This window comes from Pituophis catenifer, unplaced genomic scaffold, assembly GCF_029215685.1.
Source record: "Pituophis catenifer annectens isolate HBS135680 unplaced genomic scaffold, rPitCat1.0.hap2 SCAF_3, whole genome shotgun sequence".
NCBI lineage: Eukaryota > Metazoa > Chordata > Lepidosauria > Squamata > Colubridae > Pituophis > Pituophis catenifer.
Window position 1 is genome coordinate 60,904,865 of NW_027256883.1, and position 72,089 is coordinate 60,976,953.

The following is a 72,089-nucleotide window of genomic DNA, read 5'->3' on the forward strand; positions in this document are numbered from 1 at the left end:
GTTGAGAACTACCTGTATTGCAACACCTCTAAAGAGCTTCAGCAGTCCTGCCTAATTCACTCATCTGAACAGATGCGACATCCTTGAAATAGATCACAAAGTACTAATACAGTCACATGAACAAGATTTTGAAGCAGACTCAGATGCCAGGAGAACATAGTAATCTATTATTGGCCTTTAAAGGATGTCACCTACAGGTAATTGCTCTGAAAGAAAGAAATTTCAAAAACAGGTTGCAATGTGAAATGGATGAACCAGATATATCCAGTGTTTCCTTCTCTTTCTCATGCTTAGCCCTTTTGTGTATTATAAAGCCCATCGTTGCAAAAATAACCTGTGTTCTCGCTCAACTATTAATTTATAAACAGGCATTGTTAACAAGGAAACTATCTCTGTATTTTGCATTAATTCTCCTCTCCTTGTTTACAATCAGGTCTCTCCAATAACAGGGATATATTTCCAGGTAGCTGTTGGAAGTCTAACTGTTGAAATAGACTACAGCTTGTGAAACTTTATGCCACAAAAACTTTCCTTGTTTTTTAAGATACCATAACTGTCTTGCTTTTCTATTTTTCTCTATGACATGAAAAATAGAGCTCTCTTGTACAACTTAAGTAAACTTGCACAGCAGGGAAACCTCACATAGATCACACATGTTCAAAGTAGGTGTTTTTTTTTAAAATTAACAGCTATTATGCAACAGAAAATATTCGAGCCATTTTTAATGTGGCCTCCTCTATAATCTGCTATTTTAATATTGCCTTGACAAATGTGATCTGTAGCCCAGAAAAATATAGGTAATAAATTCAGTTAAATGAACAGAGAAGGAAAGGGACAGGGTAGCCAAAAATTAGACCAGTAAGTTCATATACTTTCAATTAAGAAATATGTTCTTTAAAATTGCAGATTGTTAATACTTAGAAGATATTTTTAAATATTAGCCATCTAATTTAATCCGAATGATACATTAGAATTTTAAGTAAGTTTCACTTAGAGTTGAATAGTTAATTTTAAGAAAAAGCTGTTATTTAGCATACACATCCAGAGCCATGCATTCTCTTTTTCTTACTTATATTCCAACATCTGGGACAGATGTATCTCTATTATACATCTATCTATATATTCACTTTCTTTGGCAATGATACAAACCTTACTCTAGGCTGCAAAAATGGTCAGCGACAGGAATGATTTAAAATAATTAAATTATATCCTGAGCTACGATGAAACATGATAGTGTCAACCAGTATTGAGTCTGTCTCATTAGAGGTGAAAGGGTTAAAGGTTAAAGGAAAGAAGAGGATGTCTCACCCAGGCTTCAGAAAATAAAAATGAAACAAAAATGCTGAAGACAATTTTGTCTACTGGCACTATGGTGGCTATAAATTCACAAGCTTGAGATTTTTGAGTGCTGGGACAAAAATACTATGCTTGCTGGATTGTCCTAAGTTATCAAAACGGCAACTCTTTAGAGAGTTGTCTTTTCCTGATCTTATAAGTTAATAGAATAGAATAGAATAGAATAGAATAGAATAGAATAGAATAGAATAGAATAGAATAGAATAGAACAGAACAGAACAGAACAGAACAGAACAGAACAGAACAGAATAGAATAGAATAGAATAGAATTTTATTGGCCAAGTGTGATTGGACACATAAGGAATTTGTCTTGGTGCATATGCTCTCAGTGTACATAAAAGAAAAGATACGTTCATCAAGAATCATAAGGTACAACACTTAAAGATAATCACAGGGTACAAATAAGCAATCGGGAAACAATATCAATATAAATATAAATTGTAAGGATCTAAGATGCATTTAGATTTTCTGCTAGTACCCAATAAGGCAATGATTATATACAGGTAGTTGTTCTGACCCAACTCCCCAAACATGACAAACCCTCTGTAGTTGAAGCAATTATTCCTTTATTAGGAGCGCCTGTAGCCCTGGCAAAAAGCTTCTCTTTCACCTCAGGCTAACAAGTCTGCCCAGCATGGGAGATGAATAGTTGTCTGTCACATATATTCATCTCTGCCCCCTGCCTTTTATCCCCAGAGCTAGTGTGGGGCTTCGCTAGCAGGGGTGGCTCTTCCTTCCCAAGAATTGACCCACAGATATCCACTGCTCTCCTCTCCTCTCCTCTCCTCTGCCTTCTGCGCATCCGTGTATCAGGCACTGGACCCAGCTGTTCCTCCTTTTCCTCACCAGCCACCTCCAGACCTGGGGGCTGTTGACTCTCCATCTGAGGGCTGATGGATGGGCCAGGCTCCGCCTCTGTCTTTCTTTCTCTCTCTGCCAGATGCATTCCCTCTTCCCCCTTGGAGCTCTCAGGTTGCCTTGATGCTGACCCTGACTCTCATGCCTCTCCTCATCTGATTCAGCTGCTGGAAGGGCCGGCAGTTGACAGGCTACAACAGTGCTCAATGCAATCTTCCTTGTGCATTGACTGATTATTCAGGTTGTCTTCCTTTTAATCTGGCACTGCCAAGAGCAGGATGTGGAGCAGTGGTGGGATCCTACAGGTTTAACAACTGGTTTGCTAAGTGCATGCTAAACATACACGGAGCACACACTGAATGCACACTTTGCCAAAAATTGAACTTCCACATTGCTGAGAGAAAGGAAAACAGTAAGGAGTGTCAATACACTCTACTGTCCCGATCAGCTGGGCTTCAGAAGCAGAAATATAGGTAAGTATAGCACAGGGGTGGGCGGGTGGACCCACTTCAAAGAAAGAGAGAACCGGTTCGCTCATGGCTGAAAGTCGGAGCAAATAGTTCTCCCAAACCGGTCCAAACCGGTAGAATCCCACCACTAATGTAGAGTCCTATCATCCAATCCCACCATGCTTCCTTAGCAAATATATTCAATGTTTGTCAGAAAGACTTCTCTGTATATGCATTCTACTGTGCATTCACTCTTTGCCCAGAAATGGGCCTTTCTATCCCTGAATAGACCTGGAAGAACAAAGCACTCTTTCAGTCAGATGCCTTCTCTGTCCTTGTGAGAGGAGAACGCTGAAGAATTAAAAACTCTTGACACATTCATGAAACTGGACGTGTAATCCTTAATTCATGTTTTATTTATTATTTTACAAAGATATCTACAGCAGTGTTCACTATCAATATCCCAACATTGACTGCAAGCCTTACAATAGCACCACAGAATAACCAATGAAGCAAAATGGATCCTCAAATTAGTTCACATCATGCCGTGTCTGAAGGAGTAGAGGAGTGTCCTACTATTGCCTCTCTCTTCTTTCTTCTGAAAATCTAATATCGGAATCCCAAAATGAAAGAACGTGGAACTGTGCTGCATGCTAGAGTAGCAGTGAAAATTATAGTTTGTTCTTATGGAGGAAGCCTCTGAAGGGTCACTGTGTCTTAGCAGGAATCTATTTATAAGGAGAAGATATCTTTGGATCTAAATCAAGGTCTTATAGCTGTGAACTAGTTCTGTAGAAGCTGTTAAACATTTTATAAATAATGCACCGGTCATGCTTGTACAATATTAACCAATTTTGTACAATTTTGTAATGGTTAACCAATATTAACCATTTATCAGCTAGATCGAATAAGAGAATATCAATGGGGTAGTTTGAAGATATGGCCAGAATAAAGATAATATGGTTTATATATTTTGAACCAGCATAAATGACTAGAACTGCAGCCCTTACTTTTGGCTATGGAGATACCATCTGTATAAAACAGAGATATAATAATAATAATGTATAATAATGTATAAACAGAGTATAAATACAATGTATTTCTGCTCTAGCTTTGTCAAAAGTGACCATCACTTATGCCAGTCATTCATATTGTCATAACCCTAGTGTCTTTCACATTAAAAAAAAAAGCATGGAAATTGAGCTACCAAAAATGAAAGCATTAATAAAATATACAACTGGGACATGCCTTCCATGGAAGATGGAATTAAAAAAGAGATCCCAATTGATGAAAATAATCTTTTTTTTCCCAAGAACACATTTCATTCAGACATCGGCAATCACTGTTTCTAAACCTGAATGATTCTTTGGCTGCACAGTCACTCTTAATTTTCAAAACAGTCCTTCTGCTATGGCCGGTTGAGCCACTGAGGTGGATTTTCTCCTCTAGCACATTGTCTGGTTTCTATCCCCAGCTTTTCCATCGATAACCTTTATGACCTTTAAAAATTATTTATTCTCTTTGGGCAAAAGAGGTCTTGACAGCAGGACTGGCCATACTACAAAAATATATGGAGAGAACAAGACCATGAAGCTTAGTACGTTGAATGATCTTTATCCTTATGCACTGGTCAACTCAGAACATTCAAACTTGATAGTGTGAGGAAAAATCTGACATAATTCAGTCCAATTATCTGAAGCTATACAGCATTAGGAAGAATACTATGTTAATGAGGCTTAAATGATACACTTGGTTATCCAAAACTAAAATTTTCCTAATATTCCATCATATTTTTTTAGATTGCAATCCTGGATAAACATTCCTGGGCTATAGGTAAGATCAGATCTCTTCTTCAGAGGAGGGAGAAAGAAGAGGAAGTCTGCCATTAAGGGATTATCCAAACTTGAATTCACTATCCAAGGAAACTCTTTCAAGACCCTTGTCTTCTAACAACAAAGTTCTAACAACAGGAATGACAGTTGTATTGCAAGCTGTGCTGTGGGTAATAGGAATGAGGCTGTGAATCTACAGACCCCAAAACCTTCCAGATCTTAAATAGAAGTAGAAGGAGAAACAGTGGATCTTTCCATTTTAGTGTGAACCTGACAGCACTTTAGCTAAAGCAGTTCATCCATCCACAGAGGTACCTTATGGATCCTTCCTAATAGGATGACTCTGTAAGAGGAATTAAGAGCATTCAACTGTCTCATTCAATATTGAAGCAATCGTGATCTTGAGTTGGATTCAAGTCAACAGTTAAGTATTGTTTCTGTATATAGTGGTAATGTCAGAGTCTGGGACCAAACAGAACCATGATTGCTGGATAATGACATCATCAAGATGATTTGACTGATACCTTCATTCTGCTACAACATCATAGTGCAGGGGATAGCTGGAGCTACAATTGTATGTAACAAAGTGCTTTCTTAGACTTCTGTAAGCTTGCCCTGAGTTTATAATGAAACACACAGACCTCTCATAAACATCTTTAAAAACATCATCTGAATAATTTATTGTTGCTGGCTGTGTGAGCATGCTCAGTTTCATTCTGAGAAGTCTTGTGCCATCTGCTGGTCCTCAGCTGTAATTGGTAGCTGCAGATGCTTGAATTACTGCCCAGCTTGACTGTGACTTGAGGCGTTTCCTCATACTTATATTGCCAGTCTAAGTATGGGTTCCCTACTGTGTCAAGCAATTCTATTGCCGTAGACCCATAATAAAGATTTTTTAAATGTGAAAATTAGTCTTTGGTGAATAGGAATTATTTTCCTAGCTGCTGGAGATACTCAGGTAAAAGGCAGTGACATTTCACATGAGTGGGTCATTGTGTTATTGTTAACACTCAGCTATTATTGCTGCATACCCAGCAGTCGGCACAGATGTTACCCACTTTTTATCACTTAAGAACAAAGAGGTAATTATATTTAACCTTTTTCTCCCCAAGAAATCTAAACAATAAAATGTCACAATAGTGTGTTCAACAGTTAGTGATATAAATATTTATTTAAGTAGCAGCAATAATTCACTGAATGCAAACGGGGGTCCTAACTAATTCAGAAGCTGACTTGAGCCATTGTCAAAGAGCATACTTTGAGTAGCTTACTCCCTTTCTCAGGTTAGAGCCAGAGTGAGATAAGTGTCAGATCAGATCCTTCCCAATGGGTTATTTGAAGAAATGCAGATAGCAATCTCTGTAGACACACAAATATCAGAAAATTTATGGAAATCTAACATCAGAGATATGTCTTGTAGATCAAGGGTAGGTAATCAGACATGTTGCAATTCAGAGTATAAATATGTCTTGAAGATATATTACAGTTCCTATATCACCTTTTTAATGTATTAAAGATACAGTCATGCTACTTCAAATGACCCTCGCCTCCCCAGAATTAATGAAAGTCTTCCTTGGACATCTTTTGAAAAATACACCCATGCTAGTTCTGTGCCAGGCTGAAGTATTTTGCTGTTGTAAGCCAGGGAATGCCATATATCAAGCATTCTGCCCAAATGCTCTCGTCCACTTTTCACACCTGTTCCTGCCATTTGTTCTTCATTTGACAAATATTTCAGGAAAAATAGAGGGATGCAAGAGTTTTGAGATTCCCAGAGCATCTCTACAGGAGGGACTGTATGATTAGCACAAGAATCTATCACTTTTTCCATTCTTTGATATGGTGAAGTTAACAGGTAAAACAAAATTCTAGCAATAAATGCTGGCATTTTCTTTTCAAGGTTAGTTTTTCTCCCTTTCTTGATGATTAAGCGCACGTTTTGAAACTGGAAAGCAGCATCAGAATTGGAATTCTGTGTTTCATTTTTGGTTTGCATATTTAACCAGCTCGCTCTGAAATTCCTCTGCAAATAATGTAGTCAGTCCTGTTAGCAACAGAACTGGCAGATGTCTGGAAAGAACGAGATGACAGCACCTTATATATTCTCTCAGTGCTGTTGATCTCAAACAATATACCAGAAATCATTTGATGAAAACCAGGCTTGGGGCAGAAGGCTTCAAATGACTTGAAATAATTTACATGAAATGAGATATCAAGAGTTCTAGGGATGAAAAAAAAAATCAAAATGGAGCTGAAATTCAGGGCTTGTTCAATTGAAATTCTATTGTTCAATAGACCGAGATGGTTCCTTCAGGCAGCTATTTTAAAAAGTCACAAAATTGTTAGTTAGTATAAAGAAGAATTATAGTGGGAGTTATTTTTGAATAAACATGTATCTATACATATATGCTGTGCTAATCATTTATTATTATTCATCTTAAATGTCCTTGTTATTTCCTGCACGTGAAGAAAAAGGCTAATTTATTTTTCCCTTGCTGTCTAATGCTTTGCAGATTTGATGGTGATTTTGACACAGACACAGAAATAGATATGGGGAAGGGTTCTGTTATGCTCAGATAAGAATCTCCTACTCAGGTGCTCTAGGATGGGCATGGTGTATCCATCATCACTTTCTTTAATAAACTGCCTTTTTTCCTGGGCTGACACTGTAACTGGGCAATCCAGGAACATGCATGTTTGAGAAGACACCAATAGCAATGATGCTTTGGAGCAGATGTGAGGATGCCATTGGCTGTTGCTCAGTTCAAAGGGATTTGGTAGCACAGTTATGGTCAACATCTTGACATTTTTTTAAACTCTTCCTGTAGCTGCCCCCTGTTTCTGCTGTTGTCTTGCTGCTGTTGTTATTTCCAGGGAAAAGTTGCTCATTCTACCTCACAGGCCTAAACTCAAGGCCAGCTGTAAACTAAGTCTGAGTAGCGACAGGCTTAGGGGTACCATACTTTAAGTGGAGCCAAAATTGAAAAGACTTCCTAACCACACAATAATAGACACAATAAAAAAGCAGAAACTTGTACTTTGTGAGCCAACAGGCCTAGTCAACGATTAAATATAATTTCAGAAAATTGTTTTCATAGGACCACTATGGGTGCTGAGATAATTAAAATGACTGACTGTATAAATAAGGTGAAAATGTCTGAGGGGAAAAAAAAAAAACGTCTTAATGTAAAGTTCAAAAACTTGAAGGAAGAAAGAATAAATTCCTAACAAAATTAGAAGCTGAGCCAAACCGTAGGGGGTGCCAGATAATAACTGTGCCTAGACTGCCAAAATGTCTAGAACATGCCCTGCCTAAACTATTTCACTGGGCCTTGACTCGGATGTGAGGGATGTATCACAAAATATTTGGAGCTACTTCTGCAGGGAAAACAAAACCTGCTTGTTTCACTTCCAGAAAATAATTAAGAGGGAGAACATTAGAATTAAATTGCTACCTTTGATTTGATATTTCTGTTAGGTACAATAAACAAAGCAGATGAAAATCCTTTACGTACTGAAAAAGGTGCAATAGTGAGCTAGCAAATCTATGACCACTATAGTTTCATATCATTTGCAAGAATGGTATCACCTGAAAAAGTATTTCTTGCATGCCTTCATTGCAAATATATTGCTGTATAGGATTTGCCTTACAGTTACAAAATATATTCACAGTTATCACACTCATCACTTCTTTTCTAAGCACAACTTGCCACCTAGATACTTGGGTAATATATACTTGGAGCTAGCAATGGGCAAATCAATTTCCATTGGACCCAGTGGTGGGATTCAAATAATTTAACAACCGGTTCACCCAGGGTCAGGTTGGCTGTCGTGGGAGGCATGGCCCATCCCCATCCTCCAGTTCTACCCAGGGGTGAAATGCTCCCGGTTTGGACCAGCTCAGGTGAGTAGGTGAGTAGGTGAGTAGGTAATGATGGCAGTGGGCAGTTCAGAGAACCGGTAGCAAAAATCCCTGCCTCTGCCCCCATGCCCAGATGAGCCACGTGATCATCAGAGCCTTTTTTTTCTTTTAAATGGCTCTGACCAGCCAAGCTCTGATGATCCCAGCTGAGTTGCCTGCTAATCAGGCAACTCAGCTTGGATCGTCAGACCCATTTAAAAGAAAAAAAGATTCTTTTTCTCTCTCTCTCTCCCCTCCCCCCAAGCCTCCAGCTCGCTTACCTTAGCTGCTGGTCGCAATGCTGTAATACCTGCAATCCATTGCATCAGCAAGCAACTGAATCTCCCTGCCTGCAATCAAGCTCATTGGTGAGCAGCTCTATCTGCAACTTTAAGACTTGTGGACTTCAACTCCCAGCAAAGCTGGCTGAGGAATTCTGGGAGTTGAAGTCCACAAGTCTTAAAGTTGCCAAGGTTCTGTTCTATTGGGTAAGTTTTTTTCTCCTTTGGGAGCTTTAAAAAAAATAGTTAATTGGGGTTTTTTTTAGTTGTTCTCTTTTTAGACCTAGCCATTTAAAGTTTAGGAAGTTTTAAATTTAGCTGCTTTTATATAAAAATAAATAAAAATAAAAATAAAATAATATTTGTGCAGCTTTCTGAGATTTAGTGTGTTTCTGTAGTGCTTCACTCTAACTACACAAGCACACAAAATCTCACAAAGCTGTATGTGGAATTTTGTGTGTGTGAAGTGTGAAAGTTGGTTTTTTGGGCTTTTTGTGGCTGTGTGAGGTTCCTGCTTGTTCCAGGGGCCATTTTGGGTCTAGCACAGCTGCTTTTACATTGTGGGGGAGCCAGTTGTGTTGTTTTGTGTTGTGTGTGTGTAAAGTGTGAAAGTTGTTTTTTCGGGCTGTTTGGGGCTGTGTGAGGTTCCTGCTTGTTCCAGGGGCCATTTTGGGTCTAGCACAGCTGCTTTTACATTGTGGGGGAGCCAGTTGTGTTGTGTTGTGTTTTGTAGGTTAAAAAAGGGCAAAGAAGTGACATTGACTTGGCCACGCCCACCCAGTCACCTTACCACCAAGCCATGCCCACTAATTAAGCCACGCCCACATAACCGGTAGCAAAAAAAAAATAGATTTCCCCCCTGGTTCCACCGCACATGTGGGACAAGCCTCCCACAACGGCCAACCTGACCCTCAGCGAATTGGTTGTTAAATTATACCCCCTGCTATCAAAGTGGATCCTGGGCACTGCACTGCAATGGAGAAATGGGCAACAGAGCAGCCAGCACAAGGGAAAGAAGAAGAGCAGGAAGAAGAAAGAGGGAAAGGGGCCTTCTCTTTCCCTCACGCGGGCCACTCCGCTGCCCATTTCTCCATTACAGAGCAGTGCAGCACCCAGCAGGGGCGGGGGGATTAATTTAACAACCGGTTCGCTTGAACTGGTGCGAACTGGCTGAATCCCACCACTGATTTGACCCACCACTGTTTCATCTTGTAACGTGTTAACATCCTCATGAAAATAAATTAACCTATCAGATTTTACACATACTTTCCCTCAAAGCAAACTTTACTCAGCATATTCTTTTTTGTTTTTCAAAATTGGCATTTAATAAGCAATATTTCAAAGTATTTTTTATGAGCAGAGGGTTCATTGCATGGCACATTCCCAACCCCTGGTCCCACGGTTTCCTCTTTGGTTTTGTGCAAGTTAAGTGGAGAGAGCCTGTGTTGCTTCACATTTTAATGGAATCATTCACAATTGAACCCAAAAACTAGCCTTGCCAATCAGAATCCTCAGAACTGATTAAAGTACTTTTGAAGAGCAATAAGCTTGTTGCCTTTTGCTGGAAAAACAGCAGACTGTGCTTTCAACAGACATCGACCAAGAAAAAATAATGTTAAAAAGATGCTAGCAGCCATCAATAAATGATTCCAGACTTCTGCACACATTCTAACTTCTCATTCACTCCACCTTTTACTGTGCTATCAATAGTGCAGGACACTGTTCTTTAATGATAGAAAGATATTACCCAGAAATTCTGCCTAATAGATAGCTTGTTTGGTGACTGATATCAAATTAAGAAAACAATGTTATTTACACGAGACTCCACAGGTGATGATATATCTATAATATCTTTCCTGCCTTGGGAAATGTAATTTCTTATAGTAATGTAGGTCTTTGAAATTAGGAAAAAATTCTGAGCAGTAATCATCAAAGGATAGGACATCACTCACTGCATCCCATTTTGTGAATTCCAGAGTGCAGATATCTTCAGCTCTAGGAATGGATAATGTGGAATGGGGCAACTCACCACAGACAACTTTGTCATGGACAACTCACCACACCAAGTCACCATGGGACAACTTGCTGCAGGACAATTCAACAAATACAAAATTTAAATTAATTTCGACAGAACTGTGGCTCAGAATAATAAAACAAAAAAAGTTAATCCAGTAATATAAGAGTTACAATAATTTTGATGAAAATGTGGTCACCAATAATAAAAGTAACTGAATGAAATGATTAATACAGCATTGAAGTGTCCCATAGCAAGTTGGCCATAGTTATCCCACAGTGAGTTGGCTGCGGCAAATTGTCCTAGACCCTGGATAACCAGCAGTCCATATCCAGGCCCCCAAACTCTATATTATTACCCTTATATCACCTTGTGGTCATTTTGCTGAAATTCAGGAACAAAATTTTGCAAAAGGAAAGTTAAAAATGTATGAATTATCCATGACAAAGTAGAGCATGTCCATGTCTAACTTTAACTCCCTCCACCTTCAATCTTCCCTACAAATGGGTTGACAATCTTCAGTTCTTCCTTCCAGTTGTAAGCATACCTGTTGTAAGCATCTGATGCATTCCATCAATAAATAAGAAGCAGCCTCGGACTACAGAAAAGATGTAGCCCCTGCCTGACATGATCCATCACAACCCTTTGCTCCTGGCTTCTGCTCCTTTGATATTCACAGATGTAAGTAATTTCCTTGACCTAGTTAAGCAGATCAGAATAATCAATTACGCCTTACCTTTTTTCTGTCTTCTGCCTGTGACCTCTTCTTTGTATATGTTGCTTGCTATTAGCTAATGCCACACAATCAATTTCTTTTCAGTGTAACCCTTGTAGGGCTTTACAAGATGTCCCAGTTGGAGGCCAATCCATATTTTCAATGAAACCCTCCCCACTTTAACATGCGAATGATTTCACTACAGCTCTATTATTTCTCAGAAGAAGATATTTCATTTTGCATAAAATATTCTGCATTTGACAGGGTGCCAAGATAGAACACCTCATGACGATCTTTGTGACAATCTGGCTACAGCATTAAGGTTATTAGGAACCTCAGTCCTGGGCTGGAAGAGATGCTTTCCAGCTGCTTTCCTCCCTACACCTCCTCCAACCAGCTAATTTACAGCTCTGTGATTCTTTTTGAGCTTGTCATGCCACTGACCAGAATATTATGGACATTTCTTACATGATGTAGTTTCACTCACATTAAGCAGCATGGTTCATAAGGTCGCAATATAAGAGCAACTTGAAATGTTGTAACTCCAAAATTTGGTAGAGGGGAATGATAATTTAGTAATCAAGATTTTAATATTGGGGGAAAGAGCTTCTCATATCTAAATGCTCATATACTCTTGCCCGTTATTACCTTACTAATAATTTGGATATCCATAGCATTAACAAATATCTGCACCTGGCTTTTAATAGTATTTGAACAAATGGACCATTTCTCTTTTCTTTTCTTTTCTTTTTTCTTTTCTTTCTTTTTTCTTTTGTCACTCAGGAGTGACTTCAAAGCTCTTCATCCCACCTCAGCCTAAAACAAATGATGGTAAGGGAAAAATAATTAAGTGAATAGTTGCATAAACCTGCTATTTGTGTTTAACAAAGATTATGGAAGGAAATATTGGTGAGGCAAGCTTCTCTAATAGACTATAACTTATTTTCGAAAGTGAAAAATACTAGGACCCCAGAAGAGAGATCCCTTCCAAAAAGTCTTTTTTTGCTTGGGGTAAGTTCTTCAAGAAAGCCTCATGTGAAAATATCTGCCATAATATATATATATATATTAAGAGGTGGGAGAAAGGAAAATATGCTAAGTACATTACTATCCCAAATTTTGCCTCAAAGTACCAGCTTCCCCCCTCTACTTCCATGTTTCCATTCACTCCTTTTTAAAAACTTTGTGTTATTATGTTTTTAAAGCTTTATATTATAGGTAACTTGCATTCTTTTTTGCTAGGGCTAAGAACATGTGCTTAACTTGGACCATAAACAGTGTGAACATGCAGGCCAAGTCTCTATCTGGTCTACTAAGAAGAAAGCCACTGTTTCTTCAATATTGCTTTTTATCCCAGTTTAACTCCATGTACTTCTAAATCTTATTATTTGCTTTTATTTCCAGTTATAAATACTGAAAAATTAAACAATGCTAATATTCCACTTTATCCTTTCTTCATGACTGGAACACTTAGCCATTGGCCTTGTATCAGAAAGCACAAATTAAGGAGTTGTATCATACTGGGCATGGTATGGATGTCAAGAACAAACTTGAACAATTAAACCTGCCTTCCCATATTTAGTTGATACGGAGGATAAATGATATTTATTGAACCCTGAAGGAATAGATAAATATTCAGTGTCCTTGCATGGAACCTCAGCAGATTGCAGAAGGAGATGTTAAAGTCTCATAAGTTTTCAACATTTTTTTAAAAAAAAAATATTGTAGACCAATATTATTGCGCAAAATTGCACAATAACATCCACCATCTGACTTCCCAAGGAAATGTCAATGAAAGTCAGAGTATCTAGCTTTCATCCTTTTACAGAAGGACCAACCTGAAGCATTTTCAATAAGGCTAGATGCAGAATCCAGACATCCAAAAATTATGCCAAACAGTAAATAAGTAAATAATGAAATATATAGAACAGGGGTGTCAAATTCGATTTCATTGAGGGCTGCATCAGGGTTGTGTTTGATCTTGGGGGGCTGAGTGGGCGTGACTGGGGTGGGCATGGCCAGCTCGATGTCACTCGTGTTGGGGGTGCCTGTAGTGGCCGGAGTGCTCTGCAAGCAAAAAGGGGCTGTGACCTGCAACCCTCTGCCAGCGAAAATGGAGTTGGGAGTGCCACATGTGGCCCTTGTGAGCTCCATTTTTGGCTGTGATGGCCTCCTGAAACCCTCTGTCAGTGAAAACAGAGCTTGGGAGAGCTGCCCGTGGTCCTCATGAGCTCCATTTTTGGCTATGACGGCCTCCTTCAACCCTCTGCCAGTGAAAACGGAGCTCAGGAGGGCCGCACACAGCCCTCCTGAGCTCCATTTTCACTGGCAGAGGCACCACGGGCCAATCCTTTGCTGTTTCAAGGGCAGCCCCACGGGCCTGATCTAAGCACCCCATGGGCCGGAGAGTTTGACACCCCTAATATAGAAAGTTATTATTAGTCAATGACACTCAGTTCAATGTGGTGGTTAAGGCAGGATAGAAACTGGGATATTGTGAGTTATAATCTCACTTTAGGCACAAAGCCTACTGGTTTTCCATTATCATTCACTAAAACGAAATATGCAACCTTCTACCTATGGATTCCTATTTTTAAATGAACCCATAGAAACCTAGAGGACACAGTTATTTTCTACCTATAGTTTAATTAAATGCATAATTTCACTTCCCTGTATATATTCATCAACTTAACTCAACAGATCAGATCATCTTTAATCAAATCTATTAATCTTCCCCTTTTTTCTTTAGAAATATATTTTTCTTGTTGTACGTTTCATTTTTAGTTCATGCTCCTAATGTGTATTTTTCTTACATTCCAAGTCCCAATCTTCCATAATCATTACCAAGTGGCCCTTAGAGACTGATATCTGCCATCCACCGTAGCTTACATCAATTAATGTTTTTCACATAAATCTTTAGTAAGCTAGAGAGATCGTAGACTAAATTGCCAATCTCAGTCGTACCTGGACCACATGCAACCTTGCTGGCAACACTAAGGACAGTTCCAATCAGTTTTGGCACATTTTAATCAGTCTGAGAAAAATGCAACTGTAGAGACATCTAGTAGAAATAGTAGTAGCAAAATGATGAAACACGCATCACAAGGTAACAACAGAAATGCCAGCACCTCACATTTGCAACCCACTGTAAGAGTTAGAACTGGAAGAAGCTTCTTGGATGTGAAGTGAAACATTTTTCAAAGAAAAAAGAGTCCAGTTGTTGTTGTTTTTAAAGTACCTCTGAAACATTGTCAGAATCATGAAAATTATGTGGTCTGCATACGAAGTGCACTTATTCCCCATTCTTGCTCTGTCTCGAGAACCCATGAGAGGATCCAAAACCCCATTTTATCCCAAGTGTGTTCTATGCAAAAATCAGATCTCTAATCTAGAGATTGCCTTGCAAGCCAACATAACTGTTGCTTGCATCCCACCAAAAAAGAGGCATATTCAGAGTATTGACACATACATACAAATTACCTCTTTCTTCATATATGACCTCAACCGAGATAAAGACAATAGTTTTCTATATTTTAAAAAAAGATATCTGGATTATAACAGCTGTTGCTATTATGCAGTGGCCAGAATAATTTTCAATACTACATTATATCAATTGCTGTTGCCTGCTGCTGTATTAACAATAAATCTAGTGAGCCAGAAGTGTAACTGGTGGTTTTCTGTTGACAATGGCATTCTGGCTCTATTCTACAGCACCATGTACCCTTTTCAGAAAACTAAATTATCTGCTAAATATCAAAAATACCCTGGCAACAGCAAAAGCTTCCCCTGCATTTCCTAGGAGTAGACAGTTGCAGAATTCATTGGCATGTTTAGATGGTACAAATAACACAGAAGAAAACTTCTGGAAAGAAACTACATAGTGGGCAACATACCAAAATCTAAGCAATCAGCTAGTGTCTAGAGGTACAATATACACTTTTTTCCCCCTTGGTATCTTCATATTTGGATTGAGAGAAGCTGCTCTAAGAATAACTCTGACCTCCTTTTTCCAGAATGTGACATGTTGTCATTTGAAACAATGAAAGAAGTTATTATCTCTATGGAAGCAAGCCGGTCCTTTGGTACTTCAGACAACACTAAATATGATGCTTCAAAATTTACCAGTTATTATCATCTAGAAGTAGGGATTCCAGCATCTGCAGCCAAAGGATAAGGGATTTCCATGTGTCCTGTTGGCTCTGTGAAAAGGTCAGCTCCCCAACTATCATCTGACAGCAATCTTTCCAGTTTACAATCCTATATAAATCCATTGATCTGAAAGGATGATCCACTGAACTTAGATGGGCTGATTTCTGAACAGATTTGTCTAGGACTGTGTATAAATGTTTGGAGGGCAGGTGATATTCAAACAGTTGTAAAATGTTAGCTATGTGAAGGAAACCCCAAAGAAACTTATAGTTGCACTGTAAGAGAAAAAGTTATAGTGCAACTCTTCCAAGAGTCCACAATTTTATATGCAAAGCATCTGGGATAGGATTTAATGCTCATGCCATTATAATTTTAATTTTTGAACTTTATGGTACTGAAATCACCCACCCACTCAAAATCAAGTGAAAAATTGTTTTAACACCAAAAGTTAGCAGGCTTATTCCTTCTGTCTTTTTTGTAATTTGATTGTGTGTCATCAAGTCATTGTCGACTCTTAATGACCACATAGGTACATTTTTCCATGAAGATCTGCCCCTAACTTGGTCCTTCAAGTCTTTCAATAGTGCATCCATTTCCACTGTAACTGACCTCTCCACCTTGCTGCTGGCTAGCCTAGTCTTCTCTTTCCTTCCCTCCTTCCCAGCATTAGAGCCTTCTCCGGAGTGTTCGATTTTACCATAATGTGTCAAAAGCAGAGTAATTTGAACCTGGTTATTTGTACTTTGAGTGAGAGCTCTGTGTTGATTCATTTCATGATTCATTTTATTGGCTTATTGACTGTCCATGGATTTTTCCAATCCCAACATTACAAAGCATCAAGAGTCTTCATTTTGCATACTAAAATATTGCAATGGGATTATAGATCTATTTTGATTATGGGAGACTGGATTGGAGTAATTGATTCTAAACTAGATAAAAAAAAGTCTGGCGAAGTTAAGGATTAGACTACCACAAACTTTTTTTGATATGAAAGAAGATTTGGAATTAAAAGATGTCTGGAGAATATATAATTCAAAAGATTTGGACTATACCTTTTTTTCTGATAGACATAGATCCTTTTCAAGGATTGATTTTATTTTATTATCAAATGATTTACTTGTTAAAACAAAAAGAACTAAAATCTTTCCAAGAACTTTATCTGATCACAGCCCAGTATGGATAGAAATTGAGACTGGAAAAATTGAGAGAAGATCATGGAGATTAAATGAAAATTTGTTTAGATATGAAAAAAATATAATAGAACTTAAGAAGCAGATGAAAGAATTTTTTGAAATTAATTTGAACAAGGGTACCCCTATTGAAATTGTCTGGGATGCGAGTAAAGCGTATATGAGAGGGGTACTCATTCATATGAACTCTAAACATAAACTGAGCAGACAAAAGAAAAGATTTGAAATTGAAGCAGAAATAAAGAAAAAAGAACAGTTACTTATCAAAAATCCAACAGATGAAAGAATACGTGGTGCTATAAAACTTTTGAAAGATCAATTCCAAATGCTTATGACGGATCAAGTTGCAACAAATTTACAATATGCAAAGCATAATACATTCTGTAATGCCAATAAACCGGGCAGATGGCTGGCTTACACATTAAGGAAGAAACAGAGTTTGCGGACTATCGACTGTATTGATATTGGAGGGAAAGAAATTTATCAACAAAAATTAATTAAAGAAGTTTTTGTAGACTATTATACTAAACTATATGCTAAAGATGACATACAGAATGGACTTATAGAAAAATATTTAGAAAATAAAAGAGTTACAAAAGTTACTAACCAACAAAAGGAAAGAATGAATTACCCTATAACAGTTGAGGAGATAATTGCAGCAATTAAACAACTGAAAACTGCCAAAGCTCCAGGAACAGATGGCTTGACTGCAGTGTATTATAAAACTTTGCAAGCAGAAATGGTGGAACAACTTAGAGACTTATTTTGTAACATACAACAAGGGGGTAAAATACCCCCATCATGGAAAACAGCTTATATTTCTTTGATACCAAAAGAGCAAGCAGGTCCTAAAAAACCGGAGAATTATAGACCAATATCTCTTCTGAATAATGATTATAAAATTTATGCAAAAGTACTAGCCAACAGGTTGATGCCAGTAATTCAAGAGGTGATTCATGACGATCAAGCGGGATTTATAGAGGGTAGATATATGAAGGACAATGTAAGGCAAGTTATAGATTTACTGGAATATCTTGAGAAGAATAAACAGATCCCTGCAGTGCTGGCTTTCTTGGATGCGGAGAAAGCCTTTGATAGAGTGGATTGGAATTTTCTATTAAAGACTTTAAAAAAGATGGACTTTGGGGAACAATTCATACAGGTGGTTTCAGCAATTTACCAAGAGCAAAAGGCACAGATTATTATTAATGGAAGTTTGACAGCAGATTTCAAAATTGAAAAAGGAACAAGACAAGGTTGTCCGTTATCCCCTTTGCTATTTATTTTAACACTAGAAGTCTTGTTGAATACAATACGGGATTCGAACAGCTTGAAAGGTATAGTGATAAGGCAAGAGGATTACAGAATAAGGGCATTTGCAGATGATCTGGTTGTTACCCTAACACAGCCGGTGGAATCAATAATCCAGATGAAAGACATTATAAAAGATTATGGTACAGTATCAGGATTTAGACTGAACCAGAAAAAAACTAAGATGATAGTTAAAAATATGACACAAGATCGAAAACATGAACTTGAAAGGAGGGCAGGTTTTGAGATTGTACCAAAGGTTAAATATCTAGGAGTTCAGGTTGCAGAATCAAATATGAAACTATTTCAAAATAATTATGAGGTGTTATGGCGAGATGTACAAAAAGATATGGAGACTTGGAAAAAACTGCAGCTTTCGTTACTTGGAAGAATAGCAGCAGTTAAGATGAACATTTTGCCAAGATTTCTTTTTTTGTTTCAAATGATTCCGGTGCTTAAAAGTGATAAACAACTGAAAGAATGGCAAAGTGAAGTGAATAAGTTTGTTTGGAACGAGAAAAAACCGAGAGTGAAACTGAAAATTATGCAAGATGTTCCAGAAAGGGGAGGCCTTAAACTTCCAAACCTACAGTTATATTATGAGGCAGCAGCTTTGACTCAAGCAAGTGATTGGTTTGGAAGGAAAAAGACTGGAATATTGAATATAGAAAGCTTTGATCTTGAATTTGGTTGGCACGCTTACTTATTTTATGAAAACAAAGTGGATAAAGTATTTAAAAGCCATATACTTAGAGATTCTTTGATGAGAGTTTGGAGGAAGCACCGACTCAAATGGGATTACAAAATACCATTATGGCTGGATCTTGGTCATATCATGTGGAATATAAATATAATGTCACTCGGGGGGTTTTTATATAAAGAAGTTATTTTTACAGATGCGGGCAGATGGCAACTAAAGACATTAGAGACACTGTTGGATGAAGGGATTAATCTAACTTGGCTATAATATAATCAACTGCAACTGAGATGGAAAGAGGACCAAAAAATTGGTATTATGTTGCATGAGGAAGAATTGGTTAGACATATAAAAGAGAAAGGTCCAATGCATATTAAAAGGTTATATAATGTTTTGTTAGAAAGGGATTCAGAAACTGAATTGGTTAAATATTGTATGATTAAATGGGCACAGAATTTTGCAGAACCAGTAATGTTGGAAACATGGGAGAAAATATGGGTTCAGAATGTTAAATTTACACAATCGCAGAATTTGAGGGAAAATTTTTACAAAATGTTTTACAGATGGCATTTAGATCCCAAGAAATTATCCTGTATGTATCCCAATGTTCAGCCAAAATGTTGGAGATGTGATTGTTCAGATGCTACATATTACCATGTTTGGTGGAATTGCAAGAAAGTTAAGGCTTTTTGGATAAAAATATGGTGGGTTATGCAGAATGTGTTGAAGAAAAAAATTCAATTTTCTCCACAATTGTTTTTATTGGGTACAGTAAAGGGTTTTACATTGGATGAAACTAAGTTGATATTGTACATGATAACAGCAGCAAGATTATTGATAGGTAAATATTGGAAAAATGAAGCTCTACCCACTATTGAAGAATGGACTTTGAAGATGGCTAGTTTTGCGGAGATGGCGAAGATTTCAGCATATTTAAAAGACCACTCACAAGAGACTTATGTATGGGGATGGAAAAAATGGATAGATTATGTGCAGAATAAATATCAAGTTAGGAAGTATCAAATAGCTTTTCACTGAAAGTATTATATAAAAATAGAAATGTATGAATGTATGAATTGTGAAGAGAAAAAATTATAAGGGGGTTTGAGGGGTTCAAGTTTTATAAAAAAGGGATTTTGATGGGATTATATTCAGTGGAAGTGGGGGGGAGGGCTAGGGGGGTTTGGGGGGGTTAGGGTGGGGAGTGAGGGGTGGGTTGGGGGGGAAAAAGTGGGGTAAAATGTAATTGTAAAACTTTTGCAATAAAAAAAAAGAGTCTTCCTATTTCCCTTCTTCAAAGTCCAACTTCTTCCTCCCAACTGTGTGTCACATGAAAAACTATGACTTGCACAGTTCTGAGTTTCATAGATATAGATATATACCAGCATTGGAATATCTTTTCCAAGACTTTCATTGCTACTCTCCAAATGCTGGTCTATGGCATGTTTTTGACTGCTTGATCCTTTACTATTGCATCCTAATTATTATGTTCAAGCTGTCAAAGAACTAAATTTTACTATACCATTTCAATAAAAACTTGCTTTTGACTGTTCTTTTGACTTCTTTTTTTATAAGTTTGTGTTCTTATTTATGATATTCTGCAGAAATTGTGAGGCTGCTTCTAAAGGAGGCTGTGAGATAATTACATTTGTAATGAGTGTATTAGTGACTTTTACCTTGATCCAATCTCATCTTAAGTATTAACTCTAAATAAAATAAGGTAACATGGTGAATTACACACAGTTATAAAAGTCATGCTATCATAAAATAACTGTAGTTTGACATTTTTGCTGGTAAGTTATTATTGAAAGTTAGGAAAGGGTGATATTTTCTTACTCACCTTGAACTGAGTCAGAAATTACCAATTTTCCCTTTCCAAATCAGGCAGAACTCAGATATTTTTTTGCATCAGTCTAGGATTTTGAAAATGACTTTTCTTTCCTTTTTCCAAAACATTTTCCTCTTTACCCTCTCAAGCTCTTTCCTTAACAACAACAACAACAACAACAAAAAAAAAAAAAAAAACAGTCCCCACCAACCAAGTACTCCATTACCAAGTAAAAACCCAATCTCCTGTGAGAGGAACTGTGTAAGAATATTGTTCAGATGAGTACAAATCAGTGGTGGGTTTCTACTGGTTCGCCCCGGTTCGGGCAAATGGGTAGTGGTGGTGGCAGGAGGCTCCGCCCAGCTGCACATCATCACAAACGCTCCACAGAAGCGCTGCACGCAGGCTCACAGTTCCAACCAGTAGCAAAGGTAAGTGGAACCCACTACCAGTACAAACTACTGCAGCAACCCAGAACACCAGAAACAGAAAACAGACAGCCTGTTCCAACAAAATGGATACTAATGTAACTGTATCAAAAAGTGTTTGTCCACTCAATCCACTACATCACAACCAAATGAGCTATGAAAAGGATTACACAACCATCAGAAACAACCAACAAAAAATTATAATCTCACACCACACAAACTAACTAAACAAAACCCACCAAGTAAATCAAAAGACCCAACAATCCAAGAATTAAAAACAGGAATCATCTACCCAGATAAATATGTAAGGACTGTAACAGTCACAATGTAGAACAGTCATACAACTTGCAGAGAATATCCATGAAACCAACTAATAGTTAAATAATGAAAACTCTTAATCCCACAACACATGGACATCAATCGTAGTTTCAACTGGTAAATTAAACCTAGTCCGAGATAAATCCAAAAATGCTAGGGAATTCCTGGAAGCTTGGCACTCAGACAAATCAGCCATCAATAGGCACATAGAAATAAACCATATTTACAAAGCATTCAAAAGAGAGAATAAAAAAATTAATATGGAAACAAAAAGTCCAGAACACACTTTTTCTAGCAGCCAACACCAGATAAGCAAGGATTTAACCAGGCAAATGATTTAGCAGAAAGCAATACCCTAATCAAGGAACTACCAAGGAAAAAAACCACCCCACCAAAAATGACACAGCAAGCTACTGTATATAAACAAGCTATAAGGCCCATACAACTTGCATTGATTATCCCAAAGGTGCTTTTTCAAAAGGCATCTGGATTTTGCCTTTTGAAAAAAGCACCTTTGGAACAACCATGACCTGGATGACTGAGAATCTCCATAGACATTTGCACTGACTATGTGATCAAGTTACATAATGAAATGGCTGCTGGCAAACAACCAATCTCAGAGATGACCAAGGACTCCACTTTCCTTTAAAAAAAACAAAACCTAACAAGTGGCAATGTAACCAGAACTTGGTTTGGGGAGAATTGTTGATTGTTATGTTTATTCTCCTTTTCTTATAAATATACAGTTTTGGTAGGACTTACAATAGGATAACCTTGAATCCCACGGGTGATTTTCATCTTTGGCACAATGTGCCACTCAAGGAGAATCTAGACAAAAGTCTTCCTCTTCTTTTTTCCCCCATAATCCAGTCCTGCTTCCTTCTTAAAAACAATTAAAGAAAGAAGAATCTTGTTCTATGAATAATGAGGAGAAGATATACTGTAATTAATTGTCTTCTTTGCAGGTAAGAATATGAATTTATTTTTATTGAGCTCCTGGCTTAGGAGAAGTCATTTGGCATTTGGATTGAGTAAATAGCTACCATATTCTCTAGATCTATGAGTTCTGGTTAGGAGTAATTCAACTAGATAAGATTAATTTATACATGCAGACATGCTATGTTTGTCACACTTTTTCTTAAAAGGCATTTGCCCATAGATAATGGACATCATAATGGCGAACTGGTAGCGGCAGCGACAGGAGGCTCAGCCTACCTGCCCAGACGTCATCAAAAAGCTCTGCACAGGCGCAGAAGAGCTGTGCGCTCGCAAAGTGAGCACATCCGCGCACTCCCAATAGCAAACTGATAGCGACGGGATTTTTTTTTTTTAATTTGATTTATATGCCGCCCTTCTCCGGAGACTCAGGGCGGCTTACAATGCGTTAAGCAATAGCCTTCATTCTTTTGTATATTTTATACAAAGTCAGTTTATTGCCCCCACAAACTGGGTCCTCATTTCACCTACCTTAGAAAGGATGGAAGGCTGAGTCAACCTTGAGCCTTGGAGAGATTCGAACCAGCAGAAATTGCAGGCAGCTGTGTTAATAACAGGGTGCACTAAACCCCTGTACTATCAAGGCTCTTTGAATCCCACTACTGATCCGTAATAAGATAACTTTCACGGGTACAGCTGTACAGTTGCTGGATAATTCTATAGATTACATATAGATTACAGCAAAAATGTCTGTGTGTCACACATGGCTCCTTTTGAAACAGCAGCACTTCATAACTGAGGCTTTCAAATTGCTTTTTTAGTTGATTAACCCCAATAAGACTATTGTAATTAATATATATTCAAGCAATATGCAAAGAGTGAATCATTGCGTGTAAAATAGAAATGAGCAAGATATTATAAGATGCATTTACTGCATTTGATAGCACAAGTGTAGTGCTGAAACACTTTCTTTTCATGCCACCCTAAAGTTTCGTAAAGTCCCTTTCCTGCCTGTTCTTAAATCCCAAAGCGTATGAAAGTTGGCTTTGTTTGTTCAGACGATGAACCTGATGGAACTTCATAAGTCACAAGTGGTGGAACTGATGCCAATTTAATGAATTTTGAGGTTGACTGGTTTACAGTTAGCAAAAGAGCTTCTCTCAACATTTGATATATACTAGTAACTTTATCTAATGCCTTTTCCTAATGCCTGGGGTTTAAGAGTATGTACTAGCCATATGCCAACCCAGATATTTGTGCTAGTTAGATAAATATGCTATACTACTTACACCAGGATTCATAAAAAATAAGCCACAAATGGTATCAAAGTTGCAAATAATAATACGAGTCAAATGAGCATTTGGAAGAAGGCTCAGCAAATTTCAAAGGGGAGGGATCAACCAGTGACTTAAGTAATAGTGTTTAAAATGCATTCACTGTCTGCATCAGGCAATCAGAATTCATATTTGCATTTAACTCTTTAAAAATTGTTTTCCTGGGGGGGGGGGAATAGAAATAATTTTCACTTTTCAAAAAAGAAGAATGCAAGGTTTTTGGAGAAAAAGTAAGGAAAATCAAACTAACTAAATTAGTTACCCAGATAAATAAATAAAAAACATATATTTATATTTATATAAATATTTATATTTATATAAATATTTATATTTATATAAATATTTATATTTATATAAATATAAATATACTTATATTTTGCTGATAAAGAAATAAAGGGAGACTAGTAGAGATCTATTTCAAGCTATTTAGCTCTCATCAACCTTACTTGGATTCGAACTTGGGCTGTATGTATGTATGTATGTACACACACACACATACATTTTTGGTTACCTGAATAGTTACCTGAATGATTAAGCAACATGGCAATCACTAGGACAATGTATGTGGAGTGTTATCAGAATTCTTTGAATTAGATTTCCATATTGTAAATCTTTCTTTAACATATTACATAATACCACCAGGGCAGGAAATAAGCGGAAATGAATAATTTGTATCTTTCAACAGCAGCACACATATGTTTGGTAAAGATTGGATCAACATTATATAAAATAGTGGATGGAAACACTACTTTTTTACTTCATTGATGTAAAGTAACTACCCTTTGTAAACAAAATTCCACATGCCAGATGGTAAGGAAGGAAGAGACAAAGATGGGATCAAGTCTGAAAAATGTATGTAAGAGGGCCATCTAGTTACACAATCTAGTCAGTTGTACAGTAGGCCGCCATAACAAGAGTCTAGCAGAAAAGCAAAATGTTGCAAAAAGTTATTGATTGCCTGCCAGTGTAAAAATGAGGATCCATCCTTTATCTTGATGTTTCCTTTTATAACTAGCATAAAAAGAAGAGAAACTTTGTATTTTGTTAGGTTTTTAGAAAACCATCATGGGAATTGTACGCAGTCAGGTAGGACATTCTTTGACTAAAGTAGGCTGTACATACAACTGAAAAGGATACTTTTTATAGTATTTTAACCATCTGTTATAAAATGCCCCCAAACAGAGGCATTCAATTCATTTACTTTCTGAATTTTATTCTTATAGCCATCATTAAAGAGAATTTGGATTGGTAGATAATAGGTAGAATCCTGTAACACTAAACTTAGGTTAAGTCAAATGAACTGAATGGGCTTTACTTTGAAAGCACAGAATTAGTTTTGTGTACATAATGGACTATAATTTGGCCACAATATTTTCAAGCTATCGTATGAAATGCAATAGTAGGAAAGACCTGTTGGACGTTAGGTGATTTATTTCAGAATAAATTTGGAAAGCATTGTATTGTGTACCACGGTTCCTTTCTGTCTGGTTTTAAAGTCCCATGCTTTTTGCAGTATTGTATTCATTAAGCAGTTTCTCCAAGCACTTTGTAATGCCACAAGCAGTTCTGAGGTTAATGTATGACCTCCTTTGACTCGGTTCCCCAATTAATACACTGCCATTCAAAAGTTGAAAATTTCCAACTGGAATTGCTTCCTAAATTAGAACAGATGTATTTATGATTAGTCAGTAATGATTATGTGTTCCATTGCAGTAATGATGCTTCCACCCTGTTGTTTGTATGAGAAAGTCCTTATTGAAAGTGAGGTATTCAGTAGATTTTTGGGTCCTTTTGTTTTTGTATGATTGGCTGTCATTTGGAAAACCTTAGGTGGCCTATTTATCATGTATTTGAAGTGACATGGCAAAACCATTTATTTCTAACCAAAGACAACTGCAACGGGATGATTTTTTTTAAAAAAATCCATGATTTTAAAACAAATTCTGCCCTAGCAAATAAAATGCTGGGCTTATCAACCAGAAGGTTGGCAGTACAAGATCAAATACCGCATGACAGGCTGAGCTCCCGTTCTTGTCCCCGTTCCTGCCAAGCTAGCCATTTGAAAGCCTGCAAATGCAAATAGCTAAAGAGGCACCACATGGTGAAAATGTAACAGTCTTCCGTGCACCTTAGTATATACTCATGCTGGTTATATGACCATGGAAATGTCTTTGGACAACACTGGCTCCTTCAGCTAGAAAATGGATATGGGCACTGTCCCTTAGAGTCAGACATGACTGGACAGAGGAAAACTTTACCCTTTTTTAAATTAATAATTAAAATTATTTCAATTTATTCTCATTCTAAAGAAACTTCTACAAATCAGGAATTAAACTGAAACACCCTGGAGGATTTTTGGAGATCTCTGAGTGGGCATGGAAGGGCAAAGCAATTCTATTGCTTTCCACATCTTGTTAAAATAACTGGTACATTTTTGCTACAGTAAGAAGGCTAATATAATTTGGGTTCCTGCATCTGAAATGCAATTCCTTCCCGAGTTAGTAGTCTGTTGGCTTATTAAAGGGAAAAAACCCAATAATTTTGGGGGTGATAGACATACCTGCTGTGGATGCCCCTATGATACCTGTAGAAATACATCAATGTTCATTGCACTAGTAATAAACTCCCAAAATGTGGCGTTCTGGGGTAAGTCTTACACACACAAAGACACATATGAGAAACTATGGATTTGAACAACTCGGCCATCAATACCGTTGATACCGTTGATTCTCCTATTTCAGTTTTTGTGGGGGAAATGGGATATGAAAAACAAAATCTGCCAGGCTAATGAACTGGACTGTCTTCTTACCCTTGTTCACATGAACCAATGGAGCTTTGGAAGTAGCAAATATGTAAGAATTTCAGTTTTCCTGGTGGACATTCCTCTTTGATTTAGTTTCTCTCTTCTGGTATACTGAGCTCTTTGAAGTTATTTATTATCATTTCCTTCCTTCCTTCCTATTTTCCTCCTATGCTCTTGGCATTTGCTTAGTTTCTTGTCCACCCCTCTCCCTAACCCCTATTATCCTCAACAACAAGGTGTGATAAATTATTCTTATGGTTAATAATTGACCTAAGAACCCTTGTGGATAAATTTCATAGCCAAAGTAAGATTCTATTCTTGAACATTGTTTAGCATTTTACCTACTAAACAAAATTGAAGGATCAAGCCTTTCCCAATTATTTATTCAAAGTAGTATGTAATTTTTTATAACACTGAGTAAAGATTACAATTTATTGAAATAGTAATAAACTGAAGCTATAGTAACTAGTTCTGTTAAGTTTGATAGACCTGAGGGAGGGCAACTATATTAGAAGTTAATAACTGAAAAATATTTACAGCAGTTTACTGGCTGGGTAATTTGCAATAAAATAAAAACTTTATTTTTCTTGATGCCTAACAGAGTTTGATGTTCTATTTTCTTGTGAAACCCCAGTGGAAAACATGCTTTTACTGTGAAAGTAATACAACTAGATATCTTCACGATCTTAATAGGCAAAGTGGATTGACCTCAGTTCATTTTCATGGAGCTTAGGACAAATTGATCAATTTACTTTGTAAATAATTACCATTTGAATGTTGATTTTCCTTTCCCCTAGATTAGCACTTTAAAAAGCTTCTATCCAGGAATTTTAATTCAGTACAGCTACACTACGGCCACATATTTATATACAGAGATGTGTGGTGGGGGGAGAGAAAATATGTATAATTATAGAAGAATATACTGGTTCTGGAACTGAAGAATTATTTTGTTTTGAGGAAAACAAAGAAATAAAAATTCAGAAATAGGTATTCACCAAACAATAGGGATCAAAAATGGTCTAATGTCTTTCTTCAACTGTTCAATAATCAGCTGAACAGTTGCATTTATATTAAACAATATCTGTTCAATAGATATACACATATCCGGCAAGCTACTCCTTTCTGGAGGAAGCAGCATTATGTAAAGGGTAGAAACGTAATAAGAAATGGTCTCTTTGTAGACAGCTCTTCCTCTCTGCATTTGTCTCATGTAGTTGCAAGATCCATTTGCTTTTCACTGTTCTTAATTATTACAATAAACTTTTTCAATGCAAGATGCAGTATGGGCTTTCATTTTTCAGCCAACTTGTTGGAGATTAGTACTGAGAATGAGGAACTGGTCTAGGATTACCCAGTCCTCAGTGGTTCTCCTGACTCTTGAAGCACTCCCTTTAATATTATAACATGCTTGCTGTCTATTTTTATAGGGAGAATTACAGCTAATACAAAATGCTGCAGGTAGATTTTGCTGAAAGTATCTTTGGTAAGATAGAATTACACTGTTTAATCTTCCAGGCTTCCATTGTGTTTACAGATACCATTTAATCTGATAGTTTGGATCTGGATAGTCTTCCAGTATGGATCTAGAACAGCCACCTAGATTCAAGGGTGATCTCATTAGCAGCCTACAGGCTTTCTTTCCATCAGCAAGCATGTTAAGTAAGAACAGGTAGTCCTTGATTTACAACTGTTTGTTCAGTGATCATTCAGAATTATGACAGCACTGAATGAAGGGACTTATGACCCCTGCCTGAAGTTCTGATCATTGCAGCACTCCCATGATTCCTTGATCAAAATTTGGGTATTTGGCAGCATATCCACCATTACGACCACAGAAGTGCTGAAACTCCACACACACACCCATTGGTGTGTGTGTGGGGGGGGGGACTTAGCTGGCTACATCTAATGGATGCAGACCTCCTCACTCACTCCCTGACTTCTTCTTGTCCCACCATGCCCAGAAAGCCTTGGCTAGCCTTCTCCCTCAGCCAATGAAGTTCCTGTTCCTGTCCAGCTTTGAGAAAAAATGCCTCTCTAATGCTGAAGATTACTTTTGCTAGCTTTATAGTTAAGTCTCATATCAGTTGGGTGGGCCGTCAACCACAGCAGAGAAAGGGAAAGTTAAGTGGACCTGTGCATAGTAGGGCAGGGAAAAGATCAGGCCTCTTGTGGGGGAAGAGGTCCATGCACCACTGGCTAAGGCCTTCTGGACATGGTGAGATGGGCTTCTTGGGAATGGAAAGGAAGGGAGGGGAGGAGACCCATGTATCCCTAGGCCTAGCTGGGCAAGGCCTTCTGGCCCACAACAGATTTCTACAAGCTGGTAAGCACCAGGCCTCCCAAGGCCTTGTCCCCACACCTAAACAGTTGCTTAATGACCTACATGGTCACTTAATAACTGCAATAGAGAGAACTGGGATGGTGATTATTGAGTAAAGCAGTCACTTGAGTGTTTCACTTACTGACCACAATGACTTACAACCAAAATTCCAAGCTCAATTGTGGTCATAAATCAAGAGTGACTTGTAGAGAGAAGCAGATTTAAATGAGCAGACAAGATGCCATAAGACAGAATTTCAGTAATTACAGAGGTAGATGATATACCTAAATCCTTATCCCAGCATGGTTGGAACAAAACTTTGGCCTTATAATGCCAGTACTCTTTGGAGCCAGAGCTGAACTTCATATCTCAACACATAAGAATAACTTACTGGTTGTGAATCTTTCAATCTCTGAGATGTTAAATAGTTCTTTATACCCAAAAAAGCCTATGCTTGAGTCAGAGGCTGAGAGCTTAAAGCTACTCATGCAAGCACCTAAATTCCAGGAAGTATACACAATTTTTCTTTTCTGTGGGCCAGGTACAGAGGCCTTTGTTTTAGAGAAGGCTGAATCTGAATTTATATATCCTGCTTCTCTGTTTTTTTCAGGTTAGGCAGAAGCCATGTTTGAGATCCTTCTTCCTCCGGATGAGGAATAAAGCAGAAGAAACCATTAAAAGTCTCCTTTTTCCATATGGGAAGACTTTAATCACATATAATTTAAAACCCAAGTTGAAAGCCTTGTTTCATATATATCCAGAAAATTTTAAATATTCAAGGTATGATCCCTTAACAGGTATTTTGCTTTCAACTGATCACAGAGACAGTTCCATATCATCTGCCTTTTAATGCTGTAACATGCTTCATCACTCTCTAAATGTACTGTATTGTATGATGCACATGTGTCTCTTGATCTTGTTCTTCTTGCAAAAGTGTTTTAATTGAATTTTTAATTGTTCGTCGTTCTGAATGCCTCATAGGAGAGCATAAGTTATATGTTTAGTAAGTAGTAACTGCGAGGCAAAGTTGACCCATGCTTGAGGGAGTAGTTGTTTCAGTTTCATGTTCAATTTGTTTCTGATTTTGCTTGCGGCTTTCTCTAAACTACATAGAGCAACAGTAGAACGAATACCATGTATTTGGAATACCGCTACTTTCCAAAATTAAACCCTCACAATGTATCCTTCGCTAAATGTAAAACTTAATGGGTTTTTCTTTCTTTTAAATAAATAATTTAAAATATCATAAATGGTCCATATAACTAGCGTTCTGCAGTGTGGTCCAAGAGGACTACGATGGGAGTGACGATCCAAATATTTCTGTCATGTTAAAGGGGGTCAAGGCTCAAAGGTAAAAAGAATTCATAAAGCCATTATGATTAAGGGTAGGTTTTTAAATGGTTTTGATAAAGGCTTGTAAAACAGCCAAGAGCAATCCTGCAATTTTAATGTTAAGTGGCTTCTGTATTGGAAAAATGCCCAAGGGCCATGTCTGGCACGGTCACTTACAAATGACTGATGGGAGATCAATACAGACAGAGTGGGAATGCAGCTTTGTCACTGGGATATGTAGTTAGTATGTGATTAGCTTTAAGTAGCACTGACTTAGATGTAGATGGGCAGTAAAGTGCTTAGCAGCTAGTCATCCTAGTGGCCATACATACACAGCAGTTAATGGAGCAAGAAGTATTCCATTTTCCGTAGACATTGAGGAGGGCACCCCGAACCTGCTTTCACTTTTAGGAAAGAGCAGCAGGAGCTTGTATTCTTGATTAAATACATCTGTTAAAGGCATCTTTCACTTTCTTTACGGGAAGAGTTACTCTAGCAGTTAGAAAAATCCACTTTCCAGTCAAATTAGCTTGCAAGAGGTTATACAGCAGAAGCAGTTGGGTCATTTGATTTTTCCCTGGGAGGACTAAAATAAGTACAATATATCCATAACCAAAATTAGTGAATTACAAGTAAATTAAATTATTAGCAAAATAATAAGTACAAAATAAAGAACTCATACTGTAAGTACAAATATAAGCCTCAGGATTGGAGGAAAGATAACAGATTTTCTTGAAGTTTAACGACCATAGGAATAGAATTCTTTATTCTTTATTGACCAAGTGTGATTGGACACACAAGGAATTTGTCTCCAGTGCATAAGCTCTCAGTGTACATACAAGCAACAAGTGATAAATCATGTTCAGGATCATAAAATACAATCATCATAAATCATAAGATACAACACTCAATGATACATTGATAATCAATCAATGTAAACCATAATAGGATAGTAAATAAAAGCAATCAGCATAACTCATGAGATACAAACAACAAAGTTATAGTCATAAGAAGCTAAGGAAACAGGTAATAGGTAATAGGAAAGAGGAGAAGGATAATAGTAATAGTAATAGTAATATACCCCTACTAGGTGATTTGACATCCCAGGGCATAAAACAGTGTTGTGGGAATTAGTTATTTAGCAGAGAATTAGTTATTTAGCAGAGTGATATCTCTAGCTTTTACATTTCTAATCCTCAGGCTTTTCACTGGTGTGCATTATTTGGAATCAAAGTAGGCAAGGGTATTTTGGATTTGGTGTTGTCCACTCTATGTACTTGTTGGTGGCTTGTTAAATTAGCCGTATCTTTTCCTGAGCTTTCACAATAAGCATTTGGGCTCTGGGACATGCATGTCTGAATTAAGTTGGTAAAGAAAGGACAGCAATACTGTTTTAATGTTTCCTTAACTCAAATGCATCTTTTCCTGTATCCTGCATGGATACTGTGTGAGCCCTAGAAAAGGTATGGCTTCTTTAAGTACAGAGACAGTATACTCTTGCCCATGTCAAATCTGAATCCCACATCTCTTTGCTTGCTTTTACTAATTTAGATGGTGCATACTTTAAGTTTTTTTAAAGATAGAGGAAATACCTCTCGTCTGATTTGAATTGTCAATTTGGTTTAATTGTATTGATTGAATTTGAAAGTTAATTTTGTATTTTTTAAAAAATGGTTGAACCTGAATGGTTGAATCTAATTCAGAAAACAGATTTTGGGAGTTCACTCAAATCATTGTTTAAATCGAGAAAGACATTCAGATATATTCTGCTGCTCTTTTTAAGTTTTGTTTGCAGTTTTCTATGTCATTCTTTATTTTTCTTTAATTTTTATTTCTCTTCTTCTTAAACTCATAATATTGCCTAACTTGTAGTAAAAACCCTGTTATTCTTTGTGTCTAGTCTTTCTGTAGGGCCTCATCTATTACAGCTTTCCTTTTCACGTTCTGTATTCATTTCCAATAAATAAATAATCTAATTGTTTTTTCAATTGAACATGGCACTTATGAATTTCTTAATCTGGATTTCAAATTAGATTTGCATAGTTCTACTGATTTTGTTATTTATATGACAATACTGTTATGCTATTGTTGTGCAAACTACCTTGAAAGCATTATAGCCTTAAAAAGGGATATTAATTTTAATAACAATAAATCTTCAGTCTAATCATTATGAACTATTGCAATACATCTATAAGAATTTTCCTTAAGTACAGAAAATATTTCCTGTGGTATTTCTCAAATATTATTTCATTTAAAAGAAAAATATAGCAAATTGAGTAAGTGTGAATTTCTTGCTCCAAAAACAAAATAGCATTGCTATATTTTATTATTGTTGCAAAGAAGGCTATGTAAAGAAAATGTTGTAAGATTCAAGCAGAATTAGAGTTTCTTGGTGGATAAAAAAATAGTTTTATCAGTTTTTAATTTTATAATTGACAAGCCATTTTATATTCCCCTACTAGTTTTCTTTTTCTTTTTAAATCTGTTTTTTTCTTGATACAATCTAGAAGATAAGACAAATAAAGCAACCCCTGAGATCCATTAAAATAAATTGTATAATCTACATATATAGTAGTCACTTTTCTAGCCCTTGCTTTTTAGCCAATGAATACATGGCCTTATAATGATTGACATATTAATCGAAGCCATATATAAGTGGTTAATATGTATAACCACTAATATATTGAGAGATCATATCATCCACCGAAGCTCAGTTTGACCAACTTTACAAGGTGCTGTTCAGAGGGAGCCAGTGTTTCATGTACTATCCTAGGCTCCCTACAAGAAAATTGAGAACTATTAATTAATATAGTTTATATAGGTACCTATCTATGGGTTAATGATATGATTCTGAGTGGCTTTCAAAAATTAAAACACAGAGAGGGGGGAAACAATCAATTAAAATAAACTACAAATTACTCAAAATAATTACTGGTATGTCCATTTAGGTAGTATTGCTAAAAAAAAACCCCAACAACCCCAAAACAAAGCAGCAAACTCATCAACTGACTTTCTAAACTGGAACTTGACACTAAGCAACACATACCTAGAAGAAAAATGCACAGATAAGTGGTTGTGTCCTATGCTACCTACATACATACATTACAGTTACAGTCACTCCCAATATCGTAATCTCCTCTTCCCTCATAGAAATCCTGAAGATGCATATGTCTTTGGAGGAAACATTTCCTAAAGGGTTTATTTGCCAACACATAAAGTAATATGATTTTAGTCTTTAAAAAGGTAAGGGTTCCTTCCTGGAGACATCCCATAGTTTTGCCATTACCTTCTTCTAGATGATTTTTCTGCTCTGTGTAGACAACTTTTTAGGGATGTGCTTTCTAAGTGCTTTGTAAGCAACCAAAATTAAATTGAGTGGCACTTTCTTTTGAGTAAAATTGCTCTGCTATTTCTGATAATTTTCCTATCCTCTTTTTTTTTTAAAGGAAGATGATTATGGGATGATATCTTGAGTTACTACTTTAATCCATTCTAGTAATTATTTTGTTAATTTGTTCCTTCACTGGCTGTTATATGGTTAAAACTGTATATAAAAATCTCTTGATTAAAGCCATCAAATCTTCTATCCTCTTTGCTTTGACCTTCCATTTGTCTTTTCTCTCTCCACCACATTTTAGTCTCACAGCATACACACAGAAATGATTTTACTGGTCTTCTAATCTTTCCAAGGCCATGCATATGCCAGTAATCTGCAGCCAGGGGCTATCACCTGCCATCTTAATGGCCCCTTAGTCTACAGTTAATTACAGGGAGAAATTTGGGTATCCAACTCATACAAAGAAAAAAAAAAGGTAGGTTGTAGCTGTATGTCATAATGCTCGGAGGGTTGCTGCTACAATGATCTCCTTTTCAATGAACTTTAACATTCTTATCTACTTTCCCACTTAAAATGGAAGTGACCCAGAAAATCCCAGGGCTTAATGAAGAACATCATAAGCATAATATTTGAGGAAAACAGCAGTATCCATATAATCACTATTACCCTCTTATTAAGCACACTATAATATACTGATCATCACCTAATTAAAACTGGACCAAAGCCACTAATGAAACTGATGTGGATCACCGGTTCTTAAAGCACTTGCCTTAAAGATAAGGCTGATGTCTGGAAGTCCTCACAATACAATTTCTTCTGGAATCAGTTCAGTTGTAGAATATAATTAATAAGAGCAAACTCGCTTCTGTTGCTGTCAACAGTGGTAGGGATGTAACCTTCATTGTGCAAAGTTTTGATTTTTTTTTTTAAAGTTGAATAATTATGGTTATGTCTGCCTGATTCCTTGAATTGGCTCTGTCTTTGAAAATATTTATTTACACAAGGTTAGAAATCACATGTTCTAAATAAAGCTTCTTATATACAGACCAATATGTAAACAATCTTCCTTCACTAATATTTCTAAACTAGTCCTTGCTGCTGGTAGATTTTAATAGGATATTATTATATATACTTATAGCCAATGCAATTTTCCTAGTTGAGGAAACATTGCACCAGCCATTTTCCTTGTAATCAGTGCCTTTCATAAGAGAAGCCAACTTTTTTCTTTTTGTAAAACCAGAAAAACTTATATTTTAACCACTACCAACAAACAAGTCTCTTCTTTTTTTCTTTGGAAAACATAGTTTACTATTGTTAAGAAGTAGTACCTACCTCAGTCTTATTATTTGATAGTACCTTTTCAGGTGAAATATATATTTCCCCATGAGGCTGTGGTGTCAGCCATCCTCAACATTTTATACTAAGGTGTCTGAAAGTACAATTGCTTGTCGTGGTGAAAAAATATGTCTTGAAAACAAAATATGTGCCTGAATGTTGAGAGGTTGAAAAGTTATTCTAAATGTAAATTCTGTTGCCTTTGGAAAAATCAGCAAGTTAGTTCTTATAAGCAGTTGAAACTACAGTACCAATAGCGTCTCACTGATTCTGAAAAATAGAAATAACTTCAATACAGTAGTTGAAATTAATTTTGAGAGCAAATCTGACAGAAATTACATGCTTTAAGCATATATACTGTGCAAACTTCTGTGCAAGTTTGACATAAACATCAATAACTTAATGGAATTTCTTAGTTTGAACAACTAAGGCCATAAGAACTGTTATGGTTGGTGATTATAGTAACCGCTAAATACTAAGGCTGTGAGAGAAAATGGTGGGATGAATGGAACAGCTCAAATTTTATAACATAGAATTAAATTTTGTCATAGAACCAATTTAAGGAATCACCTGATGTAGATCACATGTTGAATTTGTAGGCCTTTGAGAGATGCTTTGAAACAGATGTTGATGCCAGAGAAATCTCTCTCTATGACTCATTGTGGCAGCCACCATTTTGTAAGACTTGTATATCTGTTTTCAAGAGTGGTCAGTGGGCTCTGAATTGGTATTATTTCCTTTGTTGATAGGTTTTTCTGATTGATCAGCTTCTTGGTCTCTTTTATTATAGATCTGGCATCCCCTTTCAGCAAATTTGACATATGTGTACAAAAGTCTTTGTTTGATTCTGGCCAATAGGAAAACTGATACATTTTGGAATCATATACACTGGAGTCATACCTTCTTTTAATTGATTGATTGACTCATTCGATGTTCCAATTGTTCAATTGTCCAGGCATTTCCAGCCTATTTTTCGAAAATGTCCCATTTCATGGCCAGCCAGTTTTGTTCTGTCCCATTCCATGTAACAGGCTTCTTCTTCTCTCAGTTGTCATGCTGAACCTCCAGGGCATAAACCACAATTTATTTGACTTGAAAGATGGACTCCTGTTCAAGAAAAGTCCTATAGCACTGTTGAACAGCCCCTTGCTGTAGCAGTCCTATAGGACAAGTCTCCTTGAATTTTGGCTCTTGGAGCTGCTATCCATGACTGATGAAGGCCTCAGCTAGGAATTGATTCTTTGCCTCTGCTATTTGCTGGGCCAGCATCAGAGCTTTTGGTGGTGGATTTTGCAGCCAATTTCCTAACTTTTGGTAGATGTGATGAAGGAGAGATATTACTCCTTCTGATGCTGCTTCCTGATAGCTTTCAGCCTTCCCCATGGTGTAATGAAGACTGTTCCCAAGAACAAGGAGTACCAATAAATGAAAAAGTGTGCCCATTCTCTCTTCGGTGTAAAATGTCTCTGAGATGTAACTGCCTTAGATACTCATGGTCAACATATTTATTAGTGACTGCCTGAGAATACTTAATCCTTTCTGGCCAAAACCTAATCGGTAAGATCAAGCCCCAATTTCTCAAAGGTATTTCATGCTTTATGTTTTTGTCCAAATGTGTAGGTCTTAAATCTGGAATCTGCCAATCAGGATTATATGGACTTTCCAGGTTTTAATATAATCCTGACAGATTCTTCAACCTTCTAGGCGGTTTTTGTTTTTTCTGAGGATTTGGATTTAAATCTCTTTCTAGGAGAGGGAGAACCTTTGGATCTGGAAACATAAAAACATCTTGGTTTTTGTGCTACTCGCCTAATTGTGAAGATTTTCTAGGATTTCTAGAAGTTCTTGTGGTGATAGGTCCTCCAATTCCTGATATGCAACCATGTTCAAAAACTACTTCTATTGTAGGAACAGTTCCCATGTATCCCTCAGGAGTAGCCAGCCAAGATAAGATAATACTGCTTGTTCTCCCCATTGGTCTGGTACCATAAAATTCAATGATTCTCTTTCACTACATTACTTAAGGAGGCTTGCTGAGTTGCAAAAAAAAAAAAAAAAAAAATCAGGTTGAATTAATTGGAACTGTCTACCAGGAAGATGCCAATCTCCAAGCATGCGCAGTGCTTCATCAGTTCTCCTAATATAGCTAGTGACCCACACAGGAGTGGGGCAGGTACTCAGGAATAGATATACTCTTAACTGGAGGCCAATCATCTTTGACCAGGGATTGATCACCTATTTGAGCTCCACTAGCAGTTGAATAATGAGGTGATAGTGATGGCTTAGAATTGATCAGCGTCAGTGCCATAATAAGACATACGGCATACCACATACGACTTGCAGGCCTGGTAGATGCTGATTGATTATCTGCAATTGATATATCTATATTGTTATCCACTATAATTGTTAAAGAAGCAAATACAGGGGCAAACAACCACAATTCCCAATAGGATTAGATAGCCACAATCCAATGTTTCTCAATTAATTCTCCCTTATCAGTTGTAACTCAATTATCATGTAATATATCTCATGCCATCTGCAACGTATCAAGAACAGGAGGAAAGAAATCATCAGGTATGAAATTGCATGTTTCAAACGCATGTTCTTTAGTAGTTTTGTAGAGTGTCATTTACATCGAAGAGAGAATCACACTTAAAGCACTTACAGACTAGTACAGCAAAGTCATAGCAAGCCTATGGACATAGAGAATACAGTCTGAATTGCTCCAAAGGAGAGGGGTATGAATCTAAGGGAGCTTGAGCACCCAAGGCTTAAATAGGAGAGGCGTGTAGCTACCAGCAGTATCTTTGACCACAGGTGGCAAATGGCAGGCAGAATGAGCGGCAGGGTTGTCTTCTGATGCCACATAGTATACGTTTTGTTTATGCAAGTACATAGTACATAACATGGAAAAAAATCCATAGTAAATGATCAAGGTGTTTGTGCACAACAAACATACTAGCAGAAAATACAACACGAAGTTGATAATGAATAACAAAGCAAACAAATTAATAGTTCTTGTACACGGATTGGTTTAGATTGTTTGAAATTCATTACAACACTATTTGATGTTCTTAAATGAACAATAGTTCTGTGAGTCAATGTTTCAATAATTTTTAACAATAACTGTTTATATTATTTGGAAAATTGTACATCAGACTTATTATATAGAGCCTTGGTGGCGCAGCAGACTAAAGCACTGTTAAGTAACACCAGCTGCCTGCAATTACTGCGAGTTCAAATCTCACCAGGCTCAAGGTTGACTCAGCCTTCCATCCTTTCGAGGTAGGTAAAATGAGGACCTGGTTTGTGGGGGCAATAAGCTGACTTTGTATAAAAAAGAACACCGCTTGGGGGGGGCAAAAGCCCTACTAAGCAGGTATATACAAAAGTATGAAGGCTATTGCTTAATGCATTGTAAGCCGCCCTGAGTCTCCGGAAAAGGGTGGCATATAAATCGAACCAATAAACAATAAATACAGGTGAAACTTGAAAAATTAGAATATTGTGCAAAAGTTCACTTATTTCAGTAATGCAACTTAAAAGGTGAAACTAATATATGAGATAGACTCATTACATGCAAAGCGAGATAGTTCAAGCCTTGATTTGTCATAATTTTGATGATTATGGCTTACAGCTCATGAAAACCCCAAATTCACAATCTCAGAAAATTAGAATATTACATGAAATCAATAAAACAAGGATTGTACATAGAACAATATCGGACATCTGAAAAGTATAAGCATGCATATGTACTCAGTACTTGGTTTGGGCCCCTTTTGCATCAATTACTGCCTCAATGCGGCGTGGCATGGATGCTATCAGCCTGTGGCACTGCTGAGGTGTTATGGAAGATCAGGATGCTTCAATAGTGCTTCAGCTCTTCTGCATTGTTCAGTCACATGTCTCTCATCTTTCTCTTGGCAATGCCCCATAGATTCTCTATGGGGTTCAGATCAGGCGAGTTTGCTGGCCAATCAAGCACAGTAATCCCATGGTCATTGAACCAGGTTTTGGTACTTTTGACAGTGTGGGCAGGTGCCAAGTCCTGCTGGAAAATGAAGTCAGCATCCCCATAAAGCTCGTCTGCGGAAGGAAGCATGAAGAGCTCCAAAATCTCCTGATAGACGGCTGCGTTGACCCTGGACTTAATGAAGCACAGTGGACCAACATCAGCAGATGACATGGCTCCCCAAATCAACACAGACTGTGAAAACTTCACACTGGACTTCAAGCATCTTGCAGTGTGTGCCTCTCCATTCTTCCTCCAGACTCTGGGTCCTTGGTTTCCAAATGAGATGCAAAAGTTGCTCTCATCAGAAAAGAGGACTTTGGACCACTGAACAACAGACCAGTTCTTTTTGTCTTTAGCCCAGGTAAGACGCTTCTGACATTGTTTGTTGTTCAGGAGCGGCTTGACAAGAGGAATACGACATTTGAAGCCCATGTCCAGGATCCGTCTGTGTGTGGTGGCTCTTGATGCACTGACTCCAGCCTCAGTCCACTCCTTGTGAAAGTCCCCAACACTTTTGAATGGCCTTTTCCTGACAATCCTCTCCAGGCTGCGGTCATCCCTGCTGCTTGTGTACCTTTTTCTTCCACACTTTTCCCTTCCACATAACTTTCTATTAATGTGCTTTGATACAGCACTTTGGGAACATCCAACTTCTTTTGCAATTACCTTTTGAGGCTTTCCCTCCTTATGGAGGGTGTCAATGATGGTTTTCTGCACAACTGTCAGGTCAGCAGTCTTTCCCATGATTGTGATTCCTGAACCAGACTGCGAGACCATTTAAAGGCTCAGGAACCCTTTGCAGGTGTTATGGCTTAATTAGCTGATTAGAGTGGACACTTTGAGCCTAGAATATTGAACCTTTTCACAATATTCTAATTTTCTGAGGTTGTGAATTTGGGGTTTTCATGAGCTGTAAGCCATAATCATCAAAATTATGACAAATCAAGGCTTGAACTATCTCACTTTGCATGTAATGAGTTTATCTCATATATTAGTTTCACCTTTTAAGTTGCATTACTGAAAGAAATGAACTTTTGCACGATATTCTAATTTTTTGAGTTTCACCTGTAAATATATAGCATACAAAGGGGTTAGAAAAGACCATTGAAAGGAAGAAAAACCAGCAAGAAAGTTTAAATGCCCTACTAAGTATTGTATTATTTTCCAATCATATCTTTTCTTACAATCAATTTCTTTTAGAATGTTGGTGCTTTTTTCTTGATATTCTTTAGGAATACACAGAGTCCTGACAGTAATTTGACAGCCAATGTAATGAATGTCCTGTACAGGTTCAGGCATTAATTTATCATAGTTTATCGGGATTCCATAAGTTTGAAGACACTGAACTTTGGCTAATGGCAGCTAGGTATTTAGGGTTTGGATGAGAGAGGATTAAGTCATCTAAATAAGTAAAACAAAATATGTTATACTTGTGACAAATATGGTCTGCAATGGCATTAGTGAAGAGAGTGCGGTTGAAGGTGATGAGACCAATCCCCAAAGGACATTTACTAAACCCGTAAACATGTGTCCCATCAGATATAAGAAGGTGAGCAGCAGACTCAGGATGATGAGGAAGATGATAAAAAGCCTCAGAGAAGTCCAAGGAGATGCAAGACATGTTCAGAGGGCGAATTCTGGACAGGCTTTTGTAGTTTGGATTTTAACTACCTCCTGGATAAAATCCAGGAACTTGTTCTAGAGATTGCAAGATGCTGTTTTTCACTACGGACAATTGCCGTCACCTTTGCAAATTCTGATATATCTAAAATTTCTTCCGTCATCCCAGCATTATAAATGATTCTGTGGTTTTAGCATTTTGGCTCAACAAAGCAAAATAATTAAATTAATCGAACTCTGAGCATGTTTATAACTTCCTTATTGAACTTGAATGTGGTGAGCTGGTTTAGTTTCTTTGTTTTTTGTTTTGTTTTTGATTTCATTGAAAGCTACTTTGCAAAAATGAAGCTGCAGCTGCCAAGGAGATGATTCTTATGAACACGGAAACTAAGCAATGCTTATTATTGATCAGTAGACTCAGACATTAATGGAAATAGCTAAATTAGAAAAGATCCTTTTATAAGCTATGGCAAAGTATATTTATTTGATCCGGGCAAACTGTTATTGAATGGTGTAAAGCTTAAGTAGTTATTTTCTTTCTTTCTTTCTTTCTTTCTTTCTTTCTTTCTTTCTTTCTTTCTTTCTTTCTTTCTCTTTCTTTCTCTTTCTTTCTCTCTCCCTCCCTCCCTCCCTCCCTCTTTTTCTTTCTCTCTCTCTCTCCCTCTTTCTTTCTTTCTTTCTTTCTTTCTTTCTCTCTCTCTCCTTCCCTCTTTCTTTCTTTCTTTTTTTTTCTTTCTTTCTTTCTTGTGCAATCTTCAAGTAATTAGAAATTGGTACAAATATTTCTTTTACTATTTGATTTTAGAAAAAAGTGTTCCTTTTGGTGTTACATATAAAGAAATGTTTCTTATCTCAGTGAATATCCCATGCAGTCTCTTCACTATTTTTCCATTCTGTTTTATTTAGGACTCAACCACAGTTAAATTTACTTTTATACATGTTGTGGGGCTGCTCATACAGGCTTCTTTTAACAAAAATAATTAAAAAGAATAGACAACTCTAAATGTTATTAATGTATTCCAGAAGCATTATTACTATCCAATTTTACTATCAGCTGGAAAAATCATACATTATGTTTCTGACTAGACAATGGGTTTTTCATAAAAAGGCATGGGTTTAAATAGTGATGAATGTACTTTTTTAATACTATGAGGTATAACTATTTCTTGTGCATTACAACTTTACAAACATTTCTTAAAGGTAAAGGTAAACATTCCCCTCGCACATGTGCTAGTCATTCCCGTCTCTAGGGGATGGTTCTCATCTCCGTTTCAAAGCCGAAGAGCCAGCGCTGTCCAAAGACGTCTCTGTGGTCATATGGCCGGCATGACTAAATGCTGAAGGTGCACGGAATGTTGTTACCTTCCCACCAAAGGTGGTTCCTATTTTTCTACTTGCATTTTTCGTGCTTTCGAACTGCTAGGTTGGCAGAAGCTGGGACAAGTAACAGGAGCTCACTCCGTTATGCAGCGCTAGGGATTTGAACCGGTGAACTGCCAACCTTTCTGATCAACAAGCTCAGCATCTTAGCCATTGAGCCACCACATCCCATAAACATTTCTTACTGGAATTCAAATTCTATCACCTTCAAATTTTGGAACATGATTGTCAAGAGCCTTGGTAGAACAGTGGTTTAATGCACCCTGTTATTAACACAGCTGCCTGCAATTTCTGCAGGTTCGAATCTTATCAGGCTCAAGGTTGACTCAGCCTTCCATCCTTTCTAAGGTAGGTTAAATGAGGACCCAGTTTGTGGGGGCAATAAGCTGACTTTGTATAAATATACAAAAGTATGAAGGCTATTGCTTAGCGCATTGTAAGCCGCCTTGAGTCTCCGGAGAAGGGCGGCATATAAATCAAATTAAAAAAAAAAAAAAGTTCAATGATCTTTAGTCCAGTAGTGACATTAGAGTCTACATTTTCCTTTAAAAAAAAGATTCTATATTCCTTAATAAAAACAAAATCAATAACTAAATATCAAACTGAATTAAATACAAAAAAAAAAGGAAAAAGGAAATTATGAAAAAAAGAAAATGTATGCCCAAATGAGCTAAAATTTTAATATCAATCAATCTGATCAGATTTTCTACAATGTTAATAAACAATTAATTCATATGTAGACAGTGTGTATGTGTCATCAATCCAGGCTTTTACATTAGGGATCCTAAAACCTCAATAGCAGAATAAAGCTTCTACAGCAGGGGTCCCCAACTCTTGGGCCATGGCCCACTACCAGGTCGTGGTCTATTCGGAACCAGGCCACATGAGTGGTGGACTGGTGCACGTGCATGCATGCAGTCCAGTTGTGTGAGCGGTGGGCTGGCATGTGTGCACGCACAGGCACATGCAGCTTAATGTGCAAGTTGAGCTGCGCACGCATGCAGATGTGCACAAGTCCAGCTGCATACCCATGGAGATGCGTGCTGGCCCACCACTCACAAAAGTTGAGCTGTGGGCACCTGTGTGTGAGTTGGCCTGCCGCTTGTGGAGCTCAGTTCCCCTCTCCCCCCCCACCAGTCCACCAAACTGCAAAGGTTGGGGACCACTATCCTAGAATAAATTTTACCAATAATAATTTGTGCTGCTTTTTCATTTTCATGGTTGTTTTTAGACACACCTTCTGAAAAATTTGTTGCTTTAAGCTATTATAAATGTGTGAAGTATTAGATGATACTCTTGATGGGACTCTTCCATCAAGTCTTCTACCACCTATGTTTCAGATTATATGGGGATTTTTTTCTCTCAGAAGAGGAGAGAGAGAGAGAGAGAGAGAGAGAGAGAGAGAGAGAGAGAGAGAGAGAGAGAGAGAGAGAGAGAGAATGAATATCTGTAGCTCAGGGTTGAAATGTGGACTTCCTTAACAGATGAAGGGCAGTGATGTGGGTAATGAAATATCTGCAAGCAAAAAAGCAAGCTCAGAAAGCACCTAGAATTTCATAAATGTTATTTTGAAATTCTATGAAGATTAATACTGTCGTTCAAGAGATAAGAAGGGAAAGACTAACTAGAACCCAATGCTGCTTTCTTCCCCAGATTCTCTCACTATTTTATGAAATCATCACCATCCAATTGATCATGTTTCTGAGAGTTTGGAATTTTGCACTTCAGATGGTAGATTGTTTAAAAAACGTCTGTCAAGGCTCTAAAACTTCCCTTTCGTTTCCACTCTGCACTTCCTGAAAAGCTCCGCATGTTCAACTTTTTCTTCTTCCAAACCTCCAAAATAAGAACAAGTTTTGACAGGAAAGTATTTGATTGATACAGCATCACACTGGCAAATTGCACCTTCCCATGGAAATTGGACTTTGCCCATCCACAAGGTGTTGATTATGCTGCACCGCCTTGTCCTACGCTGATTCTCTCTATGTAAATTAAATATTAGAAAACTCCTCGTTGCACTTTTCTGCACAGAAAAGAAGAAGGATTTTGCACACTGGGGATAAATGTTAGAATGAAAAGAGCAGGTTTTGTGGAAATCAATCTTTCCTTTATATGCTCCCAAATTATTCTCCTAGCAGAGAGGCCTCCAGCAGCTTTGTCAGTCATGATAAAGCTATCACTCTGAGATATATTATAGGTTTCCTTTCATGTTTTCAATAGAAAACATCCCACAGGTGTGTTTGCATTAGCAGAAATATATGAAGATTAATTACATGTCTAAGGCTTGAAATTTATAGACATCTTTTCCATGTTTTCAGATGGTTTTGAGAAGGAATGGCTTTTACCTACACACTTTTGAAGAATTTAAAATATTTTTTGAGAGGAAAAGTGCACACAATTTAAGTCTTTTAATGAATGGAAAACTTTACCCGCCCTTAAGATGTACAGCTTCCTTTAAAGCTAACAGGTGAGAAAGTCAATAAATTGCTGCTGGTGCTTTTTCCACAAGTGATTTCATGGGGAAAGGCCTGGGACAGAGCATTCCACAGGCAGTGTAAGAAAGTGGAAGCTGGTTTGTGGTTATTATTTTTTATTTTTTTATTATTATTTTTAAATATACATCCATATTGTGTGTAGACAGAATTGGTTCTGGGTATCATTCATATTAATCCAATTCACAGTAACAATATTAATAATCTCTATCACATTTATCGAATTTCATCTAAGCAACAGTAACAGAGTTGGAAGGGACTTTGGAGGTCATCTAGTCCAAACCCCTGCTCACGCAGGAGACCTACACTAGGGATTCGAACCGCCGAACTGCTGACCTTTCTGATCGACAAGCTCAGTGTCTTAGCCACTGAGCCACCTAGCCAGTTGAGTAATCCTCATTATATTGTTTAAACATACATAAACAAAAAATGCCTAACTCCTCATCTTTATCTCTATCTTCATCTCTATCTTTCTTGTTCAATCTAAACATTTCTCTATTATGTATAGGCAAAGTTGGTTCTGGGTATCATTCAATTTAATCCAATTCACGTTAACAATGTTAGTACTCTCTATCACATTTATCAAATTTAAGTAATCCTTATTATATTAGTTAAACATACATTTTAAAATGCCTAACATCTGTAACAGTGGTGGGTTGCTCCCGGTTCGGTCCGGTTCTATAGAACTGGTAAAACTGGGGGGAGGCTCTGCCCACCCACCACGACATCATCATGGGTGATCTGCGCATGCGCAGAAACTTCTGTGCATATGCAGAAGTGCGCGCGCTCCCGTTGCGAACCGATAGTAAAGGTAAGTAGAATCCACCCCTGGTCTGTAAACTTCTAATCTTTCAATCTATTATTTTTATTCATTCTATAAATATTTATATTCTAATATTTCCCCTATCTAATTTTATTTCTGCCTCCTTCAGTTTACAATCAGGCTACTTTAATATTTAAAGGGTAATTCCTTCTATCCATCATCTGTGATTATTGAGTGGGCCAACTGCAGCTCATCTCCAGAACCAACACTGGACCTGGAAGCTATTTCTGCATCATTGCTTTAAATCTGAAAGAGGATGGTTGATACACATGAATAGCTAAACAAATTCATCCACCCACCGTTTAACAGTTAAACAAATTCATCCATTCATTCCACCATAGCTGGAGTGAAACCTAACGAGCTCCAATCAGACTAGGTCTACTTATGGCTTATTCCTTAAAATATATTGTTCTTTAAAAATATTGTTCAAAACAATGTTACAAGTTCATTTACTATTTGTGTTCAAGTACACGAAAGCAAACTCTCTTAACTATGAAATCAAAGTAGCAGGAAGTGAGAACCCTTTAATACATTATTTTGTTTTTCGGCGGGGGGGGGGGGGGGGAATGGACCTGAATACAATAACTGTCATGCAACTCTACAAATAATCGGGTTAAAGAGAAGTAAAGCATTCTTGCTTTTTTTCGCTTAAAGATATATACTTGCATACAGTATATACATACATACATACATACATACATACATACATACATACATACATACATACATGGATATAGGGACACCCTGGGGGCCAAAAAAGGTAAAAATATGTATGTCTGAGCTGATTCGATGATGTAGATAAGATTTTTTCCCCTCATGCAGACACTTATTTTGTGTGAATGTATCCACTTTCTGTCTTTGCTTTACCATAGCATCTCATAACTGTTCTTTAAAATGTATAGCAGCAATTTCAAAGGCAGGAAGCTGAATAGGAGAAGGAAGAGAGAGAGAAAAAACCTAACTTGATTTAAATAACCCTCTTGACACATAGCATCCAAATAATCTACAGTAGTTCAAATGTATTGGTCTTGTTCTGGGAATTGGAATTAGCTCTAGAAAGCTTTCTGATTTACTGCTTTTCAAGGCCCAGACAAACAAATATATAACTGTACATATTATTTATATACTTCCAATTGATGCTAAAGTAGCACTTAGGAACTGAAGGATGGGCTCAATCTAAACAAGGAAAACAAATCTCTATGCATTGTATGTCTTTGTTAATATGCAAAAACAAACACCTATCTGGTAGCAATCAAAATTGTGCAATTGTAATCTGCAAGGTCCATACTTCATAAATTCCAGCCTCTGGTATGCTTACTGTACAGTTCACATTACGAGAAGCTAGATTTCATTTTTTTACAGCTTTTTTGAGTGAGCCAAATCTTGTCTTTTTCCTAGGGGTACCTAATAGTGATAAGTCAAGCTTTTTAAATTCATAAAAAAAAGGATGTTGGCAATAAGCCAGTTTTTTTTAAAAAAAAAAAAACATTGATAGATCTTAAGAACTACAGGCAATATCTGAACAAAGACATTTGGATTTTTCTGCTAAATAAGACCCATTTTCTATTTTCTGTACATTTTCTAAGCTTGCCTTCTAAGGGTCAAGGCTTCAATAGCCTTCACAATGCCTCAAAGTAATTGTAACATCTTGGGCAGAGATAACAGGAATGAACTGTTTCTAATCAGTATAATACTACTGAAGTACAAATTTGGCACTTGTTTGGCACACTATTATGTGTGATATATTGAAGGCTTCTTGTCTTAGAAGAATGAGAAGCAAGTTGAATATATTAGCAGGCCTGTGATTAAATTGTTCAACAGTAGAACTTACAGGCAACTGTTTTTTTGGGAGAAGGAAAGGTGGAAAGAAAGAAGTAGGTGGACTGACAACTCGTTAAAAAGGCAGAGAAAAGAAAGTGAATAAAACCTGACGCCTTCGCTGCAAAATGTGTCTTTTGACCAGGGAGAATGGACTCTCCCTGATTCTCTCAAGGCCCAGAGCTGTTGGTCAGGTGGGTTGACGAGGGCTACTGGCACCAGTCATGAGCCTTGTCAGAATGGAAGCCATAAAGCCAGGATCTCCAACCTTTCTGGCTCTCTGGATTGGCAGTGGGGAGGGGAGAGGGGATGTTTTCATGCAGGTGCATGTCCCCTTGCAGCTTTGCGTGCTTGCCCACTACTTGTGTAGCCCATTTCTCAATGGTCCATGGCCCAGTATGGGCCACAGACCAGAAGTTGGGGACCCCTACCTTAGAGGCTGTTACCATAGTCAGATTATAGTGAGAAAAGTATGTGGAAGAACAAAAAAAAAATGGGTAGAAAGCCATTGCAGGGTTTGGACCAGGGGTGAAATCCAGCAGGTTCTGACAGGTTCTGGAGAACCAGTAGCAGAAATTTTGAGTAGTTCGGAGAACCGGCAAATACCACACCTGGCTGGTCCCAGAGTGGGATGGGAATGGAGATTTTGCAATATCCTTCCCCCAGGAGTAGGGTGGTAATGGAGATTTTGCAGTATCCTTTCCCTGGAGTGGGGTGGGAATGGAGATTTTGCAGTATCCTTCCCTGCCATGCCCACCAAGCCATGCCCACCAAGCCACACCATGCCCACCAAGCCACACCCACAGAACCAGTAGTAAAAAAAATTGGATTTCACCACTGGTTTGGACCAAAAAGTACAGAATAATGGAAGATGAGAAGAGAAAAAAAAAATTGTGAAGGAAGTTGAAGTGAGAAAGGGGATCTGGCACTCCAGCAATTAATGAAGATCAAAACCAGCACAAGACAAATGAAAAAGAAATTCTAAAACATCCTCACAAGAAAGTGGGGGAAAGGCATCTAGAAACCTCTCTTTGTAAACACTTTTGAGAAATTGCTATGCAGATTGTGGCATATCATTAGGTAGAACAGCAGGGAAAACAGCAGGGAAAAGAATTTTATATGCAAAATCAGATCAGAATCCTTGATTCCTAGGAACTGGAAGTGACTTTGGCAGTTTCATATTCAATGGAGAAATTACAGTGCAAGATGCAGCTTTAGCATCCCTGAAAGTTGACCTTCTAGTCTCTGCTTAGATACCACTAGCAATGGAGAGCCAACCATCCCGCAAACCCCAAGGAAGTTGACTCACATTTATTTGTCTGCCATATGTACTTTTTTTCCTCTAGTTCAAGACTTTGAGGCTCCTCAATCTTATTTCATATGAGTTGCTTTGAAGACTTCTTCTCTGACTTGTTCTCCAGTTCTAGACACAGTGACCTAAAATTAGACTGACCAGACAGGAATATAATGGAAATCGCTTTTAGTAAGGAAGGCTTGCCATACATGGGATCTGATCACTTTTCTTTATTAATTGAGCCCAAGAATGGATTTGAACCATACTGCTAGTCAGTGTACACTTGGGTCAGGGGTGGGATTCTGCCAGTTCGCACCAGTTCGGGCGTACCAGTAGCTCCGACGATCATCTGAGAGCGAACCAGTTCTCTCCAATGACCAGGTAGGCCCACCTACTCACCCCTGTGCTATACTGACCTATATTTCCTGTGGGTGAAGCCCAGCTGATTGGCATGGCAGAGCGGATTATCATGCCTCAGCTGTTTTACTCACCAGGGCTGACGTAGAAGGCATGTTTTAGAGCTTTCTTTAATGACACTGTGTTCACGCCCAGCGAACCTGTTGTTACACTGGTTGAATCCCACCACTGACATGGATGTACTTCAGGCTATGTATTTACTATATAGTATATTCTCTATTTCAAGTATCGGTTTGGAAGAATCCTTCTGTAGTTTAAAATGTAAGAGTGAAGCTTTGCTATTATTTAGCCTCAAGGTTTTCTTTTCTTTCGTTTTGTATTCAACAAGCTTTGTAGAATAAAGCAGCATTCTTTGCTTGATTTGCTCAGACTGTCTTTTCTATGCTAAAATGTAAACTTGTAAGTCATTGCTTTAAAAAAAAAACCCTCCTCTGCTGGACGTTTATTTAGTCTTGCTGCAAATAAATACTTAACATATGTTATAGTTAAAATCTATTGGAGAAAAAGAATCTATTTCAATCTCTTTATGGATGCATATGAAAGACCTATGTGAATATATTTCCTTACTCGTCTTTTATATAGCTGAGGTTCATCTATTGATATTGGTCTTTCAATATAAAATATTAAGTGAAATTTTATCCTTAAGCAAATAAATCAAATCAAATCAAATCACACTGGATAAAACATGAGAGGGGAAAATCCCAACAGAAATTAAAAATATCAAACATCCAGATTTTCTAAGAGGGAATTATACCGTTTGGCCTATAAGATAGGTGAGGGAAACAATTATTTTTACCAGCAACTCATTCTCCTTACCTACAAACCTTTCAGAATAAATAAAAAAAAATACTGTATCTGTAAAAACATCATTTTGGGTGGCAATTAAACATCAGGAAAATGGAACTATGTTAGCCACAAGAGGTATCTATGTCAGATTCTGTAACTTCTTCATTTACAGAGGACTAAAGTTTGTCAGTACTTTCCTAAATTTTCTCAGGATAAATAGGAGTTCATTCTGAACAGAAAATCGATTCCAGTGTACCTTTGCTCTTCAAAAACTGCAAGATTGCTGTGATAAACTCATGCAACAGCTGGTTTGGCATGTGGTCATCCTTCAGTCTAGCCACTAACTCTCCAAAATGAAGAAGAAAATACATTAGTTATGATGTGAAAAGTCACAGGTGTTTAAATAACACAGGCATAACACTGAAAATCTAATAATTATTGCTATTATTATAAATTATTGGGGAAAGCAACTTACACAATTACTAATTACTGTAGAATTGGGGTTGTGCAGGAAACACAATTTAAGGACAGCTGTATCCATAAAATGAAATTTTGTTTTCCCCAAAGAGAAGAACCTATTTAATTACAGGATGAAGAATTTAATAACTTTGATGTGGATGTGGGAAAGCAAAGCAAAGGTTCTTGTGAACCTGTTTGTATGGAATAAAGATTCCAGGGAAGAGCCGGAGGAGAACAGTAACAGATGTAGGAGTAGACTGAGTCTTATTTAACCAAAACAATCTTCCTGTAATGAGTGAAATTGCTGGCTCTGATGTGCAGCCGAGCTGATAGCAGTGATCTGACTTTGATACAGACCAGCAAGTGAAATGACGTGCACAAATGTTTAGAAACCTGACAGTTGCCCAGTCTCTTTGCATCTTCCACAGATGCACCACTTCACTAGGGAAGAGAAAGCATCCATCACATATTTCAGCCAGAAGGCTGATGGGGGAAACATCGGAGAAAAGTTCTCATTGGTCTGAAAAATAACAAATGCCAGAATCCATGCCAAGAAAAAAAGTTTGCAAACAAACTCCCAACCCCCCAAGTAAAAGTAGCACAAGTTAGGATAAACTATGGGGTGAAGGCAGAATTATGGAAAGAACAGGAAACATAAAAATATGTTTTTATTGTTTTTGTTTTTAAATCAATAAAATAAAAAAAATGTATGAAAGCCATGCCATAGAAGTGAAAAGTGGACATGTAAAAAAATTAAGGCATTTTGGATAAAAATATGGTGGATTATCCAAAATATTCTCAAGAAGAAGATAAAATTTACTCCACAGTTCTTTTTGTTGGGTATAATTACAGATTGTACAGTTATAGAGACCAAATTGATTTTAAATTTAATAACAGCAGCCAAACTTTTGGTGGCACAGTATTGGAAGAAGGAAGACTTACCTACTACTGAAGAATGGACATTAAAAGTAGTGAATTTAGCAGAAATGGCAAAAATTTCAGCATATTTGAAGGACCATTCAAATGAAAGATATATATTGGAATGGAGAAGATGGATTGACTATATTCAAAACAAATATCAGACTAAAAAGTTTCAAATAGCTTATGAATGAAAAAAAAAAAGAAAAACAGAATTATTTATTCTTTTTGAATTATGTTTTGTTAGTTGAAAGGGGAGTTAAAGAGCAAGAGGGAGTTTGGAGTCTATAGAAAGTTAGCATATTTTAGTTTATGTTTGTTGAATGCTATACCCTGTATTGCTCTGGGAAGTCCGGGGTGGGGGGGTGGGGGGAGGGGGTGGGGGGAGAGGGGGGGGGACGGATGGGGGGTGGGTGGAGGAAGGATGGGGAGAGGAGGGATGGGAAAATTGTTGTAATGTTTGATAAAACTTTTTAATAAAAAAAGTGAAAAATGTACAATGTTCATTTATTTATTTATTTATTTATTCATTCATTCATTCATTCATTTGCATCATACATTTCTTCTATGCAGTCCAGGTGATATGTATGGTATCTCCCCTAATTTGCTAAGAATAGCTAAACAAAGCTATGAGATACAATTGGGCTAAGGAATAGCAATAGCACTTATTTATATATTGCTTCATAGTGCTTTACAGCACTCTGTAAGTGATTTACAGAGTCAGCATATTTCCTCCAACAATCTGGGCTCTCATTTTACTGACTCAGAAGGATGGAAGAATGGAAGACTTAGTCAACCTGAGCTGGTCAGGATCGAACTCCTGGCAGTGGGCAGAATTAGCCTACAATACTGCATTCTAACCACTGCTCTTCTACTCTAAGAAGTTGAATTTAAGTCTTCTTGGCCCATGTCTAATACTTCAACTTTTAAGTACTCTTGTTTGGTCATGAAAATTATCAATCAGTACTTCATTCAGAAAACAATATTAAAGTACAATTTTAAAGAGTAATATTTCATATTACTATAAAATAGTAATATTTTATAGCTTATGCACCTTGATTCCAAAGTAATCTGGTTTCCATTGGCCAGCCAACCTCACTATCTTTAGCCAGATGACTATCTGAGTTGGATTATCAATTATTTTGCCAAGCCATTTAATCATTGCATGTCATATTACATTAGGTTAAGCATAAGCAAGAGACAATGTTTGTTCCTGGGTAAAATTTCTTGCTAAAAACTGTCAGTAGTAGCAGTAATTACCAACCCACCTTTAGTATAAATGTGGCCTCCATGAAACCAAGGTTGTGTAATGCATGCCCTCTGTCTGATCAGCCACTGCTCTTAATTCTGACCCAGAGTTACTAGCCTGTAATTAGAAAGCTTATAATTGATTTTTAATTTAAAGCAATTACAATGGGGGCATTGCCATGCATCATTTCTACTTGAGACATTGCAAGGCAAGTACAGTTAGGGTGAAAGGAAGCTGAGAATTTTTTTTAAAAAATATTTTTTTATTAGAGTGTAAATATTAAAAAAACATAACATAACATACACACAACAAACATTTATACAACATATAAACAAGAGAAATTATGTTTCCTTCTTAAGCATTGTTTCAAAGTGACATTCTGTTTGTTATATATTTCGTCACCTCTCCTTAGTGTAATAACATTTTCTATATTGGTAATATTTCCCCTCTAGGTTTTTTGTTTGTTTCTAATTTTTAACCAATTATACCATTTATTCCATATTTTAGAGTAATCTGATTCTTCTCTTTCTTGTATTTCTTTGGTTAACTATCCATTTCAGTGCATTCTAAAAAATTTTCTATTAAATCTGTTTCATTTGGCGTTTTTTCTTGCTTCCAATTTTTTGCGTATATTATTCTTGCAGCTGTTAGTATGTGAATTGTGAGATATTTAGTATTTTTAGTATCTTTAAAGAATTAATCTTTAATTAATGATTTATTAAAGATTCCTAGTAAAAATGTTTCTGGTTCTTTATCTATCTGTGTTTCTGTTATTTGTTCCAACCATTTTTTGATGTTAGACCAAAATTTCTTTGCTGCCGGGCATGTCCACCATAAATGATAGAAGGTTCCTTGTGTCTTCTTACACTTCCAGCAGATCGGACTGTTTTTGGGCTGTATTTTTGCCAGTCTAGTTGGAGACATGTGCCACCTGTAAAACATTTTCAGTTGGTTTTCCTTGTACGCCACTGCTCTTGTTAATTTTATATTTACTTGCCAAAACTTTTCCCATTTTTCCAAATTTATTGTATGTTTGATGTTTTGGGCTCATTTAATCATCGTTTCCTTGACTGTCTCTTCTTCCATTTTATAGCGTAAAAGAAATTTGTAAATTCTGCTAATTAGTTTGTTTTCTGAATCTAATATAATTTTATCTATTTCTTGTTTTTGTTTATGAATTTCATATATTTTTATATGTTCTCTATATTTAGATTGTATTTGGGTATAAGTCCACCAATCTATTTCCCTTTCTAAGTCTATCTTCACTTGTTGTTTTGTCTTCAGTTTATCTTGATAGTCAATTATATCTTTATATCTAATTATTTTTGTCTTATCTTTTAGATTTGGGTGTCTAATTGATTCTACTGGTGATAACCAATTTGGTATTTTCATATAGTGTTCTTTTTTTTAATTTTGAGCCAAATTTGTAATAATGAGTTTCTTATTGTGTGTCTTTTAAAGTATGAATGTGTTTTGTATCTTTCATCCCACATAAAGGAGTGCCAGCCAATTTGAAGTTTGTGTCCCTCAATTGTTAAAGTTCTAAGATTTTTTAATTCTATCCAGTCTTTGACCCAGGACAGTACTGCTGCTTGATAATATGTCTCCCAATCTGGAAGTGCAACTCCTCCTCTATCTTTTATGTCCTGAAGCAGCTTAAATTTTATTCATAGCTTTTTCCCTTGCCATATAGATTTAGATGTCATTTTATTCAAATTTTCAAAGAACGATTTGTCTATTTTTATTGGGGTAACCTGAAACAGATATAAAAATTTAGGCAGTATAGTCATTTTAATGGCCGAAATTCTTCCTAGAAATGAGATGTGTAAGTTTTTCCATTTTTCTAAATCCTTCTTTGTTTGTTCTATTAGTTTGTCATAATTATTTTCTTTTATTGCTGAAGTTCTTGTGGACAGCCAGATTCCTAAGTATTTTTTTTCTGTTGTTGTTGTTTGGATTTGTATACTATCTGTTAATTCTTTTTCTTGATTTTTCATAAATTTTTTACGAATAATTTCGATTTGCTTTTATTAATTTTTAGTCCGGCCACTTCTCCGAATTCTTCTATTTTTTGAAACAAATTTGGTATAGATTCCATGGGATTTTCTGTTATAAACACTAGGTTGTCAGCAAAGGCCTGGACTTTGTATTCTTCTTTATTAATTTTTAAACCTTCAATTCCTTGACCTTCTCTAATTTTTTTCAAAAGAATTTCCAATGATAGTATGTACAGTAAGGGTGAGAGTGGGCAGCCTTGTCTGACTCCTTTTGTTATGTTAAATTTATCTGTTATGTTGTCATTCATAATTATCCTTGCTATTTGGTTAGTATAAATTTCTTCTATGATTTTTCCAAATTTTTCCCCAAGGAAGCTGAGAAATTTTTGTTAGAAGTAGCTTTAAGAAATAATGGGAACTAGGACATTCCTAAAAGTAAATACTGATGGTTTTCAGTCTTGCTTTTTAAAAGATGACATTTTTTGCCCCTAAAACAGTGTGATTGTATTATGCGTGTCTTGTTATAACTCTGATAAAGCAAAAGAATCTAGAACAATACACGGATTAGGAGAAATTGGGACAAGGATTCAAATAGAGGACTGTGGCAGGTGGGACCCATAAATGTGGCATTTAGAAACTGAGGGAATTAAGTTGAATTTAGCTGTGTTTCTACAATACTACTGCAGGAGTCTGGAGGAGAAGAACCAATTTTGTAAGCCATCTCTTGGGCACAACTTATTTATTCTACATGGGTTATTCTTTAATGAGTATGGAGCTGGCAGCAACTATCTTGAGTTTTTCTTCTCTTCTGCCTGCTAGTAAGTTCCAGAGCAAACATTATGAGCATTGTGCTGCAGTAAATAGCATAGTATGATCACTTGTGTGTTATTACATTGACACAAAGGTCCTTTGTTTTTTTAATTTCTTTCTAAATTTCCTACTAACTTTTATATGCACGAGGTGGGAGATAACTTAATTTTTGTTTTCATGAAACCCTGTTCATACTGTGATATGAGATGATGGTCTTTGGTGAAACAAGCAGCAATGTATGTTCCCGTAACACTTTTTCGCTCTCTCAATGTTTCGCCTCACTTGCCAAAGCTAAAAAATGCTTCTGCAATGGTGCTGTCAGAGGTGTGGTGGCTCAGTGGCTTAAAAAGACACGAGAGAAGGTCTATACTCAAGTCCTACCACTGCATGACGGAGTGAGCTTCTGTCACTTGCCTCAGCTCCTGCCAACCTAGCAACATGTAAATGCAAGTAGATAAATAGGTACCACTTCGGTGGGAAGGCAACAGTGCTCCATGTTTCATTTCATGCTCTGTGCTGCAGCATGATGTCATGGTGGTCACATGACCTCAGAAATGTCTTCAGACAGCGCCAGCTTAATGGCTTGGAAATGAAGATGAGCATCTCCCCCTAAAGTTAGCTATGAATAGTGAGGTAAAATCCACAGGGATTCCTTTACCTTTAACAGTGCTGGGTGCCTTTTGAGATGGGTGAGCATTATGTTCTCACACACTGTTTGCCAAAACTTGGTAATTTGATAAATGTTACTTCAAACAAACAATTTCCCATAGGTCTGACCAACGGTTGACAAACCCTGATAAGGCAGGGCTTGTCAACACTGTTAATTAAACCACAGTTTTCCAACTTTGGCAAAAGCCACCTAGGAAGGCTGAGAGGAAAGTGGTCTTCCCAGAATGATCCCACCAGTACCTAGCAAAGTTAGAAGAGGATGCTGTTTAAGTGTTGCCTGAGAAGGGATTGGAAACAAAGCAACGTGAAGCAAGTTGATTACTTCATCTTATTATTTGAAGTGAAAAAGTAAATTTGTTTGTAGAACAGCTTGGAAGAAATTCTTTGCCCAGGTCTTCTTCAAAGCAAAATTGTCCTTCCAAGATTTGCACAGCTCTCAGAGATAGTCTCAGAACATGACTACCTGAGAGACAAATTATTGTCACCCCAAGAAATACATCAGCAATTGACTCCCAGAATCAATCAATGGATGTGGATAGAGCACCCATAGCAATAGCCAGCATAAATAGATTTATATCTGTTAATTGTTGCAAAAAGTCCCATATGAAAGTTGCTTATCTTTATGCACAGCTCTGAGCTTTGGCCACCAGGACATTTTTAACATTTCCTGGCTTAATATCAGAGGTTAATTGTTACACTGACCTCTAAAGCAAATGACACTCTCCCCGCCTCTCTCTCACTCTCTCTCCCTCCCTCCCTCCCTCTCCTTTGTACTTTTCATTAACCAATTCTGGATTTTTTACTCTTAGCTATAATCCTGAACTGAGAGATGCATGCCATGGAAATGTGAATGCTCCATTGGATATCGGGCATCTTCCTTCTTGACCACATCACAAATGACACCATTCGACAGCATTTTGGTGTGGCACCAATTATAGAGAAGATGAGTGAAGGCCAGTTCCACTGGTATGGACATGTCCTGAGAGCAGCACCTTCCACCGTTGCCAAGACAGCCTACCAACTAGAAGTCAATGGCCAGCGACTTCACAGGTGCCCAAAACAGAGATGGCAAGACACCATCAACAAAGATACGCAAGCTGCGGGTCTGAGCCCTGGAGATGCAGCTAACCGTACAAAGTGGCATTCAATGATCCGAAAAGCAGACCCTGCACTTGTGGGAATACGCTAGGAAGAAAAAGAAGAAGCTATAATCCTGAACAAATTAGCTATCTTTCTTTATGACTAGGCCTATTTCTGATTGCTCTCATGTTTGACAATTGAAAAAGAAATGAGATAAAAATCGTAAGTTTCTGAACTTATTGCAGTGTCCCTACATGTAGGGTTTTTCTCCTTAAGTATTGTCTGAGGTAATTTTACAAATTTTGGGTTTTTTAAAAAAATAAATACAACATGCTTCATTGCTGGAAAAAAAAAGCTCATTAGTTTTGCTTAACTTTTTTTTTTCTTAAAAGGCTGTGGTGAACGGGTAGCATTCAAGTAAAGCACACCCATTTAATATGAAACCTCTTACAAAAAGAGAACAAAACAACAAGGCATATTTGAGACCTATATCACCTAGCAACTGCCTTTGCATAATGAAGTAAAGCGAGGGTTATATACTCTGTTTCATTTGGTTTTCTGTACTATGCTTCCTTCCTCAATGAATTGTGTGACTATGCACCCCCATTGCATTATGGAAAAGTAAATATGTAGCTCAATGAATAATGAAAAATAAATATCATTCAAAATGAGTATGTTCATAACAATATTGTTGTTTTAGTATATAAATATGAAAATATCTCAGATTTCTCTCCAATATGTCTTTAACCATTTAATCTCCATCAATTGAGCAATCTTCTAAAGTCCGTTTCTTTTCAGAAAGTATTAGGTTGGATTCAACCAGGACACTAAGCCATGTTTGACCAGGGTTTATTGGATGAACCAGAATTTGCTGGGTTCTCAAAGGAAATATAAAACCATTAGTTACAAATCAAAATGGTTGGGTTAATAGAATATGCTGAACAAAACTAGATAAACTGTCTTATAGCTTGGCATGTGGTGCAGACTCATTCACGGACCTGTATTTTTTCTTTCCTTATAACAATTTCCCCTGAAATGTTTCTTTATATTCAGTGATGCCTACTCCTAGATAAATGCAGTTTTTCCCCACAAAATCAATGAAGAATGTTGCAATATTTTACAAACACATTCATTGTAAAAAGAGCAAAAGTGACTTTGTTAGCCACAAGAAAAGAAAACTGTTATTAAGACAAACAAACCATCACAAAACAGAGTGCAGGATTTTGAGTTTTATGTTAAGTAATTGTGGTGGAAACATTTTCAGAACCACAGGTCTTTTATATCAGAATGCTGAAGATACTTACTTACTTACTTGTTTGTTTGTTTATTTGTTTGTTTATATTTGTCTCTTGCATTTGTAGGCAGCCCATGGAGAGTAGTTTGAGGTGGTGTATGAATTAAAAACATAAAAGGTCAACAATAATCAAAATAATAAAAAAGACGAGATTGTAACCAACATTATAATAATCAACTGGTACACAATGAGCTCACACAATGTTTAGCCCAATGCTTGGGAAACAGTCAGATCTCCTAAGACTTGTCTATATGACAGCAGGGTTAGGGCTCTTTGAATCAAGATGAATGGTCTTTGAGCGAGTGGGGCCACAACACTGAAGACATGCATCAGCTGGCATTGGCTGATAGAAGGCAAAGCACACTATCCTATCAGGCATTAAAGGTTAGGCAGAAAAACATGGAAGAAAAACAGTCCCAGAAATAATAAGGCCTTTGGCATGATGTCACAACCAGCACCTTAAATTGCACCCAGAAGCTCACTAATAACCAGTGAGTTTTAGATAGCAGAGATGTTCCTTGACTATACTGAGATGTATCCGTAGCTGTTCATGTTAATTTGGATCAGTTGACGCTTCTGAGTGATCAGCAAGGGAATGCATTGTAGTAATCCAGATGAGGGATCACTGTCTGAATCACTGTGAATAGGGGCTCCTGATTCACAAATGGGCACAATTCCCACTCAAGATGAATTTGAGTGAAGATCCCCTGGACAGTCTATTTACTTCTCATGAAGAAGCTGTGAGTTGAGGAAGACCCCTAATTGTACACCAATCCCATTTGAAGGGAGTACAATCCCATTTAGACCTGAAAAATCCCCAGGAGCAGAAGATCCACTCAACCTTTGAGGTTCAGCTGTGACTGGAATCAATCACAGAGGAAAGATGAATATCATCACAACACAGAAACAAGTTCCTTAGCCTGCTTGGAAGCATAGATGTTTTTGGAAAGCAATGAGAGATCAAGAAGAACCAGGACAGATGCACCACTCCTTCCCTGTTCTACCAAACGTCATCAACAAATATGATCAATGCCATCTTTGTACTGCACCCAAACTTAAAATCTGACCGAAATGGCTCCAAATAATTCACTTCATCTAAGTCCTTCAGAAGCTACAACTTAGTCACTTTCTCAATATCGTTGTATAAAAAAGGGGAAATTGATGACTGGATGTAATTGTACAAAACTTCAGATCCCATAACAGCTTCTTGAATATCAGCTCTTTTTCACCCAAGCTGGCTCCCTGTTTGTTTTAGTTTTCACCTAAAAACTCTTATATCTTGAGAACTATTGCATCCCACCTTCCACTTCTGTCCTTTAAGGGGATGTATCAAGAGTATGAAACTTATTAAGGTCAGACAAATGTATGTACTTCTCTATAATGCCATTTCCCAGAATGGGGTAGCCAATGGTAGATATGCAAATTTTTGCTTGCTGAACAGAATCACTGTTTTTAGAGTGCTTAGATGGCTATACCCTTGAAGAGTATTTTAAAACTACAATTGGTACAAAATGTGGCAACTCAGATAGTTCTGTCCACCCCTAGGATGGCACACATTGTTGCGTGAGCTGCACTGGTTGCTGGTTTGCTTCCAGGTCCAATCCAAGGTGTTGACTGTTATCTTTAAAGGACTTGATTGCATGAGATCAGGTTATCTAAGGAACAGTCTTGTCCCAATGGGATTGGCTCACCCCACTCACTCTGGCAGAAGGGGCTTGCTGTAGATCCTGTCAGTCAAAAGTTTTGGTTGGTTGGATCTAGGAGCAGAACCTTTTCTGCTGTGGTCCCCACCCCACTGCAGCAATTGTAGTGAAGTCTTTCCTCACATTTTTGGCCTTGCAGAAGGGCATTATAAACATGGCCCTGCTGCTTGGCTTGGGGTTCTGATGGTGGCACTCAGGTGGCTGGTGGGTTAATAGGAAATCTTATGGTTTTTGCCTTCGGGTTTTTTTTTTTTTTAGTTTTGTGTCTACTGTTAATATTTTAATATTTATGATTGTAATTATAAGCTACCCAGAGTCATGAGGGGCCCTTGGCACTCTCTGACCTTGCTTGTTTTCTTCCAGATGTTTCATTGCCAAAACTAGGTAACATCACTAGTACTAGTCACTAGCACTAATGATGTTATCTAATTTGAGTAATGAAACATCTGCAAGAAAACAAGCAAGCTCAGAGAGCACCAAGGACCCCTCACCTTAACCCTGAGTACAAATATTCTCCTTTATCAGCACCCAGAGTCATTTTGCAGAGAGAATTGGTTGGTAGCATATAAATTTGATAAATAAATATTGATAGGAAGAAGAAATGATTATCAGATCTAATCCAAATTAGCAGTCTGCAAAGAGGAAATAAATCCATAAAATAACTTCTATGAAATACCCATCAAAGCAATAGCACATAAACCAGCATAGGATATGAATGATTTGTTGAATCTTTGTAGCAAATAGAAGATATCATTCTCAATTTCGAAACATGAGAGACTCAGATATTTTGCAAAAATCAGAGCTAAAATGAATACCTGAAAACTAGACACAACCAAGCTTTGGGGGCAAATGAAGTGAAAATCCATGGTTAGTATTATGCCTTAATTAAATGACAACTAAGCATACCCAGCAAGCTCTAGACGCAGACAAGCATTTAAGTCACAGTAATGTTTTCCTTCTCAAAGATTTACAGGATGCAACTTGGTTTTAATGGCATACCATCAGGAAATTACCATTGTTTCTATTCACACCCATTACAGTAATGGGAAAACCTCAAAAAAAGATTGCAGTTGCAAGTTAATGTAACTTTTTTTTTCTTTTTGGGAAAAGCACCAGAGCTTGCTCAAAATGGTAATTATATCCTAAAGTTTGAACGTTTCCAAGAAATTAACTGAAGTAACAGGAAAGGAAAATCAAAAGTAGAGCTGACGAGGTGAAAGAAACGGTAACAATTGGGAAGGGAATAAAAGATTACATCATCGATTTCCATAGCAACCAAATTAGTAAAAATAACAATTATGTTAGCAGAAGTTCTTCGAAATAGTTCTCTGATAGTTGAAGTACAATTTTAGTGAAAGCCCAAGACAGATAAATAGAAGATTTGTTCCTTCCATGGAGATGTGATCCACTGTTTGTATCCACTCCTGTTATTTCTCCGCTATATTTTAAATTTCTTCGGAAGAAAGGTACAACCTTTTGTGTCTCTGACAGCATAAAAGGAATGCTTAAAGTTCTTCCTCTTCCCCCGCCACTTTGAAATAGCACTGCCATTATTTCTTTTCTTTGGGATAAACATATCACATGGACGGTGAAAAAAAATGAACCCCAACGGATTTTTTAAAAATGGTAAAGTACAGAGCCTTTTCACTGAAAAATAAACAACAAGAAGAAGAAACTCTTTCAGATGAGGGTCTGTTTAGCCTAAATTTTGGTGGCAGAGCTTACACTTTGAGGGATGCAAGTTCTCAGTCTGCCCTTTGATCATTCTAGCTTAGTTAAAGAGAGTATTGTGGTATTGTTAAGCCACAAGATGACTAGAGTCATCAAATTAAGCCCCCCCCCAAAAAAAAAAATCAACAAAAAGATTGTTTCCAAAAGTTGCTGTCAATACTGACATTATATTTCACGGGATTCTTTGCTATTTTGGAGCATTCAAAGCAACTTTGGATGCACCTTAAGACGCTGACTTTGATTCCAAATGACATTTTATTATTTTCCTATATTCTTTTACAAGATGAATTCAGATAGAATTGTGCAAGCCTGATGGGACATCCAAAGGAAAACGCTTACATTAGTCCCATTGCAATCAAGTTAATATTGTATTGATTTTGCTGGGAATAAAGGAGAGAAAAAATGCTATAATCCTATACTTATTTACCAGTAAGTGAATCCCATTGAACTCACCCATAGTCAATAAATACAATACATAAAAATAAGACTACTTATATTAGGAAATGAGAAATGCGGCACATAGTTTTGCTGGTGGCAAAATGTGACTACTTAGCAGATACTGTAGGTCTGTATATCTTTTAAGGAAAAAAGATTGAAAATCTAATTTTGGGTGTTCCGCTTGCCTCTTTATTAATGATTCTGTTTCCTTAGTGTGTGCTTTTCATAGATAAGTAATTAATTTGGAAGCATTCCAATGAAGTTTCAGTTCTCTGTGACAGCCACTCCTATCTATATATTTATCCTACACACAAACAAACATAGACACAGAGAGCAGTATTTCAATTGTTTATGAGCCGTGGTGGCGCAGTGGTTAGAATGCAGTATTGCAGGCTACTTCTTTTGTCTTCTGGCTGCCAGCAGTTCTGCAGTTCAAATCTCACCAGCTCAAGGTTGAATCAGCCTTCCATCCTTTTGAGGTTGGTAAAATTGCCCCCAGATTGTTGGGGGCAATATGCTGACTCTGTAAAACCGCTTAGAGAGGGCTGTAAGTGGTATATAAATCTAAGTGCTATTGCTATTATGTTAAAAGAAAAAGAAATAGAACTATAGGGGGAAACTATGAAAATAGTCCTTTGTTCTAACTGAGCAGTTCACTGTATGCACAGAAGATCTGTTCACTACTAAAACTCTCATGTATGTTTGTCTCTTTGTAACCTTCAATTGAGTGAAATGTTGCATCATAAAGCAGCAATTCTTGGACCAAGGTACCTCAAATGGGCTAGCATACAGAATGAATCCCGAATTTGGCACTCATTAATCCCATGGGACTGAAATTTGGCAAGTTATGGTTGTTTCAGCACCATCAAGCTGCTGTGGTCAGCCACAACCATGTGGTCGTCAACATTCCCTGATAACTTTCCACAAATCAACAGGGAAGCTGGCAAGAAGTTTAAACTCAATCATGATTGCTGAAGCTCTCTCCACAAAGTCTGTGGGGAAGCCAGCAGGAAATTGTATATCTAAGATCATCATCCTGCTGCTGGATGGGGAAGGGAACAGTGGGTGTGCAAGAGGTACAGTGAAGGTTGTGTAGGGTGCAATACAGATTGAGGAGGGTGTATGAGGATGTGCGAGTGATTGACACTGCATGAGGACACAAAGATCGATATGTGGGTCCTGAACAACTTGTGACCTTCCATGCTGGCTTCCCCATTGACTTTCTCCCTGTGAGCTTCCCAGAACCAAAGGCAGTGAGGATATTTGAAGAAATTGGAAATTGCTTCTGTTCCCATTGCATTTTGCCCAGCAATGGTCATCCTGTTGATCTATTTAGGTAAATAAATATCTCTGAAATGATGGCACAACTGAACTGATCATTATGGGTCCTGGTTTTTCTAGTTTAATATACATACAGGTGGAGTGTAAGACTAGTTCTAAAGACACAGAGGAATGTAGATACAATACATGTCTATCCTATGCAGTGAAAGAGGAATTCTACGTACATAAGGTCATAAGCTATATTAGAATGTCTATATTGTATACAGCATGTTGGAGTAGGGACATAAAGTTTAAAAAAGCCACTTTTTAAGTTCTTCGTGTTCTTTTCAATAAATTCATGTAGCCATGGATTTTTTCCACCTCACTTAATCATCCTATCCTATCCTTTTTTGCCTCAACTTGTCTTTGTTCTGTTGTAGCTAATGGGACTTAATTCTTGTTTCTTTATGATACAGACCATGGAATTGTCTAGATCAGATCTATTTCAGTTACATGGCAGAGAGGGCCATTTTTTTTTCCACTGTTACTGGGCTTCAAAGGAAGATGTCTGGTTAAAACTATGCAACCCTCAACTGAGCTATTTACCAAGTGCCAACATAGCAAGGAAAGAGCTTCACAGGAGGAATAAGAAAACAGGAAAGACTTCAACTTGAGGATTTTCAGACTGAAGTTCTCCTTAGTAACACTACCAATGCCGTGTTACAATTCCTTAAAAAAAAACAACCCTGTTTTTTTAACCCACAAGAAATGTGGAACACATTAGCTAAAATTGTGTTGGTCTGCACAATTTTATTCAGTAAAAGACATGTTTTTATGATACATTTAGCCTTTTAAATGACACTAATAGTCTCAGGGGACACATTGCTTTTTCTCCTGCTCAACAATTAAGTCTATTTCAATGTTATTTTGATAAGTTGAAACAATTCAGTTACTGTATGCCTATTCTGGTGTGCGTACTGTAAAACCAATAGTAAAGCACCTTAGAGTAACCTAAATAATAGCTCTTAAGCAAAATTTAGACATAAACCATCTCTTACCACCACCCACATATTTTTATGTCTTGTTTTTCCTATAAGAAAAATAAATTCCTTCAAATTTTGGAAGGTCAGAAGTCTGACTAGTTAATGAACAGTATTAATCTCAATTGTGTTATTTTTTTCGAGACATAATTTTATAGTGTGTTTCTCACTGGAGTGGGATAGCAAGGCTTATATTTTTATAAAAGCAGAAAAGAATGTGTGCTTATGAATGATCTCAATGTCAGTATCTGTCTTTATGTAGTATGCACACTGCATTAATCAATATATCACAAGACTCATTGTACCTACATCCTTGTAAGTGATTGTTTATAGAACTGTATACTGTTTCATATTGGACTTATTCCATCTAATCATAATCAGCTTTTATTTTATGATAAAAAGTGGAAGGAAGAAATTACTTGCACTGCACTTTTCAGTTCTTCCCTGCATAAAAACTCCAGCAGCAAATTCTAAGCAAATACGGCCTGAAAGCTAAGGCAGTTAGAAAATATATGTTGAAATGCTTAAAAGCTGGCAATTGCACTAAAATTTAGTATATGCAGCTGATAATCTACGCCACTGGGCTACTGAATAAAAGGAAATGTCCAGCACAATTTTGCAATCCAATTTGATCTATATTTACAACAAAAGGGCTGTCTACAAGCTTATGTGTACTTCCCTTGGGAGGTGCACAAAGAATCCAGGAGCGGTGGGAATTTATTGTTTAGATTTTAGTTACAAAGATCCACTTTTCCTAAAGTTTCATTGTCTTATTTTCATTCTTCAAGTGGGTCCATTTTGATGTTTGGGTTTTTAGAGGAGATATGTAAGATTTCACAAAAAGGAGGTGTGATGTAAACATTTTAAAATCCCTGATCCACAAGGATCCATAAGGAATGTGCAAAGTATTCAAAGAGGTCCTTCATGAAGAGTTTAACTCAGGGGTCCCCAACCTGTGGGCTGCGGCCCACTAGTGGGCCATGAGGGTTTGCAACCGGGCAGCAGAAATGGCCAGTGAGCATGTGTGCACATGCCCAGCCTCACTTGTGCAAACAGTGGGTGAGCACACGTGCACCAGGGGTGAAATCCAGCAGGTTCTGACAGATTCTGGAGAACCAGTAGCAGAAATTTTGAGTAGTTCAGAGAACCGGCAAATACCACCTCTGACTGGCCCCAGAGTGGGGTGGGAATTGAGATTTTGCAATATCCTTCCCCCAAGAGTGGGAAGCACTCCCACTGGTTTGGACCGGTTCACAAGAACCGGTAGTAAAATTGGCGGGAGGCTCCCCCCACCAACCCGGACGTTGTCAGGAAGCTTCTGTGCATGTGCGGGGTCCGGTTGCGAACTGGTAGTAAAGGTAAGTAGAACCCACCCCTGGTGGGGAGGGAATGGGTATTTTGCAGTATCCTTCCCCAGCTACGCCCACCAAGACACACCACGCCCACCAAGACACGCCCACAGAACCGGTAGTAAAAAAAATTGGATTTCACCACTGATGCACACTCCATTTAAGTGAGTGGCAGGCACGTGTGCACACTGCTTGTGCAAATGGAACTAAACCTGTGCGCATGCTTGGTAGCTGCTCGCATGGAACCATCCCTTCTCCCCCTCCCACCTGTCTGCAAAGCCAAAAATGCTGGGGAACTCTGGTTTAACACATCTGTTGATGCCTTCTACTCCAAAACATGGAAGTGATCAAATTTATTGAAAGTTAGGAGCAGTCACAATGAGGTCTTTCCAAGTCTTCTGAACAAGAACTTTGCTTAGGTGGCATTCCAGCAAAAGCATTTTCAGTGGATGCCAAAAGACCAGGAAAAGACCTCGTAATAGCCACTTTGAGCTTTTGGTAAATGCTGTCCTCAGTATGTTGAGTAACTAAAGGTGCACATAGCTCAACATTTCCCAGAAACAAGTTATATTGAGTTTGAGAAGGCTCAATCTTTAGAAAGTTAGATTGCCTCCTTGTCCAATATCCTAACAATAGCAATAGTTTTGAAGTTAAATGATCATCTATTTCTTTGTGTTCAAGGACAAGTTGGGACACAAAGTTTGGACTCCTTCAACTGCTTTGCTAATAAACAAGCTGTTTCATTTCCTGGAATCTTAATACATGGACAGTCTGGGCAGGTTTAATCCTAGATGTAAACTGACCATCTAAACTGCTGAAATGACAAGTTGCCTTGATGTGCTATAAATGAATGTTCATTGAAAGTAGCCAAGTCCTGCCAAAATTAGGAGAAAACTAATGCCACATAGAGCAGTAAGATCCATGTTTGACTTTTTAATATAACCCTATATGTTATGGATATAAGGTATGCTATTGTAGGATTAAATTCTGTATTGCATGTGAAAATTGTTCATTATACAAATATATACTGCTTACCTTTTTAGATGGCTTCAAGGCAGTGGTGGGATTCAAATAATTTAACAACCGGTTCTCTGCCCTAACAACCAGTTCACCAAACTGCTCAGAAAGTTAACAACCGGTTCTCCCAAAGTGGTGCGAACCGGCTGAATCCCACCACTGCCTCCAGGGCTGACAACGGCTTTGCTATTAGGATCTGGGATATTATCCACCTGAAAGAAATTTCTACTTTCCTTGCTTGGATAGACATGTAGTTGATAGTGAAGCCAACATCATTTTGTAGACTCTTGCTCTGAAATATATATGACTAGTTTCTCAGTTTGGTATTGTGATGCCTATGAATTATAAAGCTTATGCTAATCTACAGTTTAAATTTGCTTTTTTAAAGTCCTTGCAAGTCATACTTCCTTGATCTAGTAAGGAGAATTTTCAGTAGAAAAACTCTGCCTAAGACCCTAATTTTGGTGAATGAGAATTACTGAGAAATCATTCATTAGCCTGCAATTTACAGTCTACTGATCTGCAAGCTATGAAGGTACATTTTAATGTGAAAGTGGATGTAAAATCAATAGCTTGCTTTATTTCTCTCACGGGTAAGTATAAATACATAGTTTAAGCCAAGGTTAAACTGAGTTTGCTATCATTAAGGACCAAGATGACTTTGAGCCTTTCTAACTGGGTTAAAACATTAGAAGAATAACGTGACCCTCTTGAATTAAAAGCTGCCCCAAAGCTTCTTGAAATGAATATTCGGTACTGTGCAATCAGAACTTCTGTTTTATTGTGCCATCTGGATCAAACACCTGATATTCCAAACTACTGGTAAATGTGAGATCTGGACCTGTATTTATACCATGCCATTTTACAAATGTTCTGGATTAACCTGAGGCCAAGTGGATTTCAAAGAACATTATCCCTACACTAAGAATGAGTTGTTAAGAAAGGTTGATTTCCCTAAAACAACAGAATTGTGAGAGGTCAAGCTAATGACTTCTCTTCCTAAGAGTTTAGGAACTGATTAGCTTACTTGAATGTAATGGTTCAGAAACTGCATATTCTATTGATGTTTCTGGGGAAACCTTTGTTCCCTTTCTAAATGAAAGAATAGATTAAGCCTGGAGATCTATGAAGTTTTATAGAAGTTACAAAATCACAAAACTGTGTCTCACTTACTTTGGCCATGTCATGTAGGGGAATTCAGTGGAGAAAGAAGTTGTGTTTGGAAGAGTTAGTGGTAAAAGGAAACCAGACTGTCAAAGAACACAGTTGCTGGACATCACCAAAGCTGACACCAGCCACAGAATAGAAAAACTCAAAGAAGCAATGCAAGATCGGAAGATGTGAAAAGACCTGGCCCATAGAATTGTCAAGAGTCGGACATGACTGAATGAATAATATCATCATCATCATCATCATCATCATCATCATCATCATTGATCTTACAAGCTATCTAAAATTCCTCAGCCCAGGGGTGGGTTCTACTTACCTTTACTACAGGTTCACAATGGGACCATGTGACAGATCACCCATGATGACGTCGTGGTGGGTAGACAGAGCCTTCCACCAGTTTTACTACCAGTTCTATAGAACTGGACCGAACCAGGAGCAACCCACCACTGCCTCAGCCCAAAAATTTCCCACTGGCTGCTTCAATTCCTTTCAGCCATCTGTTACAGAATATTAGGATAGGCTTCAGAGGAGATCTGGGATAGTATGAATGTGCACATATGCATTCAGAATGTGACAATGCAGGCAGAAATGAATTGTGATTGAATTGTCAATGAGTGGAAGGCCATTCATATATGTCAACCCTAGGAGGTAGACAACGGGAAGACTATGTTTTTTTTGAAAATAAGCTATAGTAACAGAAACTTGCAACTCAACCTGTGTTTTACCTCCCCTTCTCTTATACCCCTGAAGGTCCGGAAGGAACAAGTCTGAGTCCATGTCTAATATTTTCCTGCCTCCCTTCACTCTCTCTCCACATATCTTGGAATCTAACCTATTAATTTGAATGTACATAGAGGCACACAGATAAGCTATATTGTTGTAATGACTATGTTTTTGGAAAATCATTTTTTTTTATTAGGATATCTTTGTAATATCATTATTATTTTGGGGCAGATGTTCATATAGTGTATACATTCTCCATATATACAGCAATGCTTATCTTTTGAAGTTAGTAGAAATAAGTCTTGGATTTGTTTGTTTATTTGTTTGTTTAAATGTATTGGCCACCCATCTTACCACAGGATAACTCTGGGTGGATTACAGTCATAAAATGTATTTATACTTGTACATTAAAACATAAATAAATTTAAATCAAACACTATGAATGATGAGCCATCACAGTCTATTCTGATAACAGCAATACATCCATGTATAACACTGCCATTTAAATATGCACACCAGGAAGAGATTAAGACTGCTGTACTATTTTAATCATTCTACAGCTGTGATAGAAAAGATGATGCACTCATACTATCTCCACACAAGTCATTCACACTTATTTTTCCCTGCACACCTTTTAGAGACTTGTATATTCTATATGCAAGTTGTTCAGCACCTTATCGTCATCTCCTCCCTTTTTTTTATGAGTTTCATATAAAATAAACATCCTGACAGGGTGTAGAGTCCACATAATAGTTACTCATTCTTTATGTATAACAGCACTCTATAGGAATCTTCCTTTATTCTGGTGCATTTCACAGTGATGGCTCTTTTGGAAATCTGTAGTCTGGTGATATGTCTGTGGTGGCCTGCAAAGGGACATAAGGAACAGAGCAGCTGGTGTGTCTGTTATGAGCAGGAGAACTGAGCATAAGAAGAGTTTGCAAATGGCAAAATGCCAGCAGTGGTTAAATTAAGGAAAGAACCTTTTATCTGTGTGGATCTCACAAATGTAATATAAAGAAGTGACCCTTACCCAATGAGTAGAGGGGAAAAAAAGTTTCACCATAGGTTGACAACATCAACCAGAGACTACTATCATACATTGATGCTTTGTGCTACACTACAGAAATGCCAACTTATTCAAGAAGCTTCTAATCAGTAGACTGAGCTATGAAGAAAATGGAGTATATATGTCATGTGTTTACTATCTTAATATCAAAGTTTTGCTATAGTTATTCATTGGTTTATTCCACACCTGAATTATGAAGAAAATACTACTTGGTGTAGGAGTGAAGAACTAAATTTACAAATGAATTCCAAGCTTACCACTATTCAGTGCATTTTTCCCCTTAAATCGTAGAATTCAATAGGGTTTTAGCCCAGAGCCAAAAAGGACAATTTGAATGAGTGACACCTTTTGGTGATTTAAGTTTACTATGGTTGTGGTGGTGGTGGGAATGCTGTTGAATTTCGTTACTTTAAAAAAAAAAAGAAATCAAATGTATTACTCACCAAGATTATCTCTCATTTTTACTTGGATTGGTTTTTTAATTATGTATATAATTAAACACATGTTCAATTTACTGAATAGCTATATTTATATTAAGATAATGGAGCTACAGTATCTTTCCTGTTAAGAAATAGAAACCTGAGTGAACAGAAGTAACAATTGCTGTCATATTTATTTTCTTTATTTTTTTATTTGACAACATATTTATAACCATCCAGTCTGGGCAAAGTATGATAAAACACAGTACAAAAATATCTTCCTCCAATTATCTGTATATATAACATGAGTCATAGCTTAAAAAATGGTCATCCAATGATCATTGGCTAAACATCAAAATTCCATATAAGAGGTAAAGTTTTCACTTTATGGGACAGGCAGAATCACATTGGACCTGATTCTGAGATATAATTCAGTGTTCCATCATAGGCAACTGTGTAAGTGATAACCAGCACTTTAATTTGGCTTAGAAACCTACTGGAAACCCTTGCCACAATTGCAGGATAAGAGCTATTCTGCAAAAGCTGATTTCCCACGCTAAAAGATTCATGTACAGTTGTAACTTCCTAGATGATTTCAAGGACAATCTTACATACAGCATGCTGCGTATAATATACCAAATGGGTATGGTTTGGGCAGGTTTAGGAATGCTTTTGCAATTGCAATAGCACTTAGACATATATACCGCTTCATAGTGCTTTACAGCACTCCTGGGTGGTTTACAGAGTCAGCATATTGCCCCCAACAATCTGGGTCCATATTTTACCGACCTCAAAAGGATGGAAGGCTGAATCAATTTTGAGCCGGTCAGAATCAAACTGCTGGCAGTAAGCTGAATTAGCCTGTAATACTGCATTCTAACCTCTGCGCCACCACAGGTCCTTCAAAGGCAGAAATGGATGCTTTAAGATGGCAGATTTCCAAGATACCCCTGTTGCTTCTTAAACTTAACTTTTGAAAATACCACACACACACACCCCATCAAACCTATATCAGGGAATTCAAGAATTGTTTGTTTGTTTGCTTGTTTGTTTTAACTTTGCCGCTCAAGCCAAAAAAAGGAAAACATATATTCCTCCTAGTATCAATCATCTCAGGTACTTTATAGTGACTAAACTTTCAATCTTTTCAGAATCATTTGTTTTTTATCCAGAGTCTTTGGACTCAGAAAGAATCTGGATATTCAAGTTAACATTTTCAGATTGTTCCTGTTTCATTTTCTGATTTCTGAATTGAGAAATGAAGATCCAGGTTGCTAATTTTTCATAGAGAGAAAAATGCTCAACTGGCTCAGAATTCATATGAAGACCAACTCTCAAGCTTCAGGCCTTTATCCTATTTCATAAATCGCCCAAGTTACATTAATTTTAGTACCGCACTTTGGAATTAAATTTGTAACACATTGCTAATGTTCTTTTTTTCTTATATATATATATTACACACACACACAATTTATTCGGGGCCACTCCATTTCCTTCCCCACATCAGTTTGAATATTCCCAAGATAATAAATACAAAAAGGAGAGGGCCACCAAACAGAGGCACAATTCTTACAATAAAATTTGGAAATGCATCATTGTTCTGCAAGGTATTAGCTAGAAAGTGAAACTGTTGAGAAAGTTGAAGAAAATAGTAGTAGCATGTTTCAGAGACCAGAGTGGTCTTGATATCCTTCGTGTCCCATGGAAACATATTGGTTGTTTTAAAATATAGCCATTCACTAAGCTCAGAGCTCTATCTAGGGCAGTACTCTTTGGCAGACCCTAAGTCACAATAAACAATAATGTATTTTTCTTTGATTTGACTTCTTTCTTTCTCCTTTCATGAGTGCACAATAAACACGGGAACAGGTAGTTAAATCATTCTTCTGACCAACATAAATATCAGTTCCATCTCTAACAGCAGGACTATGCCTCTTTGAGTAAAGGTGGCTGTTAATATGCTTTATTTTTATACGACTCCTCCCAAAAATCTTTTTCAAGAAAGTAGAAAAGTGAAAGAAATACGAAAGACAGACAATGAAATAATGCAAGAAAGGAAGACTATTGAAACCCGGGCAGACAAGTATGAATCAATTATTCCACCAAGAAAAAAAAAGGAGAAGAAGAAAGATGTAAAATGAAGCTTAAACATATAAGGTACTTCTACATTGTATTAAAATAATGCTGAAATTATAGAGCTGTCATTCCCAGCCCTGTCAAGGTTGCCTTTCTTATCACATTGTGATTTAGCATTTCTCTTGGAAGGTTATAGCAATTTTGACATTCCAGGCATTTTGGACAGAAAAGCCATATTATGCACCTGGA